The following is a 72,089-nucleotide window of genomic DNA, read 5'->3' as shown; positions in this document are numbered from 1 at the left end:
TTTTTCCTAATTTTCCTCGCAGAGGGTAATTCACTTCTAAGTTTCAGGAGCACTTTATTGTAGCCTCTCGTTTATGGACTATAATAATAATACCCATCATTTATTGGATGCTTATTATGCATCAGTCACTGTGTTAAGTGCTTTATGTAAGTTCATCGATTTAATTTCCACAATAGCCCTGTGAGATGTGGAGTTTTGTGTTTATTTTTAACATTTTTTGGCCTAATTGTACAGATAGGAGAACTAAGATTCAGAGAGATAAATGAAATTTCCGTATGCCTGGGGGAAAACTTAACCCTTAACAATTTTTCTCTCTGACATTATTCTCTTGAGCATATTGGGTTAGGGAAGCACCTACTTTAAAGACAAGTCATGCAGGAAGGCCAGGTTCCATAACCCTATTCACACCAAAAGTTCTACCCATTCCCAGTAATTTCTCCTTCCCCATTATCTCAGTTCAGGTAGGCATCGACACACTTTCAGATACAGCCTGCTGAAGTTATAACAAGAATTTGCAGATAAAGAGAGATATTTTTTTGTGTGCTGCAGCCTAAATTCCCAATCAACGACACAGACCATGCATTCAAAAGAATTATGGAGAATGCTGAGACAATGAAAGCTTGAAGCATTCAATGCCATTGTCATTGAAATGGAATAGGAAATGGAATCCAAGCCTTGAGGAAAACATAACCCAGGCAGATTGAGAACAGTTAGAAGAGTCCCTCAGATGAGAAATATCCTGAGCCAAGTTTCAGAGACAGCAATGCACCTATGCCTTTAGGGGTACAAGAGCAGTGTTTTTATAGAGAAATAAGAGGAAGATGTTATTTGAAGAGTGGGCCAAGATTATGAAAGTGCACAGAATGGCAAGATAAAAAAATCTGGTGTGCGGTGTCTGTTTTCAGAAGTTTATTTCCCACCAACAGGATTTTCACATGTAAGGAGCCCATAGCTTAAAATATGCTTGTTTGACTATCAGGAATTAATGAACTTCAGGTATGATTTGTAGTTCCTCTAAAGCCAACTAGCGGCCATTCCTACTAGGCTAAGAGGAAGAGTTCTTTATCTTAAAGTTTTCTGAGCTGTACAAATTAAAGGTCTATTATTTTATTAAAAAATACACATTAGTAAATATTCAATTTTCTAAGCCTGAGGCTGAATTCACCAGCATATGGTTACTGCTTAAACTCATTGTCATTACCATGCACATGCCACCCGATCATTTATTATTGTGTCAGCCGTAATACATTAGTAGTAAATACCTGTAGGATCAGCAAAGTTATCTTTAGATCACACTGCAAGCTACATGAAAATGAAGACCATATCTCAAGTTTTGGTACTTAGACTCAGCCCCTATTGCCAAAGTTGCCATTCTAACATGCATTAAGCATGCCCCTTTTCAATAAATCCTCCAGAGAAAGAGAGAGAGAAAGACATATTTGTTATGAGGAATTGGCTCAGGCAATTACGGAGCCTGAGAAGTCCCATGATCTGCTATCTGCACGCTACAGACTGAGGGAAGTTGGTGACGTAATTCCATCTGGGTTTAAAGGTCCAAACCAGGAGAGCCAATGATGTAAACTCCAGTCTGAAGGCAAGAGAAGTTGAGAAGATGTCCTTACTCAAGCAGGCAGGCCAGAAAAAAGGGTCTCTTTTCTCTACCTTTTGTTCTACTGAAGCCCTCAGCAGAGTGGAAGATGTCCACCTATCCTGGAGTGGGCAATCTACTTTATTGAATCCACTGATTTAAAGGTCTCATGCAGAAACATCGTCACAGACACATGTAGAAATAATGTTCAATCTAGGTACCCCATGGCCCGCTCAAGGTGACACAGACAATTAGCCATCACATACTGCTTTCCATATCTGGCTGCAGTTGACTTTGAACCCAAAAGCCCAGCTATATCAACTCTCTGCAATTTCCCATCTCTACAGATTTGCATATGCCATCTCTTCAGCCTGGAAATACCTTTTCCTAAAAATATAACATGTTTCAAAATGATTTTGTAATTTATTCAACATTTATTTTATTTCTTGTAGTTACAAATTGATTAAGCATTTATTTATTTTATGCTTATTACTGAGTTTGTGTAAGTCTCACAAGAGTTTGCTAAGGAAGATATTATTAGTACTCCCATTTCATAGATGAGAAAATTGAGACTCAAAGATCTGAGGATATCTTTCTAAGGTAACAGTCCACAAAGTGCTAGAGCCAGAATATGAACCCAGAAATGTGTGTGTTCTAAACTTTTAAACCACATCACTTGTTGTGCAAGAATGGGAGGCCCCTTGGAGGAGCAAAATATAATCTTACTGCAGAACTCAGATTTCACCACTGCCTGAGGACTTGTAATAATGAACAACACATGTCTGGGGAAATTAATCTAGAAAATCTCTCCCCCTAGGGAATAAGCAGTTGCATTTTCTCACCTGAAAATTCTTTCCTCTGAGGTGCCAGTAGCAAATGCCTTTTATTTGGTGGATTCAGCTATAAGCATGGCTCTCGGTGGCCAATAGGTCCAGCTGAATATTTGGCACATTACCTGAGATGAAGCAAGCTCATAGATTTCCTTTCCTCCCTCCTGTCTCTTGAGAACAGCTCTATTCACACAGTAGTATGTCTCATCTCTTCCAACCTCAGTGTTTTAAATGGAAATGTTAATATGACTGCATAAAGGCTCACAGGTCACCAGGGAATTGGCAATCCCATCTGCAATGAGCCCTTTACACTAAGGCTGAATAGCTAGGGTATGATGTACCAGAAGAAAAAGAAATGAAACCTAGGGTAAAATCATTGTTTAAAGCAGCATGACCCAAGTGTGTTCCTCAGACCAATCTTGTGACATGCTCTGTGAAAAAAAGTTGCAATTGATTCATCATAAATTTTATAAGTTTTATAAATATTGCTTACTAAATTCCTATCTTAAAGATTCATACTTTATGCTAGAATACTAAAGGCTCTGAGAAGTCCTGTAATATGAACTTTAATCCAAATTTCTGAATTTATTTAGGTGTAGAACGTCTCTTTCCTCATCTTTGATTTTCATCATATCCATTAACAACCCACAGAATTAACATTCTGTGAATCACAGTTTGGGGAACACTGATTTAAAGCAGCTATTGAATTGCCTATTTTTAGACTGTCTGGTTTTATCTAGAATCATACCACTAGGAAGAAGCAAAAGTTCAACTTATAAGTCCTTTGTATTCATAAAATGGTTATAAGAACAGCTGGTTCTTTCTTTTCAAATGCTTTCTTAAACTGCCCACAATCCAAGCAGCTACCAGCACTGACAGTCCTGGAACAGACAGCACTAAGAATATGTCCCAAGCACAGTCCTAGATACCATCTTTCTTCCTATAAGAAAGTTTTTTCATTGATGCCTCTTGCCGATGTTGCTTCTTTTCAGTAGTCGAGTTCAAATTGTTTGAATAGAACTATTAGAATATTCACCTAACTGGTCTGTCTGCCCTCAGTGTCAGCCTGCTCTAGTCCAAACAGAATATGCATTAAAGACCACTTTGTTTTTCTAGAGGAATATGATGATCAAATATGTAAACAAAAATCAGGTTATCTTGCCATTCTTTCACTTTCTGTATAGTGACTTGGTAATGACATTGTCTCCTCATGGTTACAGTGAGGCTGCTATAGCTCCAGGCATCAGTAATATTGAAAGAGAAAGTTGTTTTCTCATTATTAGCATATGAATTGTGTTCCCTTAAAATTTATGTTTTAAATTCTTAACCATGAGTAGCTCAAAATACGATCTTATTTGAACACAGGGTTGTTAAAAAAGTAATCAAGTTAAAATAAGGTCATTAGAGTGGACCCTAATACAATATGACTGGTGTCATCATAAAAAAGGAGATTGTTGGACATAGAAACAGGCATGTAGAGAAAACACCATGTGGACATTAAGATGGCCAACTAAAAGCTAAGAGACACTTGAAAGAGGTCCTTCCTTTACAGCCTTCAGAAGTAGCCAACCCTACTGACACATTGTGGACCTCTGGTCCCCAGAACTGTAATACATTTTTGTTGCTTAAGTCACTCAGTGTGTGGTAGTTTATTACAACAGGTCTAGAAAGCTAATATACTTCCTCTTCTTATTAGTTTGGAAAATCTATCCCAGAAATACCTTAGAAGCTTTCTCCATGCTTAAGTCAACTAGTAAAAAGGAAAACACAATGACTGGCTTAAATCATTACCCAACCCTGGAACTGGGGAAAAAAATATAAAATTCACTTTCCCTTAGCATATGGGAAGGTGAATTCTAAAAAAAAAAAGAAAAAAAAAATTGGTCAACATGATACAGGACAGAGAAATGGCTTTAAATGGCTTTTGAAGCAATTACATCTATCAGGTATTAGGCACCATGCAAGACACGGGACTTCAAAGACACATGAGGAAAGAATTCCTGTTCTGATTCCTCAGGAAATGATACTGAAAAAGAAGCACCTGAGGAAGCAGAAGAAAAGTTAGGAGTGAAATGTGGCATGGAAGCCAATGAAGAGAGCTCCTAGAAGAAGGGAAGCTCTCCAGTGCCACCAAGCAGACAGGTGAGATGAGTACTGAGAAGAAAATATTAGATTTGGCATTTAAGGAGTCAATGTGATTTCACTAAGAATAATTTCAGCCAGGTGGGGTGTCATACCTATAATTCAGCACTTTGGGGAACCAAGGCACGAGGATTACTTGAGCCTACATCAAAATCAGCCTTTGAGCAACACAGTGGGACCCCCCATCTCTACAAGAAAAATAAAAAATAAAAATAGCCTGGTATGGTGGCGCACACCTGTAATCCCTGCTACTCAGAAGGGAGGCTGAAGGGGGAAGATCACTTAAACCCAGGAGTTGCTACAGTAACATGATTGCACCACTGCACTCCAGCCTGGGCAACAGCAAAGTATATATTTCATGTGACAAGATTTATGGGGTAAAGAAATGAATTCAGTGGAAGAGAATTGTGGAAAAGATATTTCAAGTCCCATGCCTAAAAAACAAATATTTGCTGTTAATTTTCACCATTCAGGGCAAGCACTTCTTTGCCATTCATTTGTTTCCTTCTTTATGAAGGGAGTTAAGTTAGTGCCATAGCCTTGGCCTCTTCCCGCATCTTTCCTTATTCCACTTCGGTGGGCTACAGTGCGTTATCTGAACAGCCATGCTTTCTTTATCAGCAATTCCTTTACCTCTTGGGAACAAGACAGCACATGCAAATCAAGTTTTCCAGTTGCATATAAGTCTCTCTTACATAGAGGGCCTGCTCTGGCTTAGAATTTGACTCGGTGGGTACATCTTTCTGCTGAGGTTAACTTCATAGGTTAGCATAATTGGTAATGAAGTGATGAGTGGCCTCCATCTATCTTATGCTTTGTCTTATTTCTTAGTGGTTTCAAATATAAAGTAGGGACAAGAGGTCCTATTTAATGGTCTCTCTCACCCCCACGGCCATATACATAGCTACAGAGATTGGATGTGCCTCTGGAAAGCTTCTTCTGCAAAGAATAGCTCAAAAATCAATCCAGGTGTCAGAGTAACATAGCTATCTGCTTTCCCCATCCCACGAAATAGCAAAAGTGTTCAAGAGATTCCATAGTTCGTGAAAAACACTTGATTGGACAATTTGACTACCCTTCTACCTCCCCTCATTATTAAGCATAAATTACAGATTTACAGTGCAGATAGTTACTACTATGCCTCTAATTAATGGCAGTTAAATCAGTAATTCCTATAAAGTTTAATAAAACCAATTTATTGACTCATAGGTAGTACCACTTCTATTTATTTTCATTTTTACCCAAGACTTCAAATCTGAGTAGAGGTTGTCATAAACAGAGTAATAAGCAGTAAATATGGTCGGCTAGATGGACTGGTGACAGGATGGAAATGAGAAATACATGAATGGTTTAAGATTTCCTGAAGAAAAGCAGCTGGACTTGAGTGTCTTCAGCTTCTTACTCATGAAATCATGAGCACATGTTCTTGCCAAGAACTCATCTCACTCAAATCGAATTCTGCTGTTTAGGTACTTACAGAATTCATACATATCTCTGCCTGAGCCTTTCCAAACTTCCAATCTCACCTCCAGCTTTCCCATTCTGATTTCAGGCATTTACATTACTGAAGCAGCTGGAGGCTACACAGATTTCTAAGACAAATGATCTTTCTAGGAAAATGTAACCAAGATTAAATCAAGACTGCTCATTATAAGCCCAACACATTAAGCACATCAATGTCCCCATGAGCGCCTCTGCATCAATCAGGATTTATCACAGAAGTGGAACCACTGTGAGTGATATAGAGTAAGGAGGTATTACGAGGATTATACTTTAATCTATACAGAAGCTGGCGGAAGAGGCCGTGTATCTGGAGCTGATTCTAAGTAGGTATAGATTAGCCAAATCAGCAGTTGGGAAGAAAAGATGAGTGTGGACAACAGCAAAGGCAAACTATAATTCACAAAGATGAACTGAAACCTGCAAAGAAAACAGAAACCTCTGAGGAAGAACAGGAACACACATCTTTCAGCACCTGTAACCTGGATTCGGTAGATGACATGCAGGATAAGCTGGTTTCCTTTGCCTTGGGATTGCAGACACATTGGTTGAGGACTTAGAAAAGCTGAAAGGGGAGTCAGTGAGAACTGGAGTCACTGGAGCTCCAGGTGCTGCTCCATGCCTGCAAGGTGAGTCATCAGGTCAGCAACAGCATGCATGAGCTGTCCCCGGGCCAAATATCATCCATCAACCTTCTGAGAATAAAAAATACACTGCCTTGCATTTACCTCCAAATCTCTCTGGTGACAAATATTAATGGGACTGTTAAGGGAAGAGGATTATGGAAAACAGATTCTGTCTATTAATATTGCTACATAACAAATCACCACAAAATGTAGCTGCATAACTATATCTCACAGTTTTTACGGGCCAAGGATCCAGGAAGTGCTTGGCTGTATGTCTGTGGTTTGGGATCTCTCCTGAACTTACTGTAAAACAGCGTCTGGCTTTGGAAGAGCAGGAAGGTGGAGCCGTTGGGGACTGCAGTTGCAGGACCTCTCTGTGTGGTCTTTCTATGTAGGCTAGTTTTGGTTTCTCCAGGTCAGCTGGGCTGCTAACATGGCTGCAGGCTTCAAGGGCAAGTATTCAGTGAGGACAGCAGAAATTGCATGACCTTTTACAAGCTAGCCTCAGAAGTCATATGGCATCACTTCCAGGATGTTGCATTTTTTCAAACAGTCATAAAAGTGTACCCAGGTTCAAAGGAGGAGGAATTAGAGTCTACATTTTGATGGAGGAATCGTAAGGGTCTGGAAGAGCATATGGAATGAAAGATACTGTTGGCATACTTCTTTCTTTCAACCTGCCTAGCCAGAAGATCCACGCAGAAATCAGCATCTGAATTTTTTCACTTTATTTTCCAGTAATTCCTAAGTCAAACAATAACAATAAATACTAGATAAATGTAAATTCTGTTTGTAGTTCTTGACATAATTAGGATGTATTCCTAAGTATGATTATGATAATACATGCTATAAATATTATTCCTAACATTGAGACAACAATATCTAGGGGATGAGACAGAAAGAAAAATGAAGCTCACATTAAAATTACTACATAAAATTTTAAAGTAGTTACAGTTTTAACCTCTCTGGGCTTCGGTTTTCTCAACTGTGAAATGAAGACACCCTACTTAAATGACTTACTTCATCTTCCATCAGTTTCCTAAATCTACAATAAAGAAGACCATATTTAAACACCCTCTACAAGATGAAGAACTTTTTTTAACAAAATGAACAAGAAAACCAGTTTTAGGAATGATATATTTGATTGCTTTTTCCTAGATTTGAAGTTTACAAGTGAGACATTAAGAGCAATATTAAGAAATATAACTGAATCTCTGAATCTCCTTCCAATGCTTCTGATTTTCAGACATGTAGGGTGCTTTTTATCTACAGAAAAGTAAAACATGATTCAAAGATAAACCAATTTTGAGAAATGGAGATGGATTAATAAAATATTTACTGTTCAAAAAAGAAAAGAAAGCTTCTATAATTCTCCTACATTTCTCTTCATTATAACCCTACAGAATGTTTGCTCATGTGAGTCACAAATGAATCTTGGGAAGAATCTAGCAGAGGGTTTTGATTAAATGGTATGTTGAATAAACAATGCTGAGACATTTTAATGAGGTCACATAAAAAGGCTGTGTGGAAAAGAAATATTTTAAAAATCACTTTGAGGCTCTATCCTTAAACCATTTCCTGGAGAACTGGGCTCTATTTCTTCTCATAGTACTATTAACCAAAGACTTTAAATCCTCTCACTGATTTTGCTATCATGAATGATCCATGGCTCCTTGGCACATAGATTTCCATTTCTGTGTTTCTGAAAATTATTGAGGCTCATCCTAATGAAATCAGATAAATAAACACCCTGTTTAAAGCTAATGGCATTTAGTTACTTCTTCACATAAGTCAAAAACAAACTTAAATAATAGGCCTATAGCTCTTTATGAAACAATGCCAAAATATCGTTGCTAGCCTATAATGCTTGCTGATGGCTACAGAGCCAGAGGTTTTACCAAAGTCAATCTGAAGGCCTGGCATGGTAGCTCACTCCTGTAATCCCAGCACTTTCGGAGGCCAAGGCGGGCTCACCACTTGAGGCCAGGAGTCCAAGAATAGCCTGGCCAACATGGCAAAACCCTGTCTCTACTAAAATTACAAAAATTAACTGGTGTGGTGGCACATGTCTGTAATCCCAGCTACTTGGGAGGCTGAGGCACAAGAATCGCTTGAACCTGGGAGGTGGAGGTGGTTGCAGTGATCCAAGATCACACCACTGTACTCCAACCTGGGTGACAGAGTGAGACTCTGTCAAAAAAAAAAAAAAAAAAAAAAAAAAGCCGGCACGGTGGCTCATGCCTGTAATCCCAGCACTTTAGGAGGCTGAGGAGGGAGGATCACGAGGACAGGAGATCAAGACCACCCTGACTAATTCAGTGAAACCCTGTCTCTATTAAAAATACAAAAACAAAATTAGCCAGGCACGGTGGTGGGTGCCTGTAGTCCCAGCTACTCAGGAAGCTGAGGCAGGAGAATGGTGTGAACCTGGGAGGTGGAGCTGGCAGTGAGCGGAGATTGTGCCACTGCACTCCAGCCTGGGTGACAGAGTGAGACTCCGTCTCAAAAAAAAAAAAAAAAAAAAAAAAAAAAAAAGGAAAGAAAAAAAGAAAGAAAAAAGGTGAGGAGAAGGGAGGGGAGTCAACCTGAGATTTTTGAGACCAAGAAACAAAGACTTGGGATGTTAAATATATGCACCAAACTCATATAACCAATTGGCAATTGAATCTGACCTTAATACTACTGGCTTGTAAATGGGATAGGGCTGACAAAAAGAAGGATGTTAGTCCCTATGAGGCATGGAAAGAAGGGAAAAAGGAATCAAACATGACCAGAACTAGTCTGTATGGTCAAAAAGTAGTTAAATGTTGGCACTGTGGATTTAAGAGGTAGGACAGTTAGAGGTGATATAAAGGTCTAGGGTTGACCCGTGGAAACTGGTGACATAAGTGGAATAAAGTCAAGGAATTGAGAAAGGCAAGGGTGTGAATTCAGTCACTGACACACATACTAAATTCCCTGGATGACATCCCACAGTGGAGAGAAAGGTTGTGGGTGAGTTTTAAAGGTATTTAGTCATTTGGTGACCAAAATAGAGAGTTATTAGATTACTGGGCCAATGTGAGGATGAGCATAGAATAGCCAGAAACAATGGGCCTTAGAAGTCCAAGGATTTTCCAGCAGTTGGAGACATAATGGTTTGTAACAGGCATGTTAAGGCTAGAAGTCAACTACTTTCTTCCCCAAAGATCTCCTTGTTTAGGAAAAGTCAGCTGCTATGCTTATGTGGGCCACAGAGAAACAGGATTCAGTTGAGACAACAGGGTAGAGTGAATATGTTTGGAAGAGATGATGATGCAAAGGAGTCTGTTTACCATAGAAGATAAATCTTCAAAAGGCAAGAGAAAGGTTTGAGAGGGAGGGTTGCAGTAGAAACTTGGGTCTCAGGAACAGAAACAAGAAGCTGTGTGGGATGTCACTACCTTTCAGGCAGAAACACTAAAAGATAAAAATACATGGGCACCATTCACAAAAAGAACAGTCTCTATGAGAAAATTGTCCTAGCAAACAGAATTATAATTAAACATGGATTATATCCATTATATACACATATATGTGCCCATATAGCAGTAACACACATATATACCTTTTAAATCTGTTTGCTACTTACCCAGAGACAAATCTTGTCTTCTCATCTAGATTATAAGCTACTAAAAGAAAAGGCTTATGTTGTGTATCAGTGTTATTAGTATAAGTCGAAGTCAAATTTAGGTAGGTCAAACCAAATTAAGATCATCTGAGAATGTTCAGCCCCTTCTTTTTCTGCTTTCATTTGTTACCATTCAAAATTAATATCTTTTCTTATCTGAGACATTTATGAATCTGTCAGTGTAACCCAGTATGTTGATGAATAAAGCTGAGGACAGCCTGGAGATCACTTAGAAATGATCCATGTATCCTCTTATTTAACTCACTGAATCCTCATTCCTGATTTCAGACTGGGGTCCACTCCTGCAGCCACTATTTATACACTACAGCTCCTGTCAGCCTGTGAGAGTTCAAAGGTTGTTGCTTGCCAACTCCATCTCCAATTCACCATGCTAGAGCTCTGCAACCTGCAAATGCCAGAGAGTGAAACTTTTGGATCAATTCAGGAAAGGCTTGTCTTGTATTTCCAGTAGAGCTCAGAAACCAGAGAAATAGGACTGTCACTAGTGATTCTTGGGGAAGCTTCCTTACAAGTAGTAAATTTAGAATTACTTTGATTCAGGTCTAAATATGTTATTAGTTCTGCTAGAAATTCCAGTGTCACAGATGTGACTTCATGATCGTCATTGGTTATTGGTTAACATTTTGAAAGGCAATTGTGAACATGTCTTTTAGAAAAGTTGAATATAGTCAAGCAAGTGGATTTATTTACAATGGGTCATTGTTTTACCTTTGTTCCATAAGACCATTATGTTAGACTAAACAGTGTTTCCCTTGAAATGTGCTGGTCTTTTCCCAGCTTCCGGCTGAATGATGCTTCTACGCCTTTGTATTAGTCCGTTTTCACGCTGCTGATAAAGACATACCCGAGACTGGGGAATTTACAAAAGAAAGAGGTTTATTGGACTTACAGCTCCACGTGGCTGAGGAGGCCTCATAATTATGGCATAAGGTAAGGAGAAGCAAGTCATAACTTATGTGGATGGCAGCAGGCAAAGAGAGAGCTTGAGCAGGGAAACTCCCCCTTATAAAACCGTCAGATCTTGTGAGACTCGTTCATTATCACATGAAGGACCCACCTCCATAGTTCAATCACTTCCCATCGGGTTTCTCCCACGACATGTGGGAATTGTGGGAGTTAAAACTCAAGATGAGATTTGGGTGGGGACACAGCCAAACCATATCATTCTGCCCCTGGCCCCTCCCAAATCTCATGTCCTTACATTTCAAAACCAATGATGCCTTCCCAACAGTCCCCTAAAGTCTTAACTCATCTCAACATTAACTCAAAAGTGCACAGTCCAACGTCCCATCGGAGACAAGGCAAGTCCCTTCTGCCTATGAGCCTGTAAAATCAAAAGCAAGTTAGTTACTTCCTAGTTACAATGGGGGTACAGGCATTGCTGAAATACCGCCATTCCTAATGGAAGAAACTGGTCAAAACACAGGGGCTGCAGGCCCCATGCAAGTCTGAAATCCAGCAGGGCAGTCAAATCTTAAAGTTCCAAAATGACCTCTTTTGACACCATGTCTTGCATCCAGATCACACTGATGCAAAAGTGGGCTCCCATGGTCTTGAGCAGCTCTGTCTCTGTGGCTTTGCAGGGTACGGCCTCCCTCCCAGCTGCCTGCTTTCCTGGGCTGGTGGTGTCTGCAGTTTTTCCAGGCACATGATGCCAGCTGTTGGTGGATCTATCATTCTGGGGTCTGGAGGATGGTGGCCTTCTTCTCACAGTTCCACTAGGCAGTGCCCCAGTAGGGACTCTGTGTTGGAGCTCCACCCCCACATTTCCCTTCCACATTGCCCTAGCAGATGTTCTCCATGAGGGCCCTGCCCTTGCAGCAAACTTCTGCCTGGACATTCAGGCATTTCCATACATCCACTGAAATATAGGCAGAGGTTCCCAAACCTCAATTATTGACTTCTGTGCACCCACAGGCTCAACACCATGTAGAAGCTGCCAAGGCTTGGGGCTTGTATCCTCTGAAGCCACAGCCTGAGCTGTACCTTGGTCCATTTTAGTCATGGCTGAAACAGCTGGGACACAGGGCACTGAGTCCATAGACTGCACACAGCATGGGGAACTTGGGCCCGGCCATAAAATCATGTTTTCCTCCTAGGCCTCTGAGCCTGTGATAGGAGGGACTGCCATGAAAACTTCTGACATGTCCTGAAGACAATTTCTCCCCATGTCTTGGGGATTAACATTTGGCTTCTCAGCTCCTCATCACTTGTGCAAATTTCTGCAGCTGGCTTGAATTTTCTTTTCTATTGCACTGTCAGTCTGCACATTTTCCAAACCTTTATGCTCTGTTTCCCTTTTAACACTGAATGCCTTTAAGAGCACCGAAGTCACCTCTTGAATGTTTTGTTGCTTAGAAATTTCTTCTGCCAGATACCTAAATCATCTCTCTCAAGGTAAAAGTTTCACAAATCTCTGGGGCAGGGGAAAATGCCACCAGTTCCTTTGCTAAAATTAAAAAAAAAAAAGAGTCACCTTTGCTCCAGTTCCCAACAAGTTTCTCATCTCCATCTGAGACCACCTCAGCCTGGACTTTGTTGTTCATATCACTATCAGCATTTTTGACAAAGTCATTCAATAAGTCTCTAGGAAGTTCCAAACTTTCCCACCTCTTCCTGTCTTCTTCTGAGCCCTCTAAATTCTTCCAACTTCTGCCTGTTACCCAGTTCCAAAGTCAGTCACTTCCACATTTTTGGGTATATTTTCAGCAATGCCCCATCTACTGGTACCAATTTACAGTATTAGTCCGTTTTCACATTGCTGATAAAGACATACCCAAGACTGGGCAATTTACAAAAGGAGGTTTATTGGGCTTATAGTTTCACATGGCTAGGGAGGCCTCAGAATCATGGCAGAAGGCAAGGAGGAGCAAGTCACATCTTACATGGATGGCAGCAGGCAATGAGAGAGCCTGTGCAGGGAAACTCTCATTTCAAAAGCCATCAGATCTTGTGAGACTCATTCACTACCATGAGAACAGCATAGGAAAGACTCACCCCCATAATTCAATCACCTGTCACTGGGTTCCTCCTATGACATTTGGGAATTGTGGGGGTTACAATTCAAGATGAGATTTGGGTGGGGACACAGCCAAACCATATCAGCCTTCAAAGAGACGAGAGTGACCTGAGGAAAATCCTGTATTTGTCCCACCCAAATCTCTAAATTTGTAAGTTGAATCTGTTCCTATCATTTTATCTTTAGTGTATGTCTCTAGCAAGGGCAAGGTCTAAGATTTATGTATATCCCTGGACCCCTAGAGATTATATTCTTTTCCATCCACCAGACAGTCAAATCTAAAAATTAGTTGTTTTGTTTTTTGTTTTGCATCAAAGCACATGAAACAGGACAATGGGGTCTTTTGCTCCTATGACTACTGTCTCATATGGAATTCTCACTTTCTGGTCATGCTTAGCTGATAAGTCATATGGCACCAATGTATTGGGAAGAGTCTGAGCAAGCTTTTCCAAACACAAAATATTATTCAGGTTTCCTTAATTTATGAAAATGAGACCATTCATTTTCCTACCTAATCCTCTCTGGAGGTGCTCCAAAGTTTGAAATGAAAAAAATTCTTCTTTCAAATACATGTAATCCACATTAATTGCTTTTGACAGCAAAGGGCGGGATGGTCAGATACTGCAGTAGTTAATACTTTAATCATATCACCTCTGCAACACACTTAGCTGGGTGCAGCTCTCCAAAGAGCACGTGTGCCAATGTGTCCTCTTCATGGAATAAAAATGCAGGCATCTCATAGTTCTCAACTCCATTTTAATGTAAATGAACTTATGGCAGGTGAAGGAGAAAAGAGGATCAGAAGTGAGAAAGGAGGTTGGGGAAAAGTCTGTTTAAAGTCTTTAGGATAGAAACACTGATATTGCTGTTTAGTAGTTTCCTACAGAATAAAGGTCAAGTTCTTTAGGATGACAATGAAAGCTTTAATAAACTAGCCCTCCTTTCCTCCATACCTGCTCATACTTCCTACAGCCTGATATTACTCTCCCCGTTCTCCAAAGCCTGGTCTCTCTTCCTATTCCTACCTTTGTTTTTAATAGTATTCTCTATTCATGGGTTAAAGACTTAAGTCAAATGCCACCAAGTTCATGGAATTTTTTCTTCCCAGGTTTGAAATCATACTTCTCTTCTCTGTAATGTTATAACTCAGTCAGTCAATTCCACTGCATTTATGTAGTCAGACCCTAAACTTAGTAATTGGTATCCATATCTTATTTTCCTAAGGCTTATGTCCAGGGAGAAAGAAAAATTATGTTTGACAAAAGCTAAAACAAACAGCGCAGGAACATGGCTGATATACAATTTTAAAAATTAATGAATGCATTAATGAATAAATGAATGTCTGGTCTGATAGACTGTAAACTTCTTGAAGGAAAAGACTATATCTTTCAGGTTTAGATGGTATTTTCCATATTGTACCCCTATAAAATAATCTAGCAAGGCAACTTCTTTATGACAGATCTCAATGAGTATGTGGGAATTTCATTGAACTGGGATGAACATATGTGTGGTTGTAATGGGTCAGATGTGATAGGAAGTTGCAATCAGTGGTGGACCTTAGATTGTGCAGCTCTGAGTTCAAAAATAATTCAAAGTTTTCTGGTTCTCTGAAAGAAAAAATACATATATTTGACTATGGTGGTTCTGAGATCAAAATCCTCCCTGTTAAATATTAAGACATCCAATTGTTTATTATTATTATTTTTTGAGACAGAGTCTTGCTCTGTTGCCCAGGCTGGAGTGCAGTCGCACAATCTCAGCTCACTACAACCTCCACCACCCAGGTTCAAGTGATTCTCCTGCCTCAGCCTCGTTAGTGGCTGGGACTACAGGCACGTGCCACCATGCCCAACTAATTTTTGTATTTTTAGTAGAGATAGGCTTTCAGTGTTGGTCAGGCTAGTCTCGAACTCCTGACTTCAAGTGACTGACCCACCTTGGCCTCCCAAAGTGCTGGGATTACAGGCGTGAGTGACCACACCTGGTCAAGACATCTAAATTTTATTTCAACAGTTAATTTATTTCATGAAGTATGGAATTAATCTCCCAAGAAAGTGAGTGACAAACATTAAAAGAAAGTAAGCAGTTATGAATTGTATTTACACTATTCACAAATAAAAGTAGTGATTACAATGCAGTTAAAGACATTTCTTTAAATTTCTACAAGTGAATGTGAGGCAACACAATCTTTAGGTAGACACTTAGAGTAGTAAATGAATCTCCCAAACAAGGTACCAAGCTGACTGCCAGTAGTATGTATTCCATACTCAATATTTATTCCAGAACAGTGTCTTGATAAAAGCCACAATAAAAGCAGCATGGTTGATCATAAAGCAAAAGAATGTTCTCAATAAATATTCCTGAAAGGACGACCTCATTGCTATGAAACATTAACTACCTTAGAGTTCTATACAACCCCTTCACTATCTACACATATTTGTGACAGCTTGGAAATCAAATTTTTTTTTAAAAAAAGCTTTCAATCACAGTGCCTACCAAAACTCCCTCCCATCTCAATGCTTAAGAATCTATGGCCGGGCATGGTGGCTCACACCTATAATCCCAGCACTTTGAGAGGCTGAGGTAGGTGGATCACAAGGTCAGAAAATCGAGACCATCCTGGCTAACACGATGAAACCCTGTCTCTACTGAAAATACAAAAATTTAGCCAGGCGTGGTGGCAGGTGCCTGTAGTTCCAGCTACTTGGGAGGCTGAGGCAGGAGAATGGTGTGAACCCAGGAGGCAGAGCTTGCAGTGAGCCGAGATAGTGCCACTGCACTCCAGCCTGGGCAACAGAGCGAGACTCCATCTCAAAAAAAAAAAAAAAAAAAAAATTATATTTACTTCGTAATGTCAAGAACTATGGCACTCTTAATTCTGGAAGTCACTATATAATTATCATTAAGATTTTTTAGTCATTAGGGCCACAGTGTACTCCCAAAGGACTTTTCTAAAGTTTTCCCTTATGTCCATGAGAATGTGAACTGTCAGAATCTCAGGACATGTGGCTGTTCTTTGACACACTGCCTTGACCAATCCCTTTACCCTGACTTCTATGTGAATTCAGCATCAACAGACATTGATCTGAACATGTGGGGTCAATTACAAGATTGCCTTCCTCCTCTATACTCATGAATCCCTTGAAAAACAGCTCATGAGTCCAGGTCTCTTTGCAGAATACCAGTGCCACATACATACATCTAATTTTGGAAGAGTTCTGGGAAGACTAATGAGATAATTTTAAAACAGTTAGAGATGTTTGAGGGTAAAGTCACAAGAATGAGAATACTATTACATTGTAGTTCCTTTGCATATTTTAATTGCACACATAGAATGTCCAGAACACAAACCGAAAAACAAAGTATCATTTGTAATGAGTAAATTACGAAAAACTTTAGCTTTGTTGCTATGGCAAGTACCATCAACACAATATGATGGACATTTTGGCTTTGTCCACCTCCTCAATGGTTGAGGACTGAGTCAGGGTTTATATTTCTTTAGCCATTAAGATGACCAATGCTTCAAAGACTATTTAATGAATGTGTTTGTTCATGCTGGCCTAGAATTAAATTCTAAAGATATTTTCCAAAATATTTCTCTACCCTCTGCAAATTATTATTCCTGCAGTGCAGGAACTTCTTAAATTATTGTTTCCAAAACGGAAGTCATTCTCATATCACTTTCCAATTTTCTTCATGTCTACCTGTAATATAAATTATTTAAAATATTACTTTATATCCTAGGCAACACTACCCATGAAATAAGGCTCAATATGCTAGTTATAATGTCATACATAATAAAGTAAATACATTAATGTAAAAATTAAAAAGTGCTACCTGAAATTGTCTTTCACAACACCAGGGTTATGTATGCCAAATTCTGAGGAATATTGTTTGAATATATTACTGAAAACAAAACCATTTACACAGAAGTCAGGATTAGTGCCAGCATTATGTTCACATTAATCCTGTATTGTCTAAGAAACATTTATTCAGCACATGGCACTCAAAAATATAGGCTCAATAAATAAACAATAAATGCATAATCATTAACTCTTAATCTTTTTTCACTATTTTTGTGCATATTCCAAAGGATATAGGTTGATCATTGTCAAATATTTGTTAATCTCTCTTCCAAAATGTGCTCCTATATGGAACATTAGCAACTATTGGCTCAGATATCTACGGCAGCAGATACCAATTTGGAGAGGGGAAATGTTAAAAGAAATGTGATCAATTTTATCTATTTTTTATAAGAATAGAAACCAAATTAAAAAGCACAACTCAAGATTCAACTTCTAGGTATAGCTGTATCTTTCTGTCCCAGTGTTTGTGTGGGTCATTCTTTATTTAACTTTTTGATTTCTCAATCTGCAAAATAATATTGTTAAACTAAACATAATCTTGGAAGTCCTAGCCAGAGCAATCAGGCAAGAGAAAGAAATAAAGGGCATCCAAATTGGAAAAGAGGAAATCAAACTATCTAAGTATGCTTATAGGATTGTATACCTAGAAAACCCTCAGCCTACAAAAGACTCCTAGATCTGATAAATGAATTCAGTAAAGTCTCAGGTTACAAAATCAATGTACACAAATCAGTAGCACTTATATACACCAACAATGACCAAGCTGAGAATCAAATCAAGAACTTAATTCCTTTTAGAATAGCTAAAAAATAAAATAAAATACCTGGGGATATACTTAACCAAGGAGGTGAAAAATCTCTACAAGTTAAACTATAAAACACTACTACTGAAGGAAATCATAGATGACACAAACAAATGGAAACACATCCCATGTTCATGAATTGGAAGAATCAATATTGGGAAAATGACCACACTGCCCAAAGCAATCTACAGATTCAATGCAATTCCCATCAAAATGCCAACTTGTTTCACAGAATTAGAAAAAATTCCAAACATTTATATGAAACCAAAAGAAAGCCTGAATAGCCAAAGAAATGCTAAGTAAAAAGAATAAATCTGGAGGCATCACATTACTTGACTTCAAATTATACTGTGACGCTAGAGTAACCAAACATCATGATACTGGTATAGAAGTAAATATATAGACCAATGAAACAGAATAGAGAACCCAGAAACAAAGCTAAATATAACCAACTGATCTTTGACAAAGCATACAAAAACATAAATTGGGGAAAGGACACCCATTCAATAAACCATGCTGAGAAGATTGAATAGCCATATATAGAAGAATGAAACTGGATTCCAACCTCTCACCGTATATAAAAAGTAACTCAAGATAGGTTAAAGACTTAAATCTGAGACCTAAAACCATAAAAATCCCAGAAGAAAACCTAGGAAAAACTCCTCTGGTCATTGGCCTAGGCAAATAATTTATGACTAAGACCTTATAAGCAAATACAACAAAAACTAACATAAATAAATGGTACCTAAACTAAAAAGCTTCTGCACAGAAGAGGAACTAATCATCAGAGTAAACAGACAACCTACAGAATGGGAGAAAATATTTGCAAAATTGTCCATTCAACAAAAAACTAATATCCGGGTCTACAAAGAACTCAAACAAATCAGCAAGAAATAAGATAACATGAATAGGTATTTCTCAAAAGAAGATACACAAATGACAAACAAACATATGAAAAAAATGTTCAACATTACTAATCATCAGAGAAATGTAAATTAAAACCATAGTGAAACACCACCTTACGCCAGTCAGAATGGCCATTATTAAAACATCATAAAACAATAGATGTTGGCATGGATGTGGCGAAAAAGGAATGCTTATACTCTGCTGGTGGAAATGTAAACTAGTACTGTCTTCATGGAAAACAGTATGGAGATTTCTCAAAGAACTGAAAGTAGCATAAAAGTAACTAAAAGTATTATTTGATCCAGCAGTCCCACTATTGGGTATCTACACAAAAGAAGTCACTATATCAAAGAGACACCTGCACATGTTTATCATAGTACACTTCACAATTGCAAAGATGTGGAATCCACATGAATGCCCATCAGATAATGAGCGTATAAGGGAAATGTGTTGCATGTATACCACAGAATACAACTCAGCCATATAAAAGAATAAATAATGTCTTTGCAGCAACTTGGATGGAGTGGGAGGCCACTATCCTAAGCAAAGTAACCCTAGAATTGTGGTGACTCACACCTGTAATCCTAGCACTTTGGGAAGTCGAGGTGGGCAGATTCCCTGAGGTCAGGAGTTTGAGACCAGCCTGGCCAACATGGCGAAACCCCGTCTCTACTAAAAATACAAAAATTAGCCAGGCATGGTGGTGAGCACCTGTACTCCCAGCTACTTGGGAGGCTGAGGCAAGAGAATTGCTTAAAACCAGGAGGCAGAGGTTGCAGTGAGCTGAGATTGCACCACTGCACTCCAGCATGGGCAACAGAGTGAGACTCTGTCTCAAAATAATATTAATTTTAAAAACCCAAATACTGCATGTTCCCATTTATAAATGCGAGCTAAGCCATGGGTACACGAAGGCATACAGTGGTATAATGGACACTGGAGACTTGGAAGGTGGGAGGTTGGAAGTGCGGTGAAAGATGAAAAACTATCTATCTACTGGATACAATGTACACTATTTGGGTGATGGGTGTGCTAAAATGTAGACATCTCCACTATACAATTTATCCATGCAACCAAAAACCACTTGTACCACTAAAGCTATTGAAATAAAAAAGATTCAAAATAAATAAATTTAACCTATGTTTTTCAGTTCTTACATTGGTTCATAATTTAACCGTCCTAAAAATTTAGTGCAAAAGAATATTACAAGTTTGCCACCATAAAGACCATTCTTAGAGGTGTTTTCCAAGTGCTACGTAAACTGAATTCCATTTTTATATATGTAACATTAATATATAAATATTAATAATAATGTATATGCATATCATCATAATCATACAATGTTCCACCCTGGAGCAATCTGGAGGCTTGGCTTTGAGAAAAAACAGTCAACTTCATTCAAAATCTTGGCAGACGTATTGGGAACTTACATAAAATGGCAATAGGTATGGTGTCTCAATGTTCTCTGTGAAGGTAAACTATACTCAGGCTCCATCTCAATCCCTGCCAGAGGAATTCTACCCAAAAGCAAGTAAGCGAAATAATATTAGGAACAACCAACTTTAGGGAGACTCACATTCACTCTGTAATATTTTCTATTTGTTATCTTTTCATTTGGGTTATATCTGGCTACCTACAGGTTTTCAAATATTTTAAGCCAATTCTTTTTAAAATTTCTGTTGCTTCAAAACCTAGACAATTTATTCCAGAGAATTAAATATTAATTTCCATATTCTCCTACTTTTTCTAGCCAATGTCACTATAATCATTTGTTCTCAGCCCAATAATGTATCTTTTTATTTTTCAATGAAGATGAGTTGGAAGTTCTTCTAAGGTTCTTTGCATCTCTATAGTACTTTCCATGAAAAGACTAAGTGTCCATCTGGTATTTCTCAAACCTCTGAAAGTAGAAGGATAGATTCCGACTACAGGGATAGCAAGGGCTAGTGGGCAGTCCTTCGAGAAAGTTATTTTTCCATTATACATGGTAATTAGATGCAATGCAAATAATACATCAAAGGAGATATTAGAAAAAAATCTGGCAAAAAATCACTCAACTGCAAACCAACTCATGAGATACCGTATTTATGTAACTCTTCTATGCAAAGATTTTTGACATTCTTTTGCATTTTTGGGGGGTAGACAAATTTAATCATAAGTATAATCATTCTGTATACAAGTCTGTACTGTGTTTCCTATAACAGTGTAAATGCTTTGTATTATCAGCTATTGCATTTTTAACAGCCACATAATATTTCATTGGATCAATGAATCAAAATTAACCTAACATTCCCCATTTTTAGACTTTTAACTTGTTTTCAAATATTCATACAATAAGTTGTATAGAAATTAATATATATTGTCTTAAATCTATGAGTTTGATTTCTTATTTTTGTCTTTTTCTTTCTCACTCCTTCTCCTCCTGCCTCTTTCACTATGATCACTTTCACAATTGGGACTACTAGGTCAGTAGGTCTGATCATTTTTACATTTCTTGATAAACATTGACAAACTTTTTTCTATGTAACACTTGTATAAATAAATCCTCTCACAAGCACTATATATGTCCATTTCCCTCCTTCAGAGGGTCTTACCATTTTTTTGTTGTTGTTTTTTTGAGACGGAGTCTCCCTCTGTCGCCCAGGCTGGAGTGCAGTGGCGCGATCTCAGTTCACTGCAAGCTCCGCCTCCCGGCTTCACGCCATTCTCCTGCCTCAGCCTCCAGAGTAGCTGGGACTACAGGCGCCCGCCACCGCGCCCGGCTAATTTTTTGTATTTTTTTAATAGAGACGGGGTTTCACCGTGGTCTCGATCTCGTGACCTTGTGATCCGCCCACCTCGGCCTCCCAAAGTGCTGGGATTACAGGCGTGAGCCACCGCGCCCGGCCTTTTTTAATTTTTTGTTTTGTTTTGTTTTAATTTTATGTTTATGTTTTATTAATTTCATAGAAGAAAATGGAATCTCATATTTAATTTGTATTTTTATTTTTTGATATGATACATATTAACCTGTCAAATTTTCTTTTATGAATTGATACTATCATTTGATTATTTAATTATAGAAGGTCTCATAGCAATTTGTATAATCTTTATAAATATAAAATATTCACCCTTTTTGCAGTATATTCTGTGATTATTTTCCCCAGTTTGCTTTATGGCCTTTAATTTAGATTTATTTGCTTATATTTTGTAGTCAACTCTGTGTGAGTTCTTTCGTTGCTTGAAAGCAAAAATTCTCCTCTAGAGAGCACATAAATATTAATTTCTACTTTATTTTTCTACCCTTTTTAATACTTGATTATTTATTCTTAACTTTCTCACTCCCCAACAAGGACAGGACTTTGGCTGAAATATCTAAAATTTCCATAGAGGATAAAGTCACCTACGAGATAGAGGATTTAAGCATCGGTGGTTGCAGTTCTCAGGTATTCTGGAAACACTTGAATTGTTAAGCCCAGCCATTTTGAACATCAGTTTACAAATGCTTTAGAGTATTGCTACTACAAGTTACTATTCGTTATTCAAAGCCTGCACACCATGCAATGTGGGAAAAAGAAATGGAAGGGGGAGATAAGAACATTAACCCATGTCAACAACCCCAGGTTTTACATGAAATGCTTTCTGCACAGGAATAGCAAAAAGGTCATAACAATCCTTGCCCTGCACAAATGTAAATGACAATCATGAAACACCTCATAATAGGTCTGTTTTAAGTATCTAACAAAAGACAGACTCTAAGTTGTGGCTTTTATAAGAACAGAAGTTTACTCTGTGCCATGCTATATAGTATGGCCAAATCAATTTTAGTTTAAACTGCTTTAAAATGTTGCTTTTCTCTAACTGGACCAGCCATAATTAGTGCAACAATCCATCTTCTGAATGGTCAGTTTGAATAACACCAGAATCAACGCCATTGCTCATTAGGTGATACAGGAGATCCATTTAAATTTTATTTAACGCACTTTCACTGAGCACTTTCTTTATCCTAGACTCTTTTCTAGGGATTAAGGTTCCCAAATATAAGCAGTACACTGGCCCTACCAGCTAGGCCAGTAAATCTTGAACATGATGAAAGGCTTTTTCAAAATACATACTCCTGAGCACTACCTCAGATCCTCTGTATGAGGAGGGAGCCTACTGTCATTTGTGTTTCCAACTTCACATGACAATTTTTTTTTTCTTTTTATTATACTTTAAGTTCTAGGGTACATGTGCACAACGTGCAGGTTTGTTACATATGTATACATGTGCCATGTTGGTGTGCTGCACCCATTAACTCATCATTTACATTAGGTATATCTCCTAATGCTATCCTTCACATGATAATTTTAATGATTCACCAGAATTGAGAACCACTCTTAGAACGCAAGGAGCAGTGAGTCGCTATTCCTCTGAATTTCAAAAGCTTCCATTTTTTGGGTTACTAATCTAAAGCTAGGTTCTTCACATATAGAACTTAAAATCCACATAATATATGTGAAAATCAATGTCTTTGTCTTACAGATGGAGAAACTGATTTTTCTTTCTCTTTCTTTCCTTCCTTTTTCTTTTCTTTTCTTTTCTTTTCTTTTCTTCTTTCTTTCTTTCTTTCTTTCTTTCTTTCTTTCTTTCTTTCTTTCTTTCTTTCTTTCTTTCTTTCTTTCTTTCTTTCTTTCTTTCTTTCTTTCTTTCTTTCTTTCTTTCTTTCTTTCTTTCTTTCTTTCTTTCTTTCTTTCTTTCTTTCTTTCTTTCTTTCTTTCTTTTCTTTCTTTCTTCTTTCTTTTTTTGAGATGGAGTCTCCCTCTGTCGCCTAGGCTGGAGTGCAGTGGTGCGATCCCGGCTCGCTGCAACCTCCACCTCCCGATTTCAAGCGATTCTCCTGCTTCAGCCTTCCAGGTAGCTGGGACTACAGGCACGTGCCACCATGCCCAGCTAATTTTTTGAATTTTTAGTAGAGACAGGGTTTCACCATGTTAGCCAGGGTGGTCTCGATCTCCTGACTTCGTCATCCACCCACCTTGGCCTCCCAAAGTGCTGGGATTACAAGTGTGAGCCACCACACCCAGACGAAACTGATTTTAAGGAAGGTTCAGGAATTTCCCAAGGTAGCATACTTATAGTTCATGGATCTGTGATTCTAACTCAGAGCTCTCTGATATTAAAGTCCAAATGATGAGGGATAAAAGACTACAAATTGAGTTCAGTGTACACTGCTCAGGAAATGAGTGCACCAAAGTCTCACAAACCACCAAGAATGAACTTACTCATGTAACCAAATACCGCTTGTTTCCCAAAAACCTATGGAAATAAAAGAATTAAAAGAAAAAGAATGAAGTCCCAATGAAAGAAAAATAACCATCTGGATTAATTGGGTTGGGTATTTTTGATAATTAAATCAGGAATTTTGAGTAATTTGGTCAAGAATATACATATTTCAAAAACAGTCCTTATGTCAGAGTATGGTAACTGCTGAGATGTTGGTGAGTCTGTATCTCCCAAGTCTTTTGCAGAAGTTTCTGGTTTTATTTGCGTCAAAGTTTTACATAATCATATTGTTCTTGATTGAGATTAATTTTATCTTCCTAACTACACTTACAAGTTATAGAGTATGTTTGCTTTCTCTACTGATCTGACAATTGGCTCTTTTGGGAAAATTACAAGGAAAAAAGAAAATACAGCCACTTTCCATTTTTGCCTGTCTCCAAGAAAAAAGAACGCCTCATTCCCTTCAACAAAGAAAAAGGCAAAAGGGAAACTATAGTTATGTAGCCATATCTCATTGTCGGCAGCATGGAGCCTCATAACTTAATGCCCCACTTAAAAAACAGAACATGTGGACCCATGCTTCCTTCCAACAAGCTACAATTACTAGATAGGTCTTTAATTTTGCATGAAATAGTTCTCAAAATCAGATTTATCCTTAGCATATATGTAATCTACTTTTCCTAAAAATTGTTTATAATGTTGGAGTAGACAGAAAACTTAAAACCCAAATATTAATGGATCAGTCTCATGTTGTTACATATGAAAAATAGGGATTCTGAGAGTTAAAGTTTTCAGAAAGAGTACATCAGAACAATCAGAATCATCCACACATTTTATTAAGTCATGGTATGTGTAAGACACTCAGCTGCTTTAAGAAATATAGAAAATAGATATAATCTCTGATCTCTAAGAACTGACACTAATGTTGAGAAAAGGATGTGTTTCTATGAACAAATGAGCAACATTCAAGGCTGAGCCACAGTTTTTCAAAACTAAATAGCATTGCACATCCCTTCTTAAAATAATTGTCAAATTCCTCAGCACTGATATACAATCCTATGTTATAGTATAATACAAAGGGTACTTTAATATGAGCAAACTCAAAATATGTACACATACCTGAAGTTTATTGCACTTATAAAACTATAAAACCAAATCAAATTTGCCAATTAAATTTAAACAAAATGACCGAAACCAGTAACATTTCATCAACAATACTAATTTAGTGAGATAGATGATGTTACTTTATTAAAACTCAATTTATATTTTCAATGTGAATATCATGCTGAAGGCCACTGTGTAAAATCTTTTGATTCATTCCTGCCATATCATTGAGCCATAAAACCACTCACGTTCTCATTATGTTTTCTATAGAAAAACTACCCATTTCATAGCATCCATTAAATCATTTGTCTTTCGCTTGGAACAAACCTGTTATTTATACATTTAGTTAATTTTTGTTGTGACATTCTTGGAGGACTCCTGGTGCCGATGTGATTACAAATTCACATGTATACTTGCTTGGACAATGAAACACTGGGTGTTTACTCTGTTATTTGTTGGTCATTCAGATGATCCAACACATGCTTTTGTTAACTTTTTAGACAATCGTCAAGGTAAGAACTTTTGAACTCCTCCCTCCTCTGCCAAACAAGCAACAATGAGAATAAATATGGTCACTTTAGAAAATACATCATCAGACACCCAGGGGGATACAGAGACATTCTAGAAAAACACTCAATAACAACTCAAAGCAATACATTTTCCTGAGAAGATTGCAGGATAGATAATTTTCCCCAGCAGGATACAGAAGGTGGGTTTTGATCTGTATTTCCAGCAATGGGTGGGATTTTGTGAGCTACTTAAGAGAGAGCTACTCGGGTGGGCGTAGCATGAGAAAAACTAGAGAAGCAGGAAATTGCCGACATGTTTAGGGTTGGTGAATGGACCAGTTAGCTGTTGTATTCCAAAGGAGACATAATGAATAAATCTGCCTAGAAAGTGAGTTTCCCCTAAAGTATGGAAATTCTACATAACACTTAGAGTTATCAACAGGGTTAGCGAATAGATATTTGAAGTTTCTTAATCCCTAGTAGCGAAGGATTTTAGCTTAACTTTTACAACTGATGCCAAAGCCTGTTATTACCCAACCTGGAGATCAGAGCCCTTCTATTACAGGGGTCCTTGCTCCTAGAGCTCCCAAGATGGTGGCGGGCTGCTTCCAAGATGGCGGCAAGCCTCTTCTTCTCTGACCTGGGGCTCTTGGCCTCACCGATTTCAAGGAATGGAGTCTTGGGCCATGCAGTGAATGTTATAGCTCTATTAGAAGCTGTGGGTCACAGAAGAGAATGGTGGAACCCAGCAACTAGTGTTCAGCTCTATTAGAATGAACCCAGGCACTTAGCCATGCAGGAACAATGGCAAGCCTTTAGTGGGATCAGGAGCAGCAATGAACACCTCGCTGGATTAGAAGCACAGCGGACATCCTGCTGGATCTGGAGGGATGGAAGTCAGTGGTGGGTCTGCGATGGCAGCAAACAGCAGTGGTGGATGGCCAGCGAAAGCTCAGCTCGAGCCCTAACAAACATGGACCAGAAGAGTGTGCAGTTGCAAGATTTAATGGAATGAAAATAGAGATCCCATACAATGGGAGGGAACCCAAAGTGGGTAGCCTCTCCCTGCTCCAATGCCTGAGTTTATATCTCGATCACTGCCCCTCCCACTGTGCTCTCAGGCAATAGATGATTGGCTATTTCTTTACCTCCTCTTTTTGCCTAATTAGCGTTTTAGTAAGCTCTCTTTACTACCTGATTGGTCGGGTGTGAGCTAAGTTGCAAGCCCCGTGTTTAAAGGTGGATGCAGTCACCTTCCCAGCTGGGCTTAGGGATTTTTAGTTGGCCTAGGAAATCCAGCTAGTCCTGTCTCTCACTTTCTGCTAATTTGGGTGCAAAAGCAAAGATACTGTTTATTTTTCTGTGTTCATACTCTCACTTCTTAAACTATAGCAAATTTTATGTTTCTCTTAGTTTCTCCCATTTGATTTCAGATATATAATTTTCAATAAGTTATATTACTTTGATTTACTATTTTCTATTTTTCTTAATATGTTTTAGGCATCAGGGAATGGCAAGAAGTCCTCCAAAGTGCTAATGTACCATATAACTGGACCTGTGCCGTAATGCTTTTCTAAGCATTACTTTGCACTTTGGTGACCTAACAAGTATAATGAGATGTTGAGGAGGCTCTATTATCTTGGACCGGGATACAAAACTAAGACAGACAAGAGTAAAGTACTCTACACTCAAAAACGAGATCTGAATTTTTAGAGACAGAAATCTCCTCCAGGCTTTATAGTGAGTGATGGTGGGGTGGTGCGGTGGTGGGGGTGGGGGCGTTGTTCCATTGTCAGTATAAGTAAGCTATCACCACCACTCAAGTGTGACTATGAGTTAAGACTAGGGAGGGAGGAGCTAGCAGGGAAGAAGTGGAGAAATGTCAGAGACATGACTCATTAGCCTGGGAGAGTTGGTGTGTCCACTTCCCTCCTTGCCATAAGGAGAGTGGATGCTTCTTTCAATTATGCCAAGAAAGGCGAGAGGATGTCCAGGAGAACAAGTCATAGAGATTAGATTAGTGCTACAGAAAAGGGAGAATGACTTCTTAGTTTTTACTGGAATAAATACTTATGTAGTGGATCTGCTCATTTTTCTCTCAACCTATTTGAATAGAAACACAAAAGGAATATGAGAGAGGCAGCAGAATAAGGAAGTGTGGCACCAGGGATGCCTGGCCTTACACTGTTTGCCATGGCAAGCAGGCCTGAGTTTCCAAAGAGCAGACCAAATGAACGCCTGTTAAGCAGCCTGACTTCAGCTAGCTTGCTGGTATACCAGAAGGCTGGTACACAGGGCAAAGGAATATAGCTAATGGAGCCAATTAGATTGACTCCTGGGGAAGAAGCTGAGGAGACAGAGGGAGAAGATGGGTGAGCTTCAGGAGATAAAGCTGGGGTAGATCTCCTAATTAGAACATCTTAACAGTAGGGATGTCTCTGTGGTCCCATGGATAACCCACACATGCACTCCATGACAGAACCAACATTTGGATATCTGCATTATTTGACAAAGAAGCTGAAAGAGTCAAATAGGACCACCAATAAGATGCTGGTTACAGAAGGTTATTTCTTTCTTCTCTCATACTCCCTCCTCCCAAGCTTACATCACAGGAACTGGAACCAGAAGACAGAAGAATGGAGAAAACGTCTTATATGCCAGGCATGAACTCTCCCTTGGGCTGCAAGTTATGTGGACTGAAGTTTGGTAGATATAAGAGAAAGCAGAAATAATAAATATTTAAGGAGGGCATCAAGCTGGGGTTTAAAATGAGATGAAATTTGGTTAGACTGTTTTGTTTGTTTGTTTGTTTTTGAGACAGAGTCTCACTCTGTTGCCCAGGCTGGAGTACAGTGGTGCAATCTCAGTTCACTGCAACCTCTGCCTCCCAGGTTCAAGCGATTCTCCTGCCTCAGCCTCCCAAGTAGCTGGAACTACAGGCGTGTGCCACCATGCCTGCCTAATTCTTTTGTATTTTTAGTAGAGAGAGGGTTTCACCGTGTTAGCCAGGATGGTCTTGATTTCCTGAACTTGTGATCTACCCGCCTCGACCTCCCAAAGTGCTGGGATTACAGGTGTGAGCAGCCACGTCCAGCCAGACTGGACTTTTTAATGAAAGCAAATGACAGACACCTATCAGAACTGCCATTGTTAAGATATGGAAAAGAGAGATTTAACATGAGGGCAGTAGGTAGAAAAAAATAGAAACATTTCCACCACATTCAGACTTCAGTGAATTGTTAACCCAAGAAAAAATAGCAGTATTATTAAATTATATTTCACTGGGTTATGGATCAATAAACTTACGAGTCAAAGGGCCTTTGTTTGAATCTTGTCTCCACCTTTTATCAGTTGAATGTTCCCAAATAAATTATATTAAAATGTTCTTTATATTAATTTTTTGTCTATAAAATTGGGATATTACCACCTTCACAGAGTCTTCCAAGGACTAAATAAAAATAATTGACAGAGAATCTGGCAAGTATGTTTGTCCCTTCTTTCTAAATTCTCTTTGTTTTCTTAATACACATACATATAGTATTTTTAAATATTTACAATATAATTAGTTGACATATAATTTTCTGTTTTGTTAATTCATTTCAAGGTTTAGAGCTTTACATATATTGAAATTGAAACCTATTACCATTTTAATATGTTTAAAGGAGGCACTATTTGTGAGACAGTGGCTTAGCTGGTTCCCTTTTGTGGAGAACTTGGATGATTTCCAAGCTTTTTTCTCCCCTCAGTATAAACTGTGATTTTGCTAAAATTAAAAAGAAAGCACTTATCCCATTTCTAAGTAGAAAAGGCTTCATCAGGTACTATTACCTTGGGATATCATTTCCCAAATGGAATTTTGAGCCTATCAATAGTTATTTTCATTGGAATCTCTTGAAAGTGTCAACATCCCTAGAATACCTGAACTTTTTAATTGAAAAATAAAATGATAAAATAAATAAAATAAAAGCTTCCTCTTGACTTAGGAATCTTCTCTAGAGACCCCTGACTTATTTGATTTGGCCTGGCTAAGGAAAAATTCCCAATGAGTCCTCATTGGGATTTTCCAACACCCTTCCCAATTTACATTCAGGATTATATAGCCAGTAATAACTTTATGCCAGAGTATAACAGAACGCACTGATTTAGTTCCATTAGCTTCGTTTTACCTACATTTCAGCTTTCTACTCCCTGGCAAGCTAGAATGTAGTTTCTTTATCTTTCCCAAGGCTGTACTGCAGAAATCTCTTCCTCCTATCTGCCATCTGCTTTAATGCCGTCTTTAGTCCCAAACTCCAGTTGATTCTGGTTCTAATTATTGTCAACTCTGCCCATTCAGGTAGCTGAAAATACTTCGAATAAATTACATACTACCATGTTCACTACAGAAGCATATAGAAAATCCACTATTTTCAGGCATGTGAAGGGAATTTGTGGGCTCCATTTGTCTCCATTTCTTTTGCCACTGAAAAAAATGCAGGTTTGCTGCAATCATTTATTTTTAATTGAGATATAATTCACATAGATATTGAGATAAAATTGAGAATTGAGATAAAATTCGCAGCTTTAAAGAGTACAATACAGTCGTTATTGTACATCAGCAATGTTGTACAATCATCAATATTTAATTCCAAAACATTTTCACCACTCTAAAAAGAAACTCCATGCCCATTAACAGTCAATCTCATTTGCCCCTCCCTTTTTGTCTCTATGTATTTGTATATTCTGGACCTTTCATATTAATCCATCATAAAAGATGTGGACTTCTGTGTCTGGCTTCTTTCACTTAGCAGAATGTTTTCAAGTTTCAATCATACTGTTGCTTTATAAACCTCTATAAAGAGTAATCAGTATTCTATTCCTCTTTATGACTGAATAATACAGCATTCCACAGATACACCACATTTAGTTTATCCATTCATCAGTTGATGGAAATTTGGTTTTTTCTCACCTTTTGACTTTTATGAATAATGCTTCTGTGAACCTTCTTGCATAAATTCTTATGTGGACACATGTTTTCCTCTCCCTTGAGCATATACATAGACATGGAATTGCTGGTTCATATGATATAGTGTATTTAACTTTCAAGAAACTGGCAGACTGGTTTCCAAAGCAGCTATACCATTTTGTATTTCCACTAACAATTCATGAAGGTTCTCATTTCTCCACATTCTACCGACGCTTATTACTCTCTTTTTTATTATAGTCATCCCAATGGGTGTGAAGTAGTATCTAATGAGGTTTTAATTTCAATTTACCTAATGTCCAATGATGCTGAGCAATTTTTCATGTGATGATTAACCATTTGAATAACTTTGAAGAAATTTCTGTTAAAATAATTTGCCCATTTTTAATTATTTATCTTTTTATTGTCGAAATATAAGCCAGGGTGTGGTGGCTCATGCCTGTAATACCAGCACTTTGGGAGGCCAAGGTGGGCGGATCATGAAGTCAGGAGTTCGAGATCAGCCTGACCAATATGGTGAAACCCCATCTCTACTAAAAATACAAAACTTAGTGGGGCGGGACGTGGTGATGCACACCTGTAATCCCAATTACTCAGGAGGCTGAGGCAGGAGAACAGCTTGAACCTGGGAGGTAGAGGTCACAGTGAGCCAAGATAGAGCCACTGCACTACAGCCTGGGTGACAGACCAAGACTCCATCTCAAAAACAAAACAAAACAAAAAAAATAAATATAAATGTTTGTATATTTCAGACACCAGACCCTTATCAAATACATATGATTTTCAAATATTGCTTCTCATTAGATGAGGTGTGTTTTCATATTCTTTATAATGTCTGTCCATCAACAAACAAAATATTTTGATTGTCATCTTTTTCCTTGTTTGTGTTCTTGGTGTTGTATTTAAGAAAACACTGTGTAATCCAGTTATAAAGATATACACCTAGTTTATCTTATAAGAGCTTTATATTTTTAGCTTTTTGGTCTTTGGACCATTTGGAGTTAATTATTATAGACTGAAGTATGGTTCTAAATTCATTGTTTTGCATCTGAATATCCAGTTGTCCCAACACCATTTGTGAAAAGACTATTCTCCCTACTGAAATTTCTTGACACTCTTGTTGAAAATCAATTGATGTAAACATATAGTCTCATTTCTCAACTCAAATATGTCCTATATGTGTGTGTGTGCATGTGTGTCTGTGTATCTTTATGCCAGGATTACACCATCTTGTCTTCTGTAGTTTTCTAGTGAGTTTTTTTTGTTTGTTTGTTTTGAGACAAAGTTTCTTTTTTGTTGCCCAGGCTAGAGTGCAGTGACACAATATTGGCTCACTGCAACCTCCACCTCCCGGGTTCAAGTGATTCTCCTGCCTCAACCTCCAGAGTAGCTGGGATTGCAGGCATCCACCACCACACCCCACTAATTTTTTGTATTTTTAGTAAGACAAGATTTCACCATGTTGGCCAGGCTGGTCTCGAATTCCTAACCTCAGGTGATCCACCCTCCTCGGCCTCCCAAAGTGTTGAGATTACAGGCATGAGCCACCACTAGGCTGTAGTGAGCTTTGAAATAGGAAAATGTGATTCCTCCAGCTTTGTTCTTCATTTTCACAATTGCTCCGGATAGTATACCTAACCTGCATTTCCATATAATTTTAATGCTGTCTTTAGTCCCAAACCCCACATTTGCTTTCAACATGTGCAAAATGGGCAACTGGGGATTTTGATTCAGATTGAATTAAATCCAGATTGCACCAATTTGGAGAGTGTTGACTTCTTAACATTAATAGGTCTTCCAATCCATGAACACAAATGCATTTCTATTTCTTTTTTTTTTAAATTTTTAATGTTTTATACTTTTCAGTGTATAAATCTTTTCATTAAATTTATTCCCAAATATTTTTATTATTTTGATATTTTAAATGAAATTTTCTTAATTTCATTTTTGGATGGTTCATTGATAGTATATGAATACACAATTTATATTGATCTCATATCCTGCAAACTTGCTGAATTCCTTTATTAAGTGTAATATTGAGAATGTGTGTGTTTGTATTCCCTAGCACTTTCAGGAATAACATCATGCAATCTGCAAATAGAGATCACTTTCTTTATTTCAAATCTGGATGCACTTCATTTACTTGAATAATTGCCTTAGCTAAAATGTTCAATACAATGTTGAAAGGAAGTGACAAAAGCAAACATCTTTTTTTTGTTGTTTCTGCTTTAGAGGCAAATGTTCAAATCTTTCTTATTAAGCACAATGTTGTCTGTGGTTTTTGATTAAATGCACTCTTTTAGGTTGAAGAAGTTTTTTCTTTCTTTCTTTTTTTTTTTTTTTTGGATGGAGTTTCACTCTTGTTGCCCAGGCTGGAGCGCAATGGTGCGATCTCCGCTCACTATAACCTCCATCTCCGGGCTTCAAGCAATTTTCCTGCCTCAACCTCCCAAGTAGCTGGGATTACAGGCATGTGCCACCACATCCAGCTATTTTTGTATTTTTAGTAGAGAGAGGGTTTCTCCATGTTGGTCAACTGTCTCAAACTCCCAACCTCAGGTGATCTGCCTGCCTCCCTCTCCCAAAGTGCTGGGACTACAGATGTGAGCCACCGCACCCCACCTTACTATTTCTAATTTGTTGAAATTTTTTTTTATCACAAAAAGGTGCTGTATTGACCAAATGCTTTCTCTGTAAAGATTATCTTGTATTTGTCCTTTATTACTATGGTTATTACAGTTATTCATTTTTATTGTTGAACCAACCTTGCATTTTTGGGATAAATCTCATATCATATTGTATAATCCTTCTCTATCTTGCTAATGCCTTTTGCTAGTATTTTGATAAGGATTTTTAGATTTATGTTCATAAGGGATATTGATCTGTGGTTTTCTTTTTTCTGTTATGTTTGTCTGGTTTTGGTACCAAGACAATATTGCCCTCATATGTTGAATTAGAAACTGTTTCCTCCTGCCCTATTTTGTTTTGAAAGACTTTGTAAAAGATTCATGTTAATTTCTCTTTTAAATTTTGGTAGTATTCAACAGTAAAGCCACCTGGGCCTTTTAATTGATATAGATCTATTTAGATTTTCTAGTTCTTCCTGAGTCTGTTTTGGTAGTTTACGTGTTTCAAGAAACTTGCTGATTTCGTGTAGGTTTCCAACTTGTTGGCATACTTTGTCTATATTTTTCTTTTCTGAATACTTTTATTCTAATAACTTCTGTAACAATGTCCACACTTTTATTTTTGATTTAATATTTTGAGTCTTTCTTTCCTCTTTTCTTGGTAAGTCTAGATAAAAGTTTCCAAATTTTATTGACATTTTGAACCAAGTTTTGTTTTATTGATTCCCTCTATTTTTTTCTATTCTGTTTCATTTATATCCACTTTTATCTTTATTATGTCAATTCTTCCACATGTTTGGGGATTAGTTTATTCTTTCTTCCCTAGTTCTAAAGATTAAATGTTTGGTTTGACATTTTTCTTCTCAAGTACAGGTATTTGCAAATACCAGTTTTTCTGTAAGCACTGTTTTTACTGCATCACATACTGGTTTTGTTTTTATTCAACTCAAAGTGTTTTATAATTTCCCTGTGATTTCTCTTTGACCCTCATGTCATTTAGAAATTGTTGTTTCATTTCTACAAATTTATGGGTTTCATGAATTTTTTCTGTTATTGTTTCTAATTTTATTACACTGTGGTCTAAAAACACATGTAACAACTCTTTTACATTACCGAGACTTGTTTGATGACTTAACATATGGTCTATCCTAGAGTATCCTTTGTATGCATGTACAAAGAAAAATGTGCTTTCTGTTGTTGTCAAGTGGCATGTTCTACAGATGCCTGTCAGATCTATTTTATTTATAACCTTTTTCAAGTCTTCTATTTTCTTGCTCTGTGTCTACTTTTTCCCCCAGTATTGAAAATGGAGGTTAAAGTCTCCAACTATACTAGTTAAATTGTCTATGTCTCCTTATAATTATGTGAGTTTTCCCTTCCTCTATTTTGGGGTCTCTTTATAGATGCATATTTAATTGTTTTGTATTGTTATGGATTGACCCTTTTATCATTATAAACTAACTTTCTTGGCCTCCGGTAACAGTTTTTCTCTTAAAGTCTATTTTGTCTGAAATTACTATAATCACTCATGATCACTTTGGATTACTGCATTATATTTCCATAATTTTATTTCATAATTTCATTTTTCCATAATTTTATTTTTAACCTATTTGTGTTTTTAAATATAAAATGAATCTCTTTAGGCAGCACAGCATTGAATAATGATCTGTGTGTGTGTGTGTGTGTGTTTAATTTTTAATTCATTATTTCTATCTTTGTCTTTTAACTGGATTGTTTAATCTATTTACATTTAATATAATTACTAATAGGAAGAAATTTTGTCTGCCATTATGCTATTTGTCCTTTGTCTTTATTATTTCTCTATTCTACCAATGTTGCCTTCTTTTATGTTAAATAAACATTTTCTAATATATCATTTTAATTCCTTTGTTATTTTCTTTACTATATTTTTTAGTTATCTTCTCAGTAGTTCCCTAGAGATTATAAAATCTTAATTTATACCAATCTAATTTGGATTAATACCGACTTAATTTCAATAATGCAACAAAACTTTGCTCCTAAATAGTGCCATTCCTTCCCTCTCCTTTGTGCACTGTTGTCATATGTTCATCTTTATACATTGAATGACCAGCAACCAAGATCTATAATTATTGCTTTATACTATTGTATTTAAAATCAGATAGGAGGTAAAAAAAAAAAAAAGGTACAAATTTTAAATATATATTAAAATCTGTCACTTATATTTACCTATGTAGTTACCTTTACTGGTACTCTTCATTTCTTTACACTGATTAATATTTCTTGTAGTGCAGGTCTGCTAATGACAAATTCTCCCAGTTTTGTTTTTATTTATTTTCCCTGAAAATTTCTTAATTACTTTATTTTTTATGAATAGATTTGCCTGGTCTAAAATTCTTGGTTGATAACTTTTTTTCCAGCATTTAGACTATGTTGTTTGGACTTCATAGTTTCTCACTATAAATAATCTCTTAACATCATTAAGCATCTCTTGTATGGGACGAATTGTTTGCTTGTCTCTTGATGTTTTCAAGATTTTCTCTTAGACAGTTTCATTATAATGTGCCTAGATGTAGATCTTTTAAAATGTGTTCTAGTCTGTTAAGCTTCTTGGATATATATTTATGTTTTTCATCAAATTTGTAACATTTCACTCATTATTTCTTCAACTATACTGTCGACCCTTTCCTTTTTTTTCCTCTTTTTTTAGAACATCTGTTATATCTATGTTGGTATAATTGATGATGTTTTGCAGTCTCTGAGCCTCTGTTCACTTTCTTTATTATTTTTTATTTCTTCTCTCAGACTGGATAACCTCATATGAACAATCTTCAAGTTTGCTGATTTTTTCTTCTGCTAGGTTAAATCTTCTATTGAGCTCCTCCGACAATACTTAATTCAGTTATTGTGCTTCTCAACCTCAGAATTTCTATTTTATAATTTGTAAGTATTTTCAGTTTTTTATTGATAGTCTGTACTTTGTAAGACATTATATTCATAGTTTCCTTCAGGACTTTAGATACAGTTTCTTTTAGTTCTCTGGACATGTTTAAAATAGTTTTGTTTAGTAAGCCCAATGTCTGGGATTAGGATTTTTCAAGGACAGTTTCTGCTGATTCCTTTTTCTCCCCTGTGCATAGGTGATACTTTCTTGATTTTTGTTGTTCGTTTAATGACTTTTCTGAGGTAATTCTATAAGGTCTGAAATCTTTACTATGTTCGGTCACTGACATCTCTCCTTAGTTAGCTTAGAGATAAGCTAATGATTGAGCAAATATTTTCTTAAACATCTGAAATGTATCAGTCTTCAAACTTTGCCAGGGTGTGTGTGTGTGTGTGTGTGTGTGTGTATTGCAGCATGCCTTCAGCACTCTGCCAGGCAGTTTACAACTCTACTCTTGACTTACAACTCTACTATTGACTTCATTTCCTTGTTGCTGAAAATCTCATGTTTAGAAAGGGGCAAGAACTTAACAGCTTTTTAGGGCTCTTCTGAGCAACTATACAGTAGCGGGCATAAACACATCCCTTACACATATGTATTGCCTTCTAGATTTCCAGGAATATTCCAAAGCTTTTCAAAACCTCTAGGAGTATCTCATCCCCAGCCTTTCCTTTTAATTAAGCTTTTTGGTTAGCCTATTGTTGTTCCCAATTGTGAAACCTCAGGTAACCATAAGATTGAATATTTGCCTCTGACTGTTTTTGATAAATGCCTTAGGGGAAAGTTGTTTGCAACAAGCAAATTCTGAGTCAGGTCAAATAAATGCAACCTTGTGAGTGTGACCTTCCAGGGACCTATCAAATGGGTCGAATAATGACAGTTTGGGGGAATAGGGCTTTGAAGAAGCTGCAGGCCTTTTCTTCTCCCTGACTGTTGGGCTTTCTGGTATACACTGTTTTTGTAGGCTCTTGGTTTTCAAGGCTACCTTGAAGCTGGGCAGAGGAGTACAGGAAGCTTCCCAGAGGATCTGGGCAGAGGAGGATGGGGCTAATGAAGCCACAGAACTTGCTTATTTTATCTTTTTCACAAAACTTGTTCTTACAGACATTCAGCCACTTTTTTTTGACTAAAGCCTCCAAGACTGCTATAAACTTTTGGTTCATTTTCAGAGTTTGGAAAAAGTGGATTCTGTCCATTTTGCCAGTGTTCTCCTTGCTTTGGTGGAGGAGAGGATTATTGAAGATCCTTACTCTTCGATTTTTTGCTAATGTCACCCCTTCTGGTCACTTTTTAAATGTGTCCTGGCCTGCCAGTTTTGTCTGTCTCCAACCCATCCTGCACATGGATGGCAGATTAATCCCTCTGAAGCCCAGTTGTGACCACACCACCACTTTAGAAACTTTTGATGGATTATACAGCTCCCTTCCTTGATCTGGTATGCACGACTTTCTGCAGCATAGCTGCAGCTCACCTGTCCCTAACTTTGGCTTCCACAGTTTCCCTTACACCCTTACCAATCCCTAACTCAATTGAACTAGCCATTCTGGTGCCACTGTCATGTTGTTGTTTTCATAATTTTTCTCCTTTTGTGAGAATGCAGGTTGCTGGACGGGACTTGTGCTAATGGACCAGCAGCTCACATGTTTTGTGTGTGAAAAGGATGGTTAGCTAATGTATCAAAGTTTGAGAGGTGAGTTAGGGAAAGCTCATTTGAGCTGTTTGTGAGCCAGCTGCCTTTTCTGATTTATCCTTGCTGAGTCTATGAAGTTGAGCTCTGCTGATTCACCATTTGAGAGATCATGTATGATTAACATCAGCAAGAAACTTTCCACTTGAATTATATGAAATTCCAGTGTCTCTAGGAAAGGTCTAGTATAAAATTGCAGCATTGGTCCAGGAAAATAAGAATTGGATGTAGTCAACCTCCACCCACTTTATAATAGGCACTGTGCTTGGCCTTTGGGTAGTCTGAAAGTAGTATGCAATTTGGTATTTGACCTTGAGGAGTTTACAACCATACCAGATTAATAGACCTAAAAATGTAACTAAATGCCAGAAAAGAAATTAGCAGCATGTAATATGTTAGTGTTACTACAGCCAGAGGAGAAAGATGCCAGAAAAGTCTCCTTTGGATGAGAGATTTGAATAGGGCTTTATAGGGTTTAGAAAGACAGAAAACTGGAAGAACTTTCAGAATAGGACATGTGCAAAGGACCTTCACACTTCAATATTTAACACAAAAGTCTTCTTAAAAGTGCAGATTCTGTGCTGCACCTCTAGTGAGTCTGAGTCAATAAACAGTTGCCAGAACCCAGGAATCAGAATTTTAACAAGCATCTTATTTAATTCCAATGAGAATGAGTTAGGCTGTTAGAAAGAAACTGAGGCATAAGTGTTCATGAGGTATTCAAAATCTGATAAGTGCATTTTTATATTTAATTATAGTATAAGTTTCAAACAAAGTAGTTGTGATTGTTAGTTATAAGGTTTCTCAACCTTGGCATTATTAACATTCAGGGCCCAATAACTGTGTCTTGAGGGGCTGTTCTGTGCATTATATTGGTAGGCTATTTAGCCGTATTCCTGGCCTCACCTACTAGAAGACAGCAGTACTACCGCCAGCTAGGATGATAGCCAAAAATATCTCCAAACATTTCCAAATGCCCTTCAGGGAGCAAAATCACCCTTGGTTTAGAAACACCCCCAAAACATTGTGGCTTAAGACAACAATGTATTATTATTTGTTTGTCATAACTCTGTGAGTTGGCTAGGCTCAGGAGGACCACTTCTACTCATTTCTTAGCAGAACACTAAAGAAATTAGGTACAGATGCCACATTTCAAAAACATGGAGCAGGATTTATTTCTAGATTGGACAGCCAAGCACTTGAAGCCAGGGGTGGGTGGGCTGCTGAACAAGCAACTTGTATGCAAGCAAATGGCTGTGGAGCTGTCAGTGTAGCAGTTCAGGGGAGCACCTGTGGCCAGGTTAAATAGACTAACAGGTGTGTCAATCATATGAATAGATTTGATTTATTTAATGCTTAAGGCAAGGTGAACAGTTACCTGCTTCTCAAAAATCAAGAGATTCAGGAAAGGATCTCAGCAACCTGATTTGTGACTTTTCAAATATAGCAGCTCTTTCCAAAACAAACAAAAAAAAAAGCAACTTGAACAACTGTATATTATATATTATGATTTTTATTGATATATATTTCTTGAGACAGAGTTTCACTCTTGTTGCCCAGCTGGAGTGCAATGGCACGATCTTGGCTCACTGCAACCTCTGCATCCCAGGTTCAAGTGATTCTCCTTCCTCAGCCTCCCAGTAGCTGGGGTTACAGGTGTATGCCACCACACCTGGCTAATTTTGTATTTTTAGTATTTCTCCAAGTTGGTCAGGCTGGTCTCGAACTCCCAACCACAGGTGATCCGTCCGCCTCGGCTTCCCAAAATGCTAGGATCACAGGCGTGAGCTACTGTGCCCAGCCAATTTTTTAATGCTTTTACCTGCTGTTTTCATTCAGCTGTTTTTTCTTTATAGTTGCTGCATTTAAGCCTTTTTAAAATAAATATTTATAATAAAAATGTTTTACTTTTTCTCTTTGGGTTTTCTCAAGTTAGACTCTCTTGATTCTCCACCGTTTAGCCTGAACTACTAGGTCCATATAAATGTAACATACTATTTATGTTCGTATAACAGAGGTTTTTGGGGTTTTTTTTTTTATATTTATTGTTTTTAGAGACAGGGCCTCACTCTGTTGCCCAGACTGGAGTGCAGCAGTGCAATTATAACTCACTGTAACCTCAAACTGCTGGGCTCAAGTGAATCTCCTGCCTCAGCCTCCCAAGTGGCTAGGTCTACAGGCATGCACCACCATGCCTGGCTATGCTTTTAAAAAATTGTTATAGGGATGGAGTCTCACCCTGCTGTCCAGGCTGGTTACAACAGAGTCTTATTTTCAGGAAATATCACATACTATTTCTCAATCTCCACAAAAAATTATTTAAAGTATGCATAGTATTCTCCCCAATGAGTATGTGTATTCATGGGTGTCTTCATTTTTTTGTAAACACAATGTAAAACCTGCTCAATCAGTTCTCATTGCCTTTGACACCCATGTAATCAATTAGAATATGAGGCTCTGGTCAGGTGTGGTGACTCATGCCTGTAATCCCAGCACTTTGGGAGACTGAAGCGGGTGGATCATCTGAAGTCAGGAGTTCGAGACCAGTCTAGCTAACATGGTGAAACCCCATCTCTACTAAAAATGCAAACAATTAGGCAGGTGTGTAATCCCAGCTACTTGGGAGGCTGAGGCAGGAGAATCTCTTGAACCCAGGAGGCAGAGGTTGCAGTGAGCTGAGATTGTGACACTGCACTCCAGCTTGGGCAACAAGAGCAAAACTCTGTCTCAAAAAAAAAAAAAAAAAAAAAGAAAAGAAAAGAAAAGAAAGAATATGAGGCTCTGAGTTCAGTGGTTGGATGGAAAACTGAAAACAACCATGGACAGACAGTAGAGAGGCAATGGATTTTCATTTTAGCTCTGGCTGGACAAAGTTCATGTCTTCGTGCAAGATACTCTACTGTCTGAAGCGTATTTTTCTTGTTTATTTAAAAAAAAAAAAAGAAGATACTTTTACGTATTAAGGGCACAGGTTCTACTTCAATCATGCTTGCATAAAAGATATTCAAAAGCTATTACTTGAAGGAATGAATCAGCAAATGATTGATTTCACTAGATGCCTGCTAATGCCCTCTTAGCATAAACATTCTAGGATTCTGTGAATTAAAGATTTTCGCTACCAGCTAGTGTCCTGAATTCTCCACCTGTGAGAATTTGCAAGGAATTTGCAATTAGATACTGTCTTCAGCAGCATTAATTTCTTCTTTTTTCCCTGGAGGATCCCATATGCAGACAAATGTGCTCTACTCTCTCCTATCTTAAAGCAAACCAACACAACAGAAAATAAACAAAATTTTGACTTCAGATCCTTTATACCTGCAGCCCATGTTTCTTCTCTCTACTCACAGAAGAGTTTCTCTGGCCCATATCCTCCTTCTTTGAAACCCATCCAATAAAACTTTTCTCACAATCACTTTACTGAAACCAAGTATCTTTATATTATAAAATTTAAAAGTCACTTCTCAGTCCTTTTTCTGGATGATTTTGAGGCATTTGCAAGTAGAATGCTTCGTTATTTTGAAATACCACTTCTCTGGGATTATGGAACAGCACACGCTATTCTAGTTTTCGTCCTTCCTCACTGGCTGCTTTCCTTACCTCTTGTCCTTGGCTGAATCTCTGAATATTGCACTGCCCTCTAGCTTGGTCCATAGCCATCTGTTCTTCCCTATATGTAGTCTGTTCCAAGGTGAGTTAATGAGTCGATCATGTCTCATCATCTTTTATTTTTTTAGAGACAGGGCCTTCTAATGTCTGAGCTTCCCAAACTTGTATCTCAAGATGTGCATTCTCTGACTGGAGTCCTAGATCTATATGCCCATTGCATATCTGATATCTGAACAGTGGTTGCATAAGTACTCCAAGATTAACATGAACACATTGAAGCCCCTGATTTCTTCACCCAGATAGTTTTTTCACATCTTTCTCATGCAATTACGTAATTCAGAAATCAAAGATATGTTCATGGCCGGGTGTGGTGGCTCACGCCTCTAATCCCAGCACTTTGTGAGGCTGAAACAGGCAGATCACCTGAGGTTGGGAGTTCGAGACCACCTTGACCAACATGGAGAAACCCCGTCTCTACTAAAAATACAAAATTAGCCTGGCGTAGTGGTGCATGCCTGTAATCAATCCCAGCTACTCCAGAGGCTAAGGCAGGAGAATCACTTGAACCTGGGAGGCACAGGTTGCGGTGGGCTGAGATCGCGCCATTGCACTCCAGCCTGGGCAACAAGAGTGAAACTCCATCTCAAAAGAAGAAAAAAAAGTTATGTTCATGAGTCCTCCATTTGGCTCTCTCTACTGTTAATCAGCTAGAAAGACTGTTCCCCCCCCCCTCCAATCCATTTCTACAGAAATTAAGCAAAAAAAAAAAAAAAAAAAAAAAAAAAAAAAAAAAAAAAAAAAAAAAATGAATATATGAAACAGTATTCTCTTTAAAAATTTTTTCACTCTAAGGTCAAAGACATTTACAACAATTAAAATCTGCACTTCATTCTGTTAACCTGAGAGTTACTGTGGAACATACCCAGAGTAAAAATATATTCCTCAGTGCTTCAAATGCCAGATGACAACATGAAAAGCTGACCCAACATTGCTGACAAGACAGTGACATATAGAAACATTGCAGGGGATGGGGTAGCAGGTGGGATGAGGCAGGTAAGTGTGAATGATGATACCAAATTTACTCAGAAAGGTGGTTCCTAGAGAAGAACATTTTATATTAAATTTTCTTGAACACTGTGCTACTATTAAGTTGTAACAAATGTACCTTAGGTATTACAAAGATCAAGGGTGCTATATTTCACCAATGCCAATAACAGTCTTTAGGTCTATTATTCCAGATTTTTACAAATAACACCCATATTTAATAAATTGTTAACTACATAGTTAATTTGGTAATTATAATCAAGTCAGAGACCACAGTCTGCATGACAAGTTCCTGGTTGAGGGAAATGTGATCTCAGGCAAGTTCCTGGTTGAGGGAAATGTGATCTCAATTATTTCCGAGTTCCTAGGGCAAGAGCAGGATCCAATAAAAATGGGTTATGGAATTCTGCTGCACAAGCCCTGTTGGGTATTTTCAGGTTTAGACTTGTTCCTTCTAGCTTCCGCTTTTTGTAAATGACAATCATACATTTTTGTAGGCATTAACTCCTTTTTTTTTTAATTACAATTCGATCTCACTAAGGGTAACCCTTATTCCTCACAATTTTCCTTGCACGTAACACTTCACATAGAAAGGAATTACACAGTAAACAAAAGATGACAATAACGACAAAAGTGAGGTGGCTTTGAATGCAATAACAGAAGTCAGTGAAAGTGTCTTCTTTCCTGACACAGCTGTCAGATTCCAGTGATCTGCTGCTGTCACTTGGCTAGGGATTGATGTTCAACACATTTTCAACTCAGTCCAAGTCTTGCTGCTAGTAATTGGATCCCATTGATTTTTAATGAGTATAATTGTCTCAGGGGTCACTGAAGCTACTTTTTTTCATTCCTCACTATGTAAGTTAGCTTGGTTATTAATGGGGAGAACAGGGAAACGGTTAACCAAAAGATAACCCTAGTTAGCCCCAAACTAAAAGGCAATAGAGTTGGGGAAAAGTGGAGGGGAAAATCTCTGGCAGAACAATGACTAATAACGGCAAACAATTTATTTGCTTCAAAGCTCATTGCAAAGGGCAATCATTGTTTTAAATAGAAAAGCTGTTGAATTATAATTGGGAGTAATTGAAACTCACCAAAATATTGAATAAAACATTAGATATTTTAACCGGTGTTATCTTTATAATTATCTTCAGAAGTAATAGCAGTGCAGACCATGAGCTGCTGCGAGACTCACCCAAATCCCAGTGTCTTTGGCAGTCACTTTTGCCAAGTGTTTATTAGCAAGAGCCATGGCTAAGTAGATACCAGGTTCAATGGGTTGTCTCCACATGGCACATCCTAAATGCACTACTGGGAAAAACCCAGTGCAGATTCTGTCTCCAACAGAGTGGGCTTTGTGAATGCAACAAAGAAGTGCACCAGGCTGTGTGTCCTGCAATGGCTTCCATGAGCTCTGAGCAGTATTTCCACAAGCCATTATGATGTCACTCAGCATGCCATCTCCCACAGCACAGCCTGGGCAGGGGCTATTAACCGCTATTTTCCAGCTGTCAACCTCCCTATGTCTGCTGTCACATCATTTGTCCAACAGATTCCAACTTTGTGGCACATTCTCTCCTTCCACTTCTTGCCCTGCACCATAGACAGGCTCTTCTTGTAGCCCATCTGCCGATGACACCAAACTGACAGCCAGAGTGGAATGAGGGCAGGATGCTTAGGTGGCTGAGACTGGAAGTTCTTAGTCTGGCAGAGCATGAAGACAGCCACAGATGACACAAAGATGGCAATGGAAGAATGCACAAGAAAGCTTTCTGTCCCCTCATTATCCTGTGAGAAATGATGGCAGGCATGTGCCTTATTCTATGGCAGTGCTCCTAGGAACTAACCCAGTGTCTGTTTGATAGATGAGTAATACCAGCTTGTTAAATAAACCTAATGAAAGAGTTTATACAGCATAATGCTGTGATTGACAGCTAGAGCTCAGGAGTCAGACAGTGCTAGGTTCAAATCTTGCCTCCACTTGTATCCTAGCTGTGCCAGTAAGATAGTCTGAATAAACTTGGACAAGTACTTAATTGCTGTGCACCTCATTTTCGCCATCTGTAAAATGCGAATAACAACAGCCCCAACTCATCCATGAATTAATGTAGAAAATCATAGAACACAGAGCCTGGCACACAGCGAGCCATCCACAAGAACCCAGGGAGATCGCCATCATCTTACATGGCCATGGTTGGTTTCCAAAAGCCATGTAGAGTAGCCAAGGTGTCTCCTTCATGGCATACTGAACACTGAGCTGAAAGCATTCCTTACAACCAAACCTGTTGATATCTTAAAAAAACAAGCTCAGAACATTGTTCAGACTTCTGCAACAATTCCCTGCCTGGGGTGAGCTGGGTTAGTAGTCAAGGGAAACCCCTGAAGGCTCCCTTGCTTCTCAGCTTGAGACTTAGACTGGAGACAAGTTGAGGAGCCCATTGTGGCTTTGTCCCCTGGACATTACTCCTCTAAAGGTAAAAGAAGAGAGTGAGCAAGGACAGAGGAGGATAAGAGGCTTTCTTCCCTACCTCCTGTGACCATCTGACTAGTCACCTGCCCAGTGTTCCTGTCTACCATTTTTTTTCTTTGACTCGTGAGAATATTTTTCCCACCAGACAAATGGAGGAAAAGAGCTCCCCGTTGATGTTAGTGAGTATATGGGATTGGGGTAAGGAAGGCGCTAGGGGTTTGGCTGAAGTCTGATGCTGGGAAGACCTTGGGAGGCTACCCAAGCTGAGCTGCTTGAGAAACAGATTCTTAGGGAGGGCTGGATCTGATGCCTGGCTGACCATGAAAAGCATGACACTTGATGAAAAAAGGTAAGCTAGTTGGATCTGGGGGGCAAAGTCAAGGTCAAAATATTAAAGCTTGATTGGAGATACAGCTCATGCATGAAAGCTGGCACTGGGTCAGCTCAGATGTGGTCCAGATGTGGTCAGAAGCCTGATAAGTTTAGAGACTTGTGACTTTCACTTCAGGCTGCATCTGATCGGACAAGACATATGGCCATGGTGGAATGATGTAATAATGTAATCTTACATAGGATTTCTTAAAGGCAGTTCTGGACACTGTATACTTGGAGAGATGATTCACTAAAAATAAGTAGAGCCATCAGAAGAAGAAACATTAAGGAAAGTGCCAACTATGATCTTAGAAGGATAGCAAAGGCACATTCACTTTCTGGCTTCTCAATGGCTTATAATATAGAGTAGAAAGTAAAAATTATGTCTTAGTCTCTCTTTTGTTCACTTATTCTCCAAAAAAAGATTTATGGAATCGCTTTGATTCTTAGAGTCCTTTCAGGATTGGTAAGCTTGATTCTAAACCTGCTCTTTAGCAAGTGAGGGTCATGTGATGAAAAAAATAACATTCTCCCTTCAGCCCAGTTTTCCTCCCTGTCCAGCTTTAGGTGTGGCACCTCTTGAATAAAAATTAGAGGTATTGTCTGCTGTCCAGCAAGCAGACTGAGTGTGGGCAAGAGATCTGGACCCTAGGAGAATTTCCATGCTATGATCAGGCTAAGTAAATCCACATTTGTGGACACAGAAGATTAGGAGGAATTGGAAAGGCCTCTGAATAGGGCAGCGTGTGTCTGAGTTGAGAAGGAAAGCATTCACAGGGAGAACAACAGCCAGTTATCGCTGCAAGGTGGGTCAGCCCTAGAGAGCCTCACTTTATCTTATTTACAGAAAAAGAAAGTGTGCAGCTTTTATTTATTTCTAAGTAAATTCCAGTGAATGGCTGATACTCATTCAGACTTGCAAAGAGAGGATCTCAGATCGCCACTGGAATCAGCTTTGTCTTCTGGGCTCATTTTCCCAAGATAGTCAACACAGGCTAAAACTCACAGCAGCCACCTGAAGGTTCTGCAAGGACTGGGCCCAGCCTGGTTCATTCTAGAGGGATGAAATCAGGCTCTGTGGCATGCTCATTTCAAGCTCCTTACAATAAAAAGTAAATAAAAATCAAGCATCCTCTCTCCCTGAACTCCTCCAGCTAAAAGGCAGCTAACACTTCTGCAAGACCACACGTCATCCAGATGTGGAGTCTCTTTCTAAGCTGCAATGGCTGGCTCAGTAAAATGGCAGAAAATCAGGAAGAGTTGCAAGAAGTCACCCCAGGGAGGGGAAAGAATGTTCCATGGAGATGGATGGAGTGCTGGGGCTCAGCACAAGGAGAGGGCTCAACATCAGTAAGAACTGTTGGGTGGTTTGACTTTGCTTCCTCTGAGAACTGCTTCCAAAGCACATCACAGCTGGTGAGACCCTCTGGGTATTGGCTCCTTATGCTATTTACCACTATGTAGTCTTGGCAGACTTGGAGTTTCTTACATGCATGCTGCCTTCAAGTACTTGAAGTAGATTCAAGTTGAATAAGAATTCAGCCAGAAGTCAGACCAGAATGAATGGGTGAGAGCTATGGAAAGGAGGACTTGGGCTCACTTGAAGTGACTTATTTGCCCGCAAAGGGTTAACCGGAGAGTCATGTTGGTTAAGGAGGAAGAGCAGCATTGTCTTGGACTCAGAGTATAATAATTAAAAAAAAAAAAATTCCTTTACGCTATCGTGTCTACCTCTTATTGACAACACTGGTTTGCAAAACTGGTTGCTGGGAAAAAGGTGAATTAATTCTCATAAAGAGCTCAGCACCTTCTTGGAGGAGAGGATCCATTATCCCACACTGGTTCCTGGAATTTGAAGAAAGAATACACACTGGAGTGGACCACGCAGACAACAGAAAAAGGACTCCAAAAATACCATGCTGAGAAAGAGTCTAGGTTGGTGATCTAGGTTCAAGACAAGGTCCTCAAAATAGGTAGAAAAGGCTGTTGCTAGCAGCTGTGACTACTGTTGAAAGGTACTAGAGACAGAACCCTCAGAACCCAACTGGGCACACCCCTGTGCTCTGGAATCAATGTTTTAACATGGGATTGCATCTGAAAAGAAGTGAAGTAGGACGCACCCTAGAAAAAGGAATGGTCCTTACAAAGACTGTGTCCTGCTGCCAAGTTGTTTTTTGAAACCATATTAATAATTCAAACTTTTCAAAATGTTAGAACAATCATGCCAGTTTATAAGTGCTAACACATATTGGGCTTTTCCCAAGAATGGCAACATAGTTTGCAAGAATCAGTGAAAAAAGGAAAATGCAGGGCCCCTTGTTCAAAAATTATTAAGCATTTTAGAGACAAAGACAGCAGAGCACTAAACAAAACCAAATACAGTGCCTTTCTGTGTGGCTGGCCCTGATTCAGATACTATTCCAAGTGGTTCTCATGCAATAGCCAACTAAAACTACCCAAAACATCCCTAGGAGGTGAGAGCTATTATTATCTCTAATTCAAATGAAACCCTGAGGCATTTGCCAAGGATATCAGTGAATAGATGGTGGAGCCCAGAGTGGCACTCATACAATCCATCCTCCACAGCAGCACTCCAACCCTTAATCCCTGAACCTATGGACCCTCAGAGAGATGAGGAGCCACCCAATCAAAGACATAGGTAAAAACAGAATGAGCCCACTCTCAAAAGAATAATGTTCCTGTCTATGGAGGTATCCAAGGGGAAGCTGGGAAGCCAGTCTCAGAAATTTAAAAGAGGTGATGCATTTTCTGGGAAATGAGCAATGTAAGGAAAAGTGGAGTCCATTGTTTATTGAATGAACTATAGCCATGATTGAGACTTTACTATGTATTAAGAGTCATGCAGTGAGTGTGAAAAATTAAGATTCTTGGTATATGGAGACCAGGGAATCCGAATCTTACAAATTCTGATTGTGTTGGTCAACAGGTCAGGCTTAGAGAAACAGTCACATCTGTAAGAGGTAATTTTCAATTTCTCTTCCAATTCTAAGTTTCTTGTTTTGCTTTATTTCTGTGAAATGTGAAATGATTGCATGTTGAGAACACCACCGCTGTTTATCTCTCTCTCTCTCTCTGCCTCATTTCTACTTATCTCCTCCTCTTCCTTTTGTCCAGATCATGCAATCCATCCCCACCACCAAGCAAGGTCTGCTTTTCTACTCTTTATCATCACGTACTTTGTCTTAGTTCCAGTTGCTGTAACAGAATGCTATGCACTGGGCAGCTTCAACAACAAACATTTATTACTTACAGTTCTGGAACCTTAGAAAATTAAGTTGCTAGCAGTTCCAGTTTCTGGTGGGAACACTCTTCCATGTTTACAGATAGCGATCTTCTCGCTATATCCTCACATGGCTGAGAAAGCAAGAGAGCTCTCTGGGGTCCCTTTTGTAAGGGCACAAATCCTAACCATGAAAGATCTACTGTCAAATCCAATTATCTTTCAAAGGCCCACTTCCTGAGATCATTGCATTAGTTGTTAGGAATTTTACATATAAATTTTGGTGGCACACACACATTGAGTTTATATAATAACATACTTTTATGCTGTCTTTCCTTTTCCTATACTTGTCTTCATCCTTCTACCAAGCTTTGTATCTTTCCTTCCTTGATATTTTACTCAAGTGTCTAGGGCCTCATATATGTATTTCCACTTCTCAAACCATCAAATAATGGACCAGATCATCTCTGTGGTCTCTTTCAGCCCTAAAGTGATATGTATTTAAAAAGTAACGTCTGTGAGTAATGTCATTCCAGTGATCTCCACTGGATCCCTCAATCCATAGCACTGATGTGCAAGAAGAAGAATCTCATCTCCATAGCTAGAAGAGTGTAAGGACTGGAACATCACCATAATAACACTCTCTGGAGTACTAAACTACCAATTACAAGGACCCACTGTCCAAGAAGTGTCCTTGTACCAAGCCAACGACAAATTTTTCTTTTCTTTTTTTTCAATTACTCTTCTGTATGAGACTTATGTAACAAGCCTCAGGTGTACTTCTATATTTCCATCATTTACAAGTTGTTTTCATATGCTTGAAATCTCCCATTAGATTTTAACTATTCTGGAGACCACGTATATCTTAATTCCTCAGTGAAATCCAAGGATAGTAAGGTTTCCGTATCATTCGCAAGCTGTTTTTCTTCACTCCTACTAGTTTCTTTTCTCTTTGCTACTTCTTTTTCTTTTCATATCTTCACCTTTGGGTGACACAATCAAAGAAAATAATTACTTAGGAAAGTAATTTTCAACTGTTACTGTTCATAAGAATCTCTCAGAGCACTGGTTCTCAATGTCTGAATCCCAGATCAGCAGCATTAGCAGCAGGTGGGAACTTTTACTACAAATGCAGATTCTCAGGCTCCATCTCAGACCTGAGTCAGAAATTGTGCCAGGGCCCAGCAATCTGAGTTTGAACAAACCCTCCAGGGGATGCTGATGTAAACACCATTTGAGAACCACTGATCCAGGGAAACTGGCTAAAAATGCACACTGCTAATCGCCAGTTGGTGATTCCCCAGACCATTTGGGGAGTGAATCCTGACAGTCTGCATTTTAGCCACACCTCTGTGTGGAGACACACTTTTCCCTTCATTTAGTTCTCTACATATTACCAAATGCTTTCACAGCTTTTAAGTTCAACTTCCTCTTCATGAGAATTGAAGAGTTTTGGGTTGCTGTTTTGTTGCTGTCTCCTGGTTCACTTTTCACTCAATACTTCCCGACTAATATTAGAGTTATGTATGTGTGCTCTGTCACCCTAAGTTTTGAATGCCTGGAAGGGTATCTCATATTCATCAGCTTTGCAAAGGTCTAGTTATAGCCAGTGTTTTGAATATAAAAGAGGACCAATATAATTTTATCCATATATACATCTGGATATTAACTTTGGGGGACAAGATGACCAGGTGAGCCCTACATTCTAAGCTTTCCCATGAATAGTCTGGCAGTATGACCTTCAGAGCAGCCACTACAGCAGTGTCTATAAACACAAAGTGAAAAGAGAGAAGAGAATTAGTTTTGCTGATAATTAAGCTCAGAAATACATGTGCATCAATTATTCAGTTTCCACAAGTCCTCATTAATATAGGTTTCTCAAGTGCAGACAGAATAATAATTCAAATGAGGACTGGCCTCAAGTTTATTTTTCCCTGTTCAGTAAAAGAAAAATAAAGTGGTAGGGAGGGGGGTCAATAGTAGGAGACTGGTTAAGCAAATTAAAAGTGAAAGTGAAGCAACTGGCTATGCATAACAGAGTATTTACCATTTTAGCAGGGCCCATAAAAGAAAGGCATGATCTACAAGTGACCTTACTCTAACTCTCATATTTGTATTTCATATATATCAAAAAAAAAAAAAAAAAGGATCTAAGATAGTTGAGACCCAGAAGCTTATAATTTACATTCATTTGCCACTGGCTCAAATTGCATCAATTAAAAGTAGACATTAATTTTTTCACTGATTAGTAACTTTTTTTCTTTTTTTCTTTTTTTGAGATGGAGTCTCTCTCTGTCACCCAGACTGGAGTGCAGTGGCACAATCTGTGCTCATTGCAACCTCTGCCTCCCAGGTTCAAGTGATTCTCCTGCCTCAGCCTCCCGAGTAGCTGGGATTACAAGTGTGCATCACCACACCCAGCTAATTTTTGTATTTTTAGTAGAGATGGGGTTTCACCATGTTGGCCAGGCTGGTTTCGAACTCCTGACCTCAAGTGATCCGCCCACCTCGGCCTCCCAAAGTGCTGGGATTACAGGCACGAGTCATCGCGCCCAGCCTGATTTGTACATTTTTAAAAGACAGTTCAATAAATGAGGTTTTATTGTGTTTTTATAAAACATTCTTGGGTATCTGAATTACACAAGTTTACATTCATCTCACTCCTTCATTTTGTGAGTTATCCATTTAAGCTTAGGTCTTCCTATAAATTATTTTTAAAAAGGAATTGTCTGATTCCCTTACAAATCTGGTTGGATAGGAGACTATGACTGCACTTAGTAGAAACGTGTATAGTCTGACAATGCTACGTTTTGGTGGAGACATCGGAAAAGATAACTCTCATATCCTTATATGTTGGTAAAAGTACCAAGTAAAGAAATTTGGCAATGTCTGCTCAAGTCTAATTCAAAGTCTGCATAGCCTAAGACTCAGCAATTCCTCCTCTAGTTATTTCCTAGGTGGAACCCCTGCATGGGTACACATGTGGGATACGTGAATAGCCGTAGTCACTAAGCATTGCAGCAATCAGTGAAGTCTTGGCTACAACACAGAGGACCTGGACAGGGAAATGCCATGCCTGGATAAAAGAATACTCTACAGCAGCTAAAAGGAATGGATTTGACCTACGTGACGCAAACAAAGATAGGCCTTAAAAACATAATGTTCCGAAAAAAAGGCAAGTTGAGGAATAGTAGTTAACACAGTAAAATGATTGAGAAAGGAATACCATTAGTGTACCTTGAAAAAAATTTAAAAACACTTTAGAAAACAAATGATACATTGCTTATGGAGATGTACACAACATGTAGGAGGTAAGCATGTAAAAGCATGACTAACCCAAATATACCGCACATCGGCTTCAAGGTAATGGGTGCTGCTAGGGAGAAGGAGAGGAGAACGAAAGTGGAGAAGAGAAGGCTTCTGTCACACCCGCCATGTTTTATTTGAAAAATTAGGCACATGAATAAATGAAACTTATCCTTGTCATGTGGTATAGAAAGTAATTCTTTCAAACTCTGAATATGGTTCAAGCTTCTTAATTGGAAACAGGCTGTAGGTAGCAAAAGTTCCCTCCATCAAGCCCACTTTTCTAAGCTTATTACTGAAGCTTGTGGTTGAGGTTGATGGCTCCTTGTAAAATTTCAGAAAGCTGATGACAGAGCACCTTTGATTCAGGATATTCAGGACATAATTGGGAATGAGGGCTAGGGGAGTGGTGTGAATGAGGGCAAATTGGGACAAAAAGGAGTATTGATTATTTTGTCTGAAAATGATTTACAAGATTTAGGGAAATAATGCAACTGCATAATTGAACAACATATGCAAATGCACACACACACACACACACGACTACAAACCTGTCCAAAAGCACTAAGAAAGAAATCCAAAAAAGCAGAAGAAACTTTTTCTACTGTCCTTTGATCCAGGCTAACTGAAGCATCCCTAAAGAAATCAACCCAAACCATACCCAGCTTCCAGGGCCTTCAGACTGGTATGCAACTGCATGGTTAATAGTGAAAGACATAAAATATTTGCCAATTGTCTTCCAGCCGCTGCTATGGAACACTGGGTAGCCAAGACCCCAAACCAAGTCTGCAAGTTGGTAATTTAACCCAAATCTGAAGCCTATCTGCAGGGGAATGTGTTCTGTTCAGCAGGCAGATTCCAAAGCCCCACCCCAGAATTCCTAAGGCAGACACTTCAAGGTGGCGCTGGAGACTCACTTGGTTGACAAGCTCCCCGGTGACACCGATGTACACTAAAGCTTGAACACTGCTGCATATCACAGTAGTGAGCCAATGCTATCAGGAGGCACAGCCTACCAGAAAGGACCTGTGATGTCTCCTTAAATATACAGTGAAGGCTGACTGGAGCCGCAGTCTCAGGATAAATTAATAATGAGTGACATTTCCTTAGTCATTTCATCAACGGGAGGGTGGCCCTGAGACTGTAGACGTGTTCTCATAGACTTTCCTTTGGGTCTTTGCTTAATTAAACAATACAGGACTGGGCAAGGCTCTGAGGACATAAAGGGAATTATCTGGCCAGTGGCACTGGAAGATAGAAAATGAAATTCTCACTATGTCTGAAGGCCGGTCAGAGGTCAGGCCGGACCACACCACCCACGCGGGACCAGGAGGGCTTCACCTCCTGCCCTCCCCACAGCCTCCTAGCATTCTCTGAAAGGTTTTCCCTACACAGCAGTCCCTCCATTCTGAGCCCTGGGACTCAAGAAGCTACAAAGCGATAAATCAATTATGAAATACAAACCTCGATTACAGCCTGTCTGCTTAATTGTTTGACAAGTTAATTAATCTCCCAAGCAACTGGGTTCTATTCTCCCTGTAAATTGTGGGGAAATCGCAATAGCAAGTCCCTGAGGTCTTGGCAGTATAGTATCAATGAGGCTCCTGGAAAACTATGAATAATAAGCATTTAGTGGGGTCAGTGCCTCACCATAGGAATGAAGAGGTTTGCTCCAGCTCCTGCCTGGAGGCAGTTTTGTCACTAATTATTTTGCTACTAACTAATTACAATCTGTACTTGTCTGTGTATTTATTTATTTGTTTTCATTTTCTTTCCAAGAGACACATTTCTTTCCTTTCAAATAAGATCATGTGATTCCAGCAGCCAATGCTTCCTGATGGTTAAAAACACCAAGGTGTTGTCAGTTTCTCCCTCCCAGGAGGCTGGACCATTGTAGCTGCCGTGATAAATGAGGCTGAACCTTCTGAGTGATGAAGATGGATATGTGTTATGGGTCTATCTGGCTGCATGAGGTGGCTGCTATTGTCTGAGACTTGTGATGATGTCACACTGTCCTGTCATCAGTGGTCAAGCTTTAGAAATTTCAAATGATGAAGTGAAATTGAGAAACCAAAGCATTTCCATGTAGTCCAAGAATTCTGTGCATTAGACTCACTTGGAGATCTTGTTAAAAACTGAAAGGACATTTGGTGGAGACATTGGAAAAGATAACTCTCACATCCTTATACACTGGTAAAAGCGCCAAGTAAAGAAATTTGGCAATGTCTGCTCAAATCTAATTCAAAGTCTGCATAGCCTAAGACTCAGCAATTCCTCCTCTAGTTATTTCCTAGGAGGAACCCTTGCACGGGTACACATGTGGGATACGTGAATAGCCGTAGTCACTAAGCATTGCAGCAATCAGTGAAGTCTTGGCTACAACACAGAGGACCCGGACAGGGAAATGCCTGGACACGGAAATACCTATCTATATAGAGAGATATCTCTATATATAATCTATATATACCTATAGATATATCTCTCTATATATAGATAGAGAGCAATATCTATCTACCTACCTACCTCTGAGAAATGTTACATCACAAAGACATAGAGTTCATCTCAGAAATGCAAGGCTAGATCAATATTCTAAAACCCATCAATGTAATCCACCATCTGAATAGTTTAAAAAATATTAGCCACATGATCATATCATTTGATGCTGAAAAAGCATAACATTGTTGATAGAATTCAATGTTCTCATGAAAAAAAAAAAAAAACTCTAACCAAATTAAAAATAAAAGGAAACTTCCTCAGCCTAGTAAAATATATTTACACAAAACTTATAACTCTTCATACTTAATGGTGAAAGACAAAATACTTTCTAAGATTTAGGAAAAGAAAATAATTTCTAAATTCAATGCTCCTATTCAACACAGTAATAACATCTGTAGCCAATGCAATATGGCAAAAATAAAATAAAATGCCTACAGATTGGAAAGGAAGGAATGAAACTGTCCCTATTTTAATATGACATTTGCCAATGCAGAAAATTCAAAGGGATATCAAACAAATATCACAAAGCTAATAAGTGAGTTTATTAAGGTCGCAGGTTACAGGGTCAACAAATAAAAATCAATCATGATCCTGTATACCAGGAATATAGAATTGGAAACTAAAACTTAAAAAAAAATAGTTTAAAAAATAGTTTAAAAAAATAGTTTCAGAAAATAAAACTTTTTTTACAATATTCCAAAAAAATGAAACAAGACATACACCAGATCCATATCATAAAAACAATAAAACACTGCTGAGAAAAATCAAAGAAAATCTAAATGAATGGAGAGTTATGCCATGTTCACTGATTGGAAAACTCAAAATAGTAAAGGTGCTAATTCTTTGCAAATGAATCTATAGGTTTAATGCAATATATATCAAAATTCTAGCAAAATATCTTTGTGGATATACAGAAGAAAATTTATATGGAAGGCAAAAATCTACTATAGCTAAAACAATTTTGAAAAAAAGAATAAAGTTGGAGAAATTACATCATCCAATTTTAAGACTTAATGTAAAGCTACAGTAATCAAGAGAGTATGGTATTGGCAAAGGGATAGGCACCCAGACCAATGGAATGGAATAGAGAATCTAGGAATATATCCATGCAAATATAACTAATTTATTTTTGGCAAAGGTGCAAAAGGATTTCAATAGAGAGATAATAGTTTCTTCTTTGTTGATTTGTTTTTCAAAAAATGAACTGCAACAGTTGCACACTGTATGCAAAAAAGTTCTCTTTTAAATGTACTTCAACCTAAACTTCATGGCTTAAATAGATCATTCATCTAAAAACAAAACATAAATGTATAAAACTTTCAGAGGAAACACAAGGGAAACCTTCATGACCTGAGGTTAGGCAAAGAGTTCTTAGATATGACACAAAAAGCACAATCCGTTAAAGAAAAAATAAATTAGTTCATATCAAAAATTTTTAAATCTTGCTCTGTGAAAGACAGTGTTAAGAGAATTAGAAGAAAAACCACAGACTTGCAGAAAATATCTGCAAATTGTGTATTGGACAAAGAGCTTGTAACTAGAATACATAAAGAACTCTGAAAACTCAGGACACATTTTTCAATGGGTAAAAGACAAACAGGAACCGCTTCAAAGATTACTTAAGGATGACATAAGGACATAAAAATATTTTCTACATCTTTAACCATTAGGAAAATGCCAATTAAAATTATAAGATGGCCCTAAATACCTAGCAGAATTGTTAATATAAAAATACAATATCAAGATCTGGGGAGGATATGGAGCAACTAGAATTCTCATACCTTGCTGCTGTGAATGAAAAATGGTATAGTCACTCTGAAGATCTGTTTATCTGTTTCTTATAAAGTAAACCACACAATTACCATACGACTCTAGAGAAAAGAAAAAGCTTGTATTCATACACACAAAAGCATCTTGTGCCGGATATCTATAGAAGCCCTATTCATAATCACCCCAAATTGGAAACCATCCAAATGCCCTTAAATGAATGAAGGGTTAAACAAATGCTACGCATTCCTGCAATGGAATACTACTTAGCAATAAAAGGGAACACATCATTCATACTTGGATGACTCTCAAAGACTGAAGGTAAAAATTCAGTCTCAAAAGATTATAGACATTGTGATCACATTTATATGACATCCTCGAACAAACAGAACTATAGTGATGGAGAACATACCAGTGATTGCCTGGGGCTGGGTTTGGGGGAGTGTGCCATTACAAGGGGATAGCACAAGGAAATTTTTTTGAGGTGATGGAACTATATTCTGACTGTGGAGGTGGTCATCCAAATCTATGCATGTGTTAAAATTTTTGGAGTATACACTAAAAACGTCCATTTTCCTGTATGGTTATTTACAAACCAAACTGTTTAATCTATACAGGAAACCGTAGAAAAAGAAAAAGCTAAATCAAAAAGAGGAAAGAAAACTGCATGTGCAATGTCTTGGGTTCTTTCTTGGCAGCACTGGAAAATTAATAACTCTTCCTCAGTTCTCAGCACCTGGCCCAGCACCTGGATTTGGCAATCTAGCTTCTGTTCTGGCTTCTCACATTGGAGACACCTGGATCAAAGACTCAAGACCATCTGGATAAAGACTTTCTGTTGGGCTCCACCCAGTTTCACCTATAATTTGAATATGTGTCCCCTCTAAAACTCATTCTGGAATTTAATCCTCAGTGTGTCAGCATCAAGAAATGGAGTCTTTAAGAGGTCATTGTGTCAATGAGGGTTCTGCCCTCATCAATAGATTCATAGATTAATGAATTAATGGTTTATCATGAGAGTGAGGTTGGTGACTTTCTAAGAAGAAGAGAGATTTGAGTCAGCACATTCAGCTCTCTCACCATGTGAATTGCCCTGCAACACCTTGGAACTCTGCAGAAAGTCCCCAGCAGGAAGGTCTCACCTGATGTGAACCTTCAACCTTGGACTTCTCAGCCTCCAGAATGGTAAGAAATAAATGTTGTTCTTTATATATTGCCCAGTTTTAGGTACTCTGTAACAGAGTGTTAGGTAACAGAAAATGAAGACAGCTTTTTACCCTCACTGTCCATTAGCCTTCAAGGTTTGCTTTGCTGGTCTTCCCATCTATAAACTCAATCCTAAATCAAAGACCAATAGTTATCAACCCTACTAGAATATTAGAATGACAGGTGATATTTAAAAATATCAGTATCTTGGGGTTTCATCTCTTTGAATGAGCCCTTGGTGTCCTCATTTTTTAAGCCTTTCCCAGGAAAGCCTAATGTGAAAACGACTATGAAACAATGAAGATGATCTAGGTTGCTTCTCTGAGGTTTAGTAGAAACCCTCAGACTATGACCTCCAAAGTACTGATGGGTGGTGAACACTAAGTACAAACAAAGGCTGCAGATCGAGTTCAGCTCTAAGCCTGCCTGAGGCAAGGACTGTGGATCCAGGGACCGGAGGAGGCAGAGAAGGCATGGTTTCACAAAGTTTCACCAGTGGTGCAAGGCATGCTCCTCTCTGGTTTCAGTGGTGAAGTACCCAGCAATTCATTCCCAGATCATAGGGTTGGGGGCACCGGGGAAGAACATATTTGCAATAACTGAACAATTCTTTATGATCTGACTTTCCACGTGCTCTTTCTCACTGAATCCTTACAACACTCTTGTGGAAAAAAGGCAACCATCAAATCAAGAAATATTCCCAAAGCCCTACAGTCTGCAAAAGTAAGTGATAAAACTAGGATTTTAGCAGCTAATAGTCTTAACCACTCCTCATTCTTAATCCAGTGAAAGTAACACAGGATTTATAATTCCATGGATTTGGAATAAAATTGTCTTTCTAGCACTTACTAGGTAGATGACTGTGGGCAATTAAATCTGATTTCTCTGAGCCTCAGTTTCCTAATCTGAGAAAATGGGGATAATAACTATCACATAGAAAAAAATAAATAAAAGTTACACAATAAAAATGCCATTCAATAAATGAGTCCTCCTGACTCATGTTCTAAGACATAATCCTGCCTTCCCACAGATCATAACAATTCATCCTGAAGTTTCTCCATGAAATGGGATGCTTTGCTACATCACTCTGTAATCCCGGATTTTTTGCATATATATATTTGCTATTACAGAAAAATCTCAGTCTCCCTCTCTCTCTCTCAATCTGTGTGTGTGTGTGTGTGTGTGTGTGTGTATGTCTTACTCTCTATCTCTGTGTGTCTCTCTATGTCTCTGTCTCTCTCTCATCCTTCCCATGTTTCTCTCTCACACACACACACACTCATTCACAGCTTTCAAAAGACACATCTGTCCTTACCTTCACTTTTTGTTTTAAAGAGCACACACACTTTACTCTGAACTATACCTAACATGCACACGAGCTTTCCGCTCCATCTGTTCATTCCACATTTGTCTTCACATTCAAAGCAGCACCTTCCCCAAGACCAGTTCCCTAACCATCCCCCACCTCCACCACATCCCTAGTCTGAGGAAGGCCTGGTTCCCACCTGAGTTCAGCTTTGTCAAATAGCATCCTGGAAAGCTGTCATCTTCAGTTAGTAGGGATAATGGGATTACTCTATCTGTGTAATAATAACATGTTCAATTTAAAGAAAAAAATCTGAAGCCACTTAAAAGCTGCTGTTTGGCACCAATACATTATTCCAGTAATGAATAATCACTAAAGATATTATTCTGGATGCAGTTATCATGCAGTGATGTGAATAAAATGCATTAGATGGAAAATTGTACTTCAAGTAAATATATGCACTGGTAGAAATGTATTACCACCCACTAATATGTATTAATGCAAAACCAAATGCCAACTGGAGTTCGCCTACATGGGTCTGAATGGCAGGCAGTGATTTGGAAGTGGGAGGAAATAGGTTTGGATTTGGCCAAGTAGACTGAGAAGTGATAATGGGGGCTGTGGTTTATGATTCAAATATGAACAGGTAAGAAGATTATGCCATGGACAGAACAGGCACGAGAGGCTCCCCTCCCACACCTCTTTAAGAGATTTTTATCTTTGACTAAGGATTACTGGTAGTTGTTGACATTTCTGAAGCAGTGGATCTTTTTCCTCTTTCACTATCTGCATCTTCAAATATTCTTTTCTGAAGAAGGTTAAAAGGAAGCCTGTATATTTTTTGCTAAGGTAAATGCCTTGCCATCTTATTTCATTTTCTCATTTTTTTCTTCAGTGCACAATATAAGCAACTGTCCTGCTTGTTATACTCAAGATGAGCTTGGCATATCTGAAATCTACAGGGATTTTCTCATTAGCACAGGGTTCCAGACCCAAACAGTGAAGATGGAGTTTACATTCTTAAATGGCACATCTTCAGTTCTTGCCCTGTCCTCACTTTAGTATGCCCCAGAAGAAGCCAAGATATGGACACTTTAAGACTCAGAAGAGCTTTCTCAGGCTTTCATTTTCCTATTTATTTTCAATCATTCTATTTAAAAAGGTACAATTTTAAACCTGTCTTTAATTAAAAGACACCAGAGTTACAATGCAATACTATTTGGCAATCAAAACTAATGAAGCACGGATGCATGCTGCAACATGAATGAACTTGGAAACATTGTGCTAAGTGAAATAAGCCAGTTATTATACAAGGCCACATACTGTATGATTCCATTTGTATAAAATGTCCAAAATAAGCAAATCTGTAGAGATAGAAATCAGATTGGTAGTTGTCTATAGCTGGCCAGGGGAGGGATGGGGACTGTTCAAGGCAAATGGGGAGTGACTCACAAAGAGTACCAGTTTCTTTTTGGGGCGATAAAATCTTTTAAATTGATTGTGGTGATGATCACATGTCTATGGATATATGAAAAACCACTGAGTTGGACACTGTAAATGGGTGAATTGTATGGCATATGAATTATATCTCAATAAAGTTTTTACCAAAAGAAGACATCAGAGAAAGAGTGAAAACACAAAATACTATTTTGTAACATACATAATCAGTATAGAACTAGCATCCAGAATATATGAAGAACAGTCAGTAGGCTGGGCGTGGTGGCTCATGCCTGTAATCCCAGTACTTTGGGAGGCCAAGGTGGATGAATTACGAGGTCAGGAGTTCAAGATCAGCCTGACCAACATGGAGAAACCCCGTCTCTACTAAAAATACAAAAAATTAGCCGGGCATGGTGGCAGGCGCTGTCATCCCAGCCACTCGGGAGGCCGAGGCAGGAGAATCACTTGAACCCGGGAGGCAGAAGTTGCAGTGTGCTGAGATCGTGCCATCGCACTCCAGCCTGGGCAACAGAGCAAGACTCCGCCTGAAAGAAAGAAAGAAAGAAAGAAAGAAAGAAAGAAAGAAAGAAAGAAAGAAAGAAAGAAAAGAATAGCCAATAAAACAACATCAAGACAGAAAACTAATAGAAAACTGACTAACAGTAGATCAGGACTCTCACAAAAAGAAACTCCAATGGCCAATTAAAAAATAAAGATTAGAAAATGAAAAAGCCACAACAAAATAGCTTTGTACATTCATCAGATGGCAAAATAAATAATAATTCATTAACATTAAGTGGGATACAGTTCTGGAACAAGAGGGATCTCATATACTGCTGGTGGAAACAGAAGTTACTAACATCACTTTTGAAAACATTTTGTCAGTATCTCCTAATGCTGAAGGTATGGAGGCCCTGATGATACAGTGATTCCACCCTTAGGCACACAGCCTGAGAAGCACATATATATGTGCACAAAGGCAAAAGAAATTATTACTAGAACTGCACAGTAAGGTAGAAAATTTGGAATAGGAGAAACAGCACGGCAATGAGAGCCCCAACTTTGGATTTTAGATTTTTTAGTAGGCATTGGACATGGGGTACTTATGCATCCTTGAATTTGAGGGGAGGCTCCAATGTCACTCAGGGATGGCCTCTGAATGTAAGAAGTGGGTTGCATGCACAGTCCACAATGGCCTAGTGTTGTGGGCCCACAATGGATATCATGCTGTGACCCACGGCAAAGGAGAGCATGGTATAAAGGAAAGGTTATGGCACGGCCCCATGGTGTCTATTTTGTAGCTGGGCCACTGTGTTCCTTGGAGTATGCAGACATGGGGGTGCAGGTCAGTGACACTGGAACCATGTAGCATTCACATGAAAAATTCCTAGCATGTGAGTTAATTATGAATGACCCCTTTAACATTTAAAAGTTCAACATTAGGTCTTTTTCTACCCAAGCAAGGTGACGGGAGCAAATGAAATGTCTGTTGAATGTTATTCTCATAAACAGCTTCTCAGTGAAAGGTCAAAAGGAGTCTTTTTCTTTTATTAGCCTGAATTCCTTGGTACAAATTGGAGTTGCGTATTCTATCTGTCCTCAGGTGTGCCTGAATCTCTAAGTATTTTACAATTTTCATAAAGAGTACATTGATCTTATTACTCTTAAAACCCAGCCATTTTCAGAATAAAATATTTGCAGACCATATAATAATACTGTATAATTAATTCAGAGCAGATATAGTGAAGAAATATTTGTTGGGTTGAAGCCAGAGCAAGACCACTAAGAAGATGAGATTACTGTAGCTCAAGATACCACTTACTTTCAGAGGAAAAAAACAATGATTGCTTATTTGGTTAAATACTATAAATATTCCTGAGGAGAGAGAGACTTATTCCAGTGGCCTAGAGCTCAAGGAGAAAAGAGGAACTGTGTTGTCAGGGTGGGTGAAACACAGTAGTGGTTGCAGCTAAGCTAACATGCATCAAGAATGAGTATAAGGTGGCAGAATGGGGGCTTCAGTGCCAAGGCAGATTAACCCAATGTGGAAGAGTAAATCAACAGCAAAAACAGCAACAGGTAACAGACAGCATTGTCTATGCACCAAACAGCAATCTAAGTTCTTTATGTGCAAGATATTCATTGAATTCTCACAAGCAACATTTGATATAGATACTATTATTGTGTCTATTTTATAAAGGAGAAAACTGAGCCAAGAAAGAGAGAGCAATTTGCCCACTATTATGCAGCTAATAAGAGGCAGCACCAAGCTTCAAATCATGACAATCTGGCTTGAGAGTCCCTAGCCTTAATCAAATTTTCCTGGGAATTATGAAACCAGGAAATCCAAAGGCCTTAGGGAAGTTGTCATATTAGGTTAGTATGCTTAACAATCTTCTCTGCAATGTTCCAATGCTAACTTTGTTACTTATAAGATATGTGCCCTTAGGCAACTTCCCCGGGCCCATTTTCTCATGGGCAACTAAAGGCAGACACAGTGAGTGGACTGTGAAGGATCTATGCCCCTTTCCAGTGCAGAATTGTTGCTGAGAAGTAACTTCTATGCCAGGGACTACATTTCCCAGCCTGCCTTGCATCTAGATGGCATCACGTGACTGGTTCTCGTAAGTGGAATATAAGTAGAAGTGATCTGGCTAACTTCCAGGCCAAAATGCAAGAGCATCTGTATGTGTTCCATGTACTCTCTTCTTCTTTGGCAACCTTGGAGGTCATGTGGTACCAAAGGAGATGGTGTCCTAAGACTGAAGAGGGCTGGATCCCTGAGTCACCATCTGAAAGGTGCCCAGGGGTGCCACCCTGGTTCATATGCATTGTATATTGCATGAGAGAGCAATAAATATGTATTATATTAAGGCCCTAAAATTGGAGGGTTTTTTTTGATGTAGCACTTACCCTGATGAGGTTATTTTGGAATTTAAAAACTAAAATATAGGCGATGCACCTATTTGGTGTCTGGCACTCAGTAGATACTCAAGAATGCAAAGAGACAAACCAGATATAGACAGTCATGGGAAAAGAACAACAGGTTGCCGAAAGGAAGCAGAAGCTGAAAGCAGTGCATGAACCCCAAGAATGTTACTTCTGCGAACTGGATCATTCAGGAAGAGACACTGGCTGCTCGACAGACTATAGCAGGGCAAGATCGGGAGAAAAAAGAAACCAGAAGCTGATTAGGCCAGACAGAAGATCCGGGGAGGTAGAGGCACAACACAGAACCATGGGCTGAGGCCAGGAGGAGATACACTCAGAGAAAAGGAGGCAGCCTTGATATAAATATTACTCGTGACTCATTCCAAATGTGCATTTCCCTGGACCTTCAGGTGATAAGAAAGAAGCTGAGGTGTCTTCTCCCTGCCCCTTCTACTTTGCAAGAAAGAGAAGGCATGCAGCCTATTAGGGGTCAGTGAAACCATGAAGACAGTTAAGATCAAGATCAAACTGTGCACTCTCAGACCATTTATTAAAAACTCCATGGCCATCTCAAGACTCAGAAAGCATCTCAAAGAGAAGGAAATAGCGCTGAACAAAGAAGTCAAGAAACCAGTTCAACATTAAACCCTTTCCAATGATGGGGCTATGTATACTTGGTGCAATACCTTCCCTCACTAAGCTTTAGTTTTCTCTATCTGTAAAACCAGGGAAGTGAACAAAGACAAGGAACCCATGTTAAAATGTTTCCAGGAATCCAGCTAGTAATGCAAATGTTCAAAGTGCACCTAATATAGGGTAGGGAAGTGAAGCCTGGGGAAAAGTCACATCTTGTTTAGGAGAACTGCCTTATAAAAATAAATAAATAGATGAGTAAATAAAAAGTAAATACTCTGAGTGTTGGATAAGTATACTTGCCAGTTTCTGGACTGCAACTTCCAGGAGAGACAGCCCCCTGAGAACCCTATCAGTTCTCACACAATTTTGAGGTTCTACTGATTTGCTCTACTGTTTGCTCCTTAAAGAAATGTGAGTTTGGTATATTCCCATGATTCATGAAGGGGACGAGTTCATTTCAATCAAAAGGACAGTAAGAGAATTGCTTGGATATCTGTGTGTAAAAGAGGAGTCTTTGATTTTATTTCCCAAGAGTTGTGGTTGGTTCCCTTAGGAACATTTAGGAAGCAGAGCAAGGATCTCAGGGTGGCCCAGGTCTTCTGTGCCCCTGTCCAGTTATTCTGCTTACCCCTGTGAATATGGAAGAAGCAAGGGGGAAAGCAAAGGAAGGGCCAGACTTTAGAGCTTCTATGAGCATATCAGCAAAAAGCAGGTCCTCTGGGCATGTGCAATACGTCATGGATATGGGGTCTCTTTGACTGACACCTCTGTGCAGCAAATAAACTGCATAACCAAATGCAGCAGCCCCGAAGGGACGGGAGGAGATATCTGCACAGAGAACACTGAGGGAGATGGGGAAGGGTGGTGGTGAATGGAGGGCAAGTCCTCATCACTGATAAGACCCTGTCACTCTGGACAGGCCTGGGGATGGAAAAAAAAAAACCTCAAAATGACAAGGCAACAGAAGCTACAGTGTCAGCTCTGCCTCCATAAGCATCCTAGTCTCCCTGTTATTGGCTCAGTTCAGTGACGGTTCTTAAGAAAGAATGAATATACTTTGGGGTAACATTTTTTTTTTTTTTTTCTGGAAGAGCTTGACGTGGGTCCTATAACTCCTTGGGACAACAGCTGGCTCTGTGTCCCAATTAATATGGAAAGTGATGGGTAGCCTTCCCTCGCCTGCATGTGAGCTCAGCAAAAAGGCCTCCTGCAGTTTTCCCTAGAGGACACTGAATTTGCCCTTTATCAGGTCTTATATTCATGTGATCAGTTCTCCCTTCTCTCCCAGAATGACTCTGACTTCTGCCTGCAATTCCTAAGTATATATTTTATAAAAGTGCCACTTTAACACCCTATTCCTTAGAGCTCTTCTTAAATGTGCTTTGCACCCTGCCCACCTGCAGAAGCCCAGAAATACTAAATTCTTTGCTTTGGAACTCTCAGCAGACTCATGAATATCACAAAGACGCATCCTAGCATCTTTTCACTCCAGCCCCCAACAAGTTGATACTCGGCGCACGTTTCCAAAGAAAAGGCCAGTAATTGGTTTTGCTGGGGGAACAACCTCAGAGATAAATGTCCTGTGTACAATCATTTACCTTCCTTGGGTGTGTGTGTGTTTCTGTCTTGGGTGCTGGTCCCTCTCATTGCTCACTCCCCACACCTGAAATGCCATTGTGGTGACAGAGGGGCTGTCAGAGCTGTCAGCAGACAGCTTTTGGAAAAGGTGTATCATTTAGAGGAAAGAAGCCTTGCTTTCCAGGCTCAGGCAGACAGGCACATGGCTCCCAAATCAATTTGCTCCTCCTGCATGCAAGTCTTCTTTATAGTTATTATGCCAGAGTAAGAAAGCTTAAAAAGAAAGGCTATTTGGCAATACCTGTATTAATTTGCATATAGTGGAAGGTGCGTGTGTGAGGGGAAAGAGCCATGTGAAATCTGCATCCTCCCCTCCTACAGAAGGAAATCAAGCTGCTTCTCATTGAATTCAAGGGTGCCATGTTCTGGCCCCTGTATCTCTGGCCTCTCAAGGTCTCCCTTATTTGTCATGCCCTTCTGCTCTCCCATGCACATCTGCAGCAGCTCCGTCAAGCCCTATTGTAATTCTGCAAAGTGCCAGGGGCTCTGGCACCTCAGCATGGTGCATGTGCTACCTCCTTTGCCTGAGGAACCCTTCCCAACTTGGTTGCCCCCCTAACCCTACTCATCTTTTTGATTTGTATGAGTGTCACCTGCTCTAGAAGCCTTCTTTGACTTCTCAGTTCCAGTCTGTTTCTTCATTTCCCTTAGTTCCCCGAGTGCCTTTGGGCACTCTGACTGTAGGGCCTCCCACAGAAGTGGGATTGTATGTCTAGGGTACTTCTCTACCTCCCCATCTAGGATTGGTGAGTTCCTCAGGATAGACCTGATTGCATGGATCTGTGGGACCCTTCAGACCTTTGAGATAGTCTGTGAACAGGATGTCAACTTATCCTCAAATCCTGCTAAGCCATGGTACTGACTTCTTAAAAATGGAAGTGAGGAGGAGGGCTTCACATTCATCACCTGAAACAGACCTTTACTGCTTGGCACCATTCTCAAGGGGTAAGAGGGAGAGTGTTTTGTTTAGATTTGGATACTCTTGGGTTTTCATTCCAGCTCCATCCCATTCAAGCTATGTGACTTTAATTAAAGTACTCAGCTTTTCCAGGCTGCAGTTTTCTGATCTGTGAAAGGTGGATAATGACAGCTCCTATCATTGTATGGACTAGAGATGATGCATGAAGTGCTGCACCATGTAGCGGGGGCACCAGATGCCCAATATTAGCATCATTTTGCTTCTAACATTTTGCACCATTTCCATCTGTTGTACAGAAAAAATTCTGTTTAAACCAACTGTTATAAGAAAAATCTCTCTGTTAAAAAAATCTTGATTGGTAACAATAATTAATACATTCAAAGCAATATAGAGAACAATAAATTTCCCCAACTACCACAGTTTGGAGAGGCTATTCGGGTTTTTTGAAAGTTGAATGTAAATAATTTTATATTTAGCATCATTATTTGATAAATTATATCCAGCTAAAATATTACCTGATTAATTTGTTCCTTCCACAGATCACTTAGCTATGAGCTCTAAAACCATGAGTGAACCTTTGCATTTGAGGTTGCTCGTTGACTGACATGTGTCCTTTGTACATAATGACATTTAGACCATGGTCTCTCGATAAGCTTTTGAATTCAAAACAGGCACTGCTAATGGAGAATTTTGCTAATGCTAATAGCTATCGTAATGGTGTTATGATAATGGTCACATCCTGTACTTCTTCAGGGTCTTTCTCAGTCTTTCTTGGAACACTGAAGGGACCTTACTGTCATTTTTCCTCAGTGCTCCCAGCAGCAAGAAGGCACCTGTTACTATTCTGGAAGCAAGGAAATTATGAAAGAGCCCAAATGTTCTCCAATGTGGAGAGAGAGCAGAACCTATAATTACCACATTTATGTGAGACCATTTTTCTACATTAAATCCCATCCTGTTTCACTCTAATACCATTTTCATACCAACCGCCAGCTTTTCTGGTGCCCACCTTCAACTAAGCACCTTACTGTCTTCTGTTTTAAGACTTTCATTCAAATATGAGGTTTCCAGGAAAATAGTTCACCTCCTCAAACCAATTTAAGGGAACTGCTCTCATATTTTACCCTAAATATTTCCATTGATTGATTGATTCATTTAAAATGCTTACTGGACACCCCTACAGAACTCTGTATCAGGTTCTGAGTAATGTATGGAGGCAGACTTCGAGACCAGCCTGGCTAATTTGGTGAAACCCCATCTCTACTAAAATACAAAAATTACCCGGGTATGGTGGTGAGTGCCTGTAATCCCAGCACTTTGGGAGGCCGAGGCAGGTGGATCACCTGAGGTCAGGAGTTTGAGACCAGCCTGGCCAATATGGTGAAACCCCATCTCTACTAAAAATACAAAAATTACCCCGGGGGTGGTGGCGGGCGCCTGTAATCCCAGCTACTTGGGAGGCTGAGGCAGAAGAATCGCTTGAACCCGGGAGGTGGAGGTTGCAGCTAGCCAACATCATGCCATTTCTCTCCAGCCTCGGAGACAGAGTGAGACTCTGTCACAAAAAAAAAAAAAAAAAAAAAAAAAAAGGAGGCAGAATGCAGAGATTCCTCAGATGAGGCCCCTGAGTTTAAGAGGTTAGAGATTCTGGGAGATGCTAAGTGAGTACACACATAACCATACCTACCAAAAGATACGGGTGGTGTCCAGAAGGTACCACATGGAAATGCTGCCTCTGAAATATATGAAACAAAGACTAGCCAAGTAATATCTCCTGCCTGAGAATCAGCATGACAGATAAGAACGGGAGGGTCTGGACTGCAATTCCTGCTCTGATACTTAATTAGCTGTGTGATTTGGGGAAGGGTATTATCCTCTCTGAGTCTCTGTCTCCTCACCTATAAAATAGTGTTAATAATGTCTATTGGCATGGATGCTATGAGGTTTAAAGGTTTGGCATCTAGAATGCACAGTAAGTACTCATGAATATAAGAAGCACCTCTCTAAAACCAGCTCCCTGCTAAGAAAGGTTTGTGTATATGTGTGTGTGAGTACACACACGTGTGCACATGCATGCATATGCTTTGTAGGCATATGATCATTCATTTTGGTTGTTTGCTGTCTCTTCTCATAATAACCCGTTTCTGGTCAGCTGATTCTTGCTCCAGTCCCATGTCACAATTGTAACATTAAGAAGAGATTAGAACGGCATGTGCCCACCAAAGCTCACAAAGAGGAAAAACATCTCCCTCAGATATATATTAGAGCACAAAAGTATATAGAGAGCCAGTCACGTACATTCTGAAATACCAACTAAGGATTTATGCCTTACGGTTGCCAATTTTTCATCAAAGTTGGGGGGGAAAAAAGTGTATCATTACCACTTCAATTGATCTGTCTGGAGGAATGACCTATATCAACCACCATCACATGTATTCCAAACAAAAGTACACTTACTTATTAGTATTCCTTCCAGTGCATCATCTTCTAGGTTTTACTCATTTATAAGTATTCAAGAAATACTTATCACGTGCTCAGTATATACTGGAGTTGTGCTAGTTTCTTGTCATGCAGCAGCCTGTTCTATGGGGGCGTAAAGAGAAACACTCATTGGCATTGTGTTTATATAGGTGTGTGTATGTGCACACATTTAAATGCATGTACCTATGTGAACATGATTGCATATGCTTATATGTTTGTATGTATTTGTACATGTGTGTGTATGCATGTACATGTTTGTCATATGTATATGTGTATTCTATGTATGTGTACACTTGCACACATGTCTATACATATGCATTTTAAGTGTGGACACACATGTGTATTCTACATATGTGTCTCTGTGTGTGTGTGTACATATGTGTGCACATGTTTTAGTATTTTCCAGTGATTCAATCCTGCTCTTTTCTGGTGGTCAGCATCGAAATCATATTATTGGGAGGATGAATTTCTCTATGAATGTTATGCTATGTACTTCTGGAATATGGTATAGTGTTCTCATTTTCTACTTTTTCAGAGAAGAAGTCAGGAAATAAATCAAAATTCCTTTGGTTTCAGAGACTCCACTCATCTCTAGCCCCTCACCCAAGTACCTAGCACAGAACCAGGTACAGATCAGGCACTCAGCAAATATCTGTCAAAATGAAAGATACTGAGTCTCTGTCTTATACTCAGTCATCACAAGACATGACCCAACTTGCCAAGTATGGTCTGGGCTGCCCTGGGATGGCTTTGGCCTATAAGGAGACATTATGTGGCCTGAAATATATGTCTTAGGCTCGGATAATACACAACCCATCTCATTCTGATGTTGGCTCATTGGTTTATTCCAAAAGTAACACAACCAGCTAACATGCACTGTCCTTGACTCCCTCACAAGGCCTGCCAGCATCGCTCTGAGAAAACATGGGCTACCATTTTCCCTGGTCCTCCCTACCTCCTCTCCTCCTACTGACAGGTGGGAGGAGTTAGAGGCTCCTGAGCATGGAGATGGTGAGCCACATCACATGGGGGTGACTCCATTGCAAAACCAGGGAGAAGGGAGCAGAGACCCAGACGATGCTTCTAACAGCACTTCTGGAGGATATTAAAGGAAGAACAGAGGAAATGAAGCTAGAGACAAGGACACAAAAAGGCTGAGTTGAAGCCAGAGCAATGATCCTCAGGAATTTTTTTCTTGTGGGAGCCAGAGAATTGTAAAGAGCTTCCAACACAGGGGTGTTCATCAGGCCTGGCTTTCCCAGCAGCGGCAGAGATGAGCACTGGATATAGAGTCTAGGAGTGGCTCTGCTGTTTCTAGCGGGCTGGCCTCAGATGCATTGTATAATTTCATCAAAACTAGTTTTCTCTGATTGTGATGTGGAGAAAAATTATACCTCTTCACAAAATTGTGGATTCTGTTTACCAAGATAATATATGCTAAAAACACCACCACTAAAAAGCTGGCATGCAGCATAAGTAAATACACTCCCTATTATTTTCTCCTATATTTCATTTGAATACTATCATAGGCATTGATCTGCTTTCCCGAGGCTCCAGAGGGTACTGCTACCCTTGGAATGAGCCTCCCCTGAGAACATTCCCCCAGCATCAAGTCAACCACCCTGAACTGCCCCATCTTCACCTGGGGCGCTAGTGTTCTCAAATATGAGTACGAGAAGGGCATAATTTCACATTTGCTCATGGTCACACTCTTCTTTCCAGTGTCTCTTTGTGTAAATAGCTTAAATCTTCTGAGACTTTATTTCATCATCCATGCAGTGGAACTAGCTACTCATAGATATATAGTGAGGAAAAACTAAGAGACTGAATACAAAGAAATTAACTGATCAATTATACCTTAATAAAGCTGGGAACGTAAAAAGAAGAGCCTAGGACCTTGAAAATAATTAAGTGCTCCACAAGCATTGCAGACCCTGGTAATAACTGTGAATGGTAATGCTACCACTGCTTGTTATTATTAATAATAAAGTTAGCTTCATTATAAACAGAAAGCACCTTGCTCCTCAAAAACAGGGTGTCCCCTCTGGAGGAGAGGCTCTCCAGGTCCAGAATCACCAGCATGTAGCCAGCTACTATGATGCTCCTGCATTTTCATTCTGCCAGAAAGTCTCGGAAGCATCCTGACGTCTGCAGGCTGCTCTCACCTCTCCTGCTTAGGAAAACTGTGAGCCACTGTGACTATGTTTATCAAGGACATACCACAAGTTGCAGTGATGGGTGACAGGTTTTAATTTCCTGCCACCGTCCTTCTAGAAATGCAAGCCAAACCAGCACTATGAAAGGCAGACAATGTACAGCTACTGCAGGATGGAAATGAGACATGAGGATAAGGACAGAGCAGAAGCCAGGACTTGGCCCTCATTCATGGAGCACCCAGTGTGCCTAGCACTGGCGCAGGCACTGCGAGGCACACAAAAGCTTTCAAACATGCATCCACCCTTGAATGCTTTTCAGTATACATAAAATATTTAAGAAATGATCTCAGACAGCAGAGAGTCACATGCTGTTTCCTGAAGTTCGGAGAATTGTGTGAAGAATAGTAAGAAGGAGTTGCCTGGGTGGGAGTTTGCAAAGAGCAGCGGAAAGAGAAGAAGGTACTGGATGGGGGATGTGTGCTTTTTTCAAGAGCTAGGCTCAGAGCACAGTAGGCAGAAGCAGTAAGAGGAGGTGCTTGTTTCCTGGAGAGAAAGATATTCAGCATTATAAGTGACAGCCCAGAGTCCCAAGGATCACAGTAAAAAATAATTGATCATTTCTTAATATTTCTAAGACAATTTGTTTTTATTACATCTGACTAGTGTCCCATCACCAACTGAAACCAGGCCTTCTCTGGTTTCCATTTTTCCCCTCTAATGTTGCCTATTTAATAGTAATAATAGTCTCACTGACTCAAGTAGTGGTGGAGTAAATACTGTCACTCAGGCCTCAGAAGTATTAGCCTACATGTCACTGGCCCTTGGTCCCTGTAGCCCATCCCTGCCTAGTATAGCAGCAGCCCCTCAGGATAGGAGAGAGGCTCCTCCCTTGGCTCACAACAGCATCTAGAATGCTCCTGGCATTCCATCAATATTTCCTACAACTAATTATATGGTAGGTTTTGATGTTTTATTCCTGGGCAGCCAAATATATTTCATGCTGAGAGGGACAAAAGTACCCACAGCAGTCTAGAGAGCCCACTGGAGAAAAGGTAAAATGAAAGAAGA

This window comes from Chlorocebus sabaeus, chromosome 29 (assembly GCF_047675955.1).
Source record: "Chlorocebus sabaeus isolate Y175 chromosome 29, mChlSab1.0.hap1, whole genome shotgun sequence".
Taxonomy (NCBI): Eukaryota; Metazoa; Chordata; class Mammalia; order Primates; family Cercopithecidae; genus Chlorocebus; species Chlorocebus sabaeus.
Note: the sequence above shows the minus strand (reverse complement) of the source record.